This window comes from Mesoplodon bidens (genome assembly GCF_964165515.1).
Source record: "Mesoplodon bidens genome assembly, chromosome: 6".
Taxonomy (NCBI): domain Eukaryota; kingdom Metazoa; phylum Chordata; class Mammalia; order Artiodactyla; family Ziphiidae; genus Mesoplodon; species Mesoplodon bidens.
Genome location: NC_138162.1, coordinates 33,716,507 through 33,788,595, shown reverse-complemented (window position 1 = coordinate 33,788,595; position 72,089 = coordinate 33,716,507).

The following is a 72,089-nucleotide window of genomic DNA, read 5'->3' as shown; positions in this document are numbered from 1 at the left end:
ACCGTAAATGAAAATTATGGGAAATTTGATGACATCAATAAAAAACCTCTGAAAACTTTTATCTTTTAGAAATACAGACTAAAGTATTCATAGATTAAATAATATGATATTTTGAATTTGCTACAAAAGAGTACAGGGTTGACGGAAGGAAGAGTTTAAAACAGGAACCAGATTGTCCGTGAATTAATTAACTACTGAGGCTGGGTGATAGGCACTTGGGGTTCACTTATACTTTTCTCTTTTTTTCCTCTAGCTCTCTTTTTTTGTATGTTTGAAATTTTTTTTTTTTTTTTTTTTTTCCTGTATGTGGGCCTCTCACTGTTGTGGCCTCTCCCATTGCGGAGCACAGGCTCCGGACGCGCAGGCCCAGCGGCCATGGCTCACAGACCCAGCCGCTCCGCAGCACGTGGGATCCTCCCGGGCCGGGGCACGAACCCCTGTCCCCTGCATCAGCAGGCGGACTCTCAACCACTGCGCCACCAGGGAGCCCCGAAATTTTTAATAATTAAAAAAATCTTGTATGTGGCTAAAAACAATCATAGAAGTTTGAACCACCGCACTGGAAAAATATTCGCAGCACTAGTAGATAAAACAAGGGGCAATATTTCTAATATACAAAGAACTATTAGCCAATTCATGAAAGAAAGTTTATACAAATAAAAAAGAATGGCAATACACATGAACAGACAATTCACAAATGGAGAAATACTAATATCCAAAAAATATATATGAAGATTTTCAACCTCACTGATAGTCAAAGAAAAGTTAATGAACATAAAACTCAGCTCTCAGATTGGCAAAGATTAAACAGGTTCAGGAAAAAAAACCCCTCAAAGATAATGAGAGTATAGGTAAATGATGTAATTTCCTATATGGTCTCTGGAAATGTGAATTGGCAGAAACCTCTAAGAGTGTATCTTGGCAATATGTTTCAAAATATAAAATGTAAATGTACATTGACATCCACATTCTACTTATGGAAATTCAAAGGAGATATTGGCACAAGTGACAAAGATGTGAACATTAAGATATTCTTGTTAATATGAAAGATGGAATATTATGCCCATTAATAGGAAGCTGATTAAGTATTCTATAATACAGACAAATAATGAAATATTTTACAGCAATTAAAATGTTTATATATTCCATATTTATTGCTGAGGAGGAGATCTGTGACATATATTTGAGGAAAAAAGCAGTATTTAAATATTTGCATTTTCCAATTTACAGAAAATACATGAAATTTATGTATACATGCATAGAGGAATGTCTGGAAGAAGGTTCACCAATTTGTTAAGTATGACAGTCCCTATTGGTTGGATTTCTGGTGATTTTTATATTATTCTGTGTATTTTTGTATATTATATAATTAAGAAGTATAATTGATCAATAACCAATTTGTTAAAAATCATTTCATAAGTCTGACTTCCCCATTAGATATTGAAGTGCTAAGGGATTGTGAGCATGTAATTCAGTAATCATTGTATTTCTAACTCCTCTTGGCGCCCAGTAGGTGCTCAGTGAATATTATTGAGGTTAAATTGAATTTTATCTACCATCTTTCCTTGGCATCCATTCAGGCAAGTGTTTTTATGTTGGTATAGTATATGGGTCTGCCCATATTTTCCTAGCATTTTAAGAGAAGCACAGAGTGTTAGAGTTGAAAAATTCTTTCTCTTTACACCAAATTTCCTACTTAGTGGACAAAGAAAACATAGCTCGGAAAAGTAAAATGACATATTCAGGATCATAGAGCTAATGGTTTCTGAATGTGAGCTCTATGAGAACAAGCGTTTTAATCTGTTTTGTTTATTTCTATATCCCCAGTACCTAGGATCTGGCACATAGTAGGTACTCAATAAATATCTACTGAATGGATAAATGAATGCATCTTCTTACCACTTTGGGTCAGGCAGTTTGTCCATTTTTTTTCCCTCTATGATTCCTTTTTTTGAAATAGATTCTCAAAGTGGATTGTTGTATAAAAATTATTTCTTTAAAGATGCCCTTTTGAGGGGTTGGTGATTGACTGACATGCTGATCATCATTTGTTATTGTCAATGAGATGAGGGCAGTGAAAATAATTATAAGGAGGCCTTGTTTCCTTCATCATTGATAATTTACCTGAGCTCAGGATAGCTCAGACCTGACACGTTATGGATCAACCTTGGTAAGACTGGGCAATGGAGAGGAGAAAGGAACCAGAGTTGGGCAAATACACAATCTCCAAAGCTTAAGGTAGACCCAGGTGCATGCCTGGCTTTAGAGAGGTCAGGGAGCAGTCTTGGAAGAACACTTCTGGGGTCCAGCTTCCCAGGGATATTTCTGGAAGCAGTTGGTACTGCATCATCTCATCTGGGTCATTCAAGGTCTGGGAATCCATGCAGTGACCACCATTTAGGAGTGAGGCTGGGGAGCAGAAAAATAGCAGCTCCTCAAAGTTTGGAGGAGCTGGACTGGGATTTAGTCCTGTGAATGTGGCCTATATGAGCAAAATCATGCAGGGTCCTAGTGTCTCACTAGATGGAGTGAGACCGAGCATTGGGCAACTCCAACTCCACCAGGTCAAACAATATTATTACACATAGATGATAGGAAACAAAAGCACAATACTTAAGGTGGGACAAAACTAGATTAATAGATACTGAGAGTTATAGTATGGAACTACACAGGTGTCCTGGAATGAGAGAAATAGAACTTAATTATAATTTTACTAGAAACCCAAATTTGGCAACCCAAGTTGGAAGCATGGCCTAATTTCAAGTACAGTGGGAGGTGTGATAGGGAAGATTAGCTGATATATTGACCTACTTAGCAGGTACTAGCATAGGCACTGGGGTAGAAATAACTATTAAGGAAGAGAACATTTTGGGGTAGTACTAGGGCAATCAGTGGTAGAGGCTGACATCATCTATTTTCTGTCATTTATGATGAGGTTTCTTCATGCAACTCATCTGTTGCTCTGTTTACTATTTAGTATCTATAGTTCTTGTTTACTTCAATCAACTAACCCTCACCTAATCCCTTGGACAAGAGAGACATTCATTGGAAGACAGCCAAAAGGAAAATACTGTGACACATTTAAAAATATATAGGACAGATAATTTTCATGCAATCGAAACATAGACTAAAAGTTTTAGCCCTTTTTTGCATTTATTCAAAGTAAGCTAACATTTCTTCTTAAGTTTATGTTTCTGAGCAATATTCTAATCTATTTATCATGGACAATAAAATAAAGTCATTGAAAGGTGTGTGTGTATGAGGGAGGAGACTGGAAATATTACTTCATTTTATCACATTCTTAAAACCAAGTTTGGATTTTGTTTTGTTTTCAGAACTCTTTCTTTCTGTTGTGGGATCCACTGGGTCTTTTTTACTTTTTCCCTTCTATGGAGTCTGCTAGCTAGCTCCTGGTCAAGCCCCAAAATGTAGTTCAGTAAGATTTAACAGAACTCTGGGTAATGACTTTAAATGAATACCGCCCACTGTGGGCATTGAATTTGGGGACTGTTGGCAAAGTAGATAAGTCAATTTTAAGGATTATGTAGGGGAGCTGCAAAACAGTTCCTCTCCCTGTTGATGGGATATCCTGTTCACAGCTTCTGCCTCTAGAAAGGCTTTGATTTGGCAGCAAGTTGGAGCTTTTAAACACTCCAATGGGCCTTTGTTGGCAACTGCTCTGCCTGCATGCACAGAGGGCTCATTCTTCCACAGAGGGCCACATGGCCTGCTGATGGGCCATACCAGTTTACACTGCTGTTGCTAGTGGGAGGGAGAAGCAAGCAAGCAAGCATGGATCAGCATGGCCTATAAAGGCACCGTTTATCCCTTTCCAGCTCAGTATCCTCTTCTCCAAGTGCATGCCACCTTCAGTGTGCCTCTTGTTTAGTGGCCTTTAAGCTGCAATTCTTACAGACTGAAATACCTTTGACACTCCTTTAAAATAAATTCCTGAATATACAACAGAGGCTCTTACAAGGTGCCATCCCCAGTGTCCCTTGGGGGAAATATTTTGTGGAGAAGTAATGTCATCACATGTCCCTTCACACACCCACCTTTCCCTTTGATCTTAGTGTTTACCTGTGGCTTATTGGTACCAAAGCAAACTGGATATTGAGAATTTGACTTTGAAATAGGTCTGGTTCTCCAATAGGCATTCTTTGAAGTCAGATCCATTATGCGTTGTTTATTGCCCATTCAAACATACCCACATGTATTTCTAAGACCAAGGCTCTTCTTTACTCATTCAAAAGGAGCACTGGAGTTTGTTGCCATATTAATTATCCTTTGATATTTTTAAAATGGGAAAAATAATATCTCTGGAGTCCATTTTGTCCACTTACAAATTATTTTAACAATATATGTTAAGGGCAATTTTCCATTCTCTCTATTCCATTGCTATCTTCCAAAGAACAATTACATGTCAATTGAATGACTCAGAACTTCTTCTGCCCAAGTAATAAATCATAAGTGTAATGGGTAAAAAGAATTTGTCATTGTTCAGTGTGTATACAGAGTTATGTGGCATATAACCTCAAATTTCTTTCAGATCATATATAAATACATAATAAAATAATAATACTCATTAGTCAACACCAAATATAAGTTCCAGATGTCTGAACATCAAAGTATTTATAGGCCTATAGGAACCGCCTTGAGACAGAAACAGTTCTTCAGAAATGGTACTGGAAGAAAGCAGGCTATAAAAACTTCCCAACTTCTCTGAAACAAAAGCTATTCTTGTTTATACATAAATTATGAATGACTTTTTAAGGGCTGACTCACTGGCCAGTGCATGTGCCTACAAATCTGGTTTCACAAGAGAATGAGAGCCGACTGGACTAACAGGAATTCTACAACAAATCGTTTTTTTTCCAGCTTGCATCTAAAGCAAGTCAGTTTGTCCAAGGTTTCAGCCACCACTCTTGTAAAGGCACAGTGGGTCTATTACTCCAACTGGGAGCCCTGCCACAGCTCTGATGACATTTAAATCGCCTAGCAGGAACTGCCTGCTTTAAGTGAATCATGGATGAGCTCTCTTGTTTGCAAAGAAGTCTTTTTTATTCTCAAGCTAGTCCTTGGAAGAAGGGACTTGACAGCCCCCTCAGATGGTGGAATTGGAATGGCATCAGGTGGACCTCTTGCCTGAAATCACTCACCCAAGAAAATGCAATTGCTAAGTCTTTTCTCTGGACGATGGCCTTGTGTCCAGGTGTATTGTCCTGGCAGACAACAGCATCAGCTTCTAATCTCAACTGTGCCATTTATTCATGGCCTGATTTCAAACAAATTAGTTGACTTTCCTCAGGTTTTCCCATTCATGAAATGAGATGTCATACAGAATAACCTTTCAGGTCCTGTCTGTCTTTGATGAGCTAGGATTTGGTTTTCTTCTACACAAAAGTAAATAAATGAATGTATTACTTAGATCATCAACATGATGTATTAGATCCCAGTGATCAAAATTGCTAATGAGTGGCCTAATTAGTCATGATTCAATATAAGATTTCACTGTTAACAAAGACCTTCCAGGACTTGAAACATTTCTCTCTTGCAAGGAGGAGAAGGGGCAGGATCTGATTATTTCCTGAGAGTTTAAGTATGAAAAAGTAAAGCCAAGCAACTCATTGGCAACATGAAAAAAAATCCTATTATCTTTTTCTTCTTCAGATCATCTTCTTATAGGAATTTCTTATAGGAAGGAGGGAAAAAAGGAATGCACTTTCTTAAATGCAGTGATTCAAACCCTCCAATGACTGATAGTGTATGAATGTCAAGAATTTTGAATATGAGTTATCCATCCTAAGTTTTCTACCCAAAATGCTTTTCGTTGATTTTTGTAACAACTGAAAAATGTCCCGAGCCCAGGAGTCAAGATGGCAGTGTGGGAAGACGCACAGTTAGCATCTCCCCACAAATAGGGCATCTGCCGGCCACTGGTGGGAGACTCAGACACCCAAGGAGATGGGAAGCACCCCAAAGTGAACTGCCACCCCATGTGCCTTGCAGGATCTTGGTTCATGAGCCCAGGGTCGGGCTGAAGCTCCTGTGGTGGGAGCTCTGAGTCTGAACCACCGGACTAACAGAGAACCTCAGACCCCAGGGAATATTCATTGGAGTGAGGTCTCATGGAGTTCCTCATCTCAGCACCAAGACCCAGCTCTACCCAATAGTCTACAAACTCCAGTGTTGGAAGCCTCAGGCCAAACAACCAGTAAGACAGGAACACAATCCCACACATAAAAAAAAAAAAAGAAAGAAAAATGAAATGGCAAAAAAATGTCACAGATGAAGGAGCAAGTTAAAAACCTACAAGACAAAATAAGTGAAGAGGAAATAGGCAATCTACCGATCTACCTGAAAAAGAATTCAGAGTAATGATAGTAAAGATGATCCAGAGTCTCAGAAATAAAATGGAGGCACGAATTGAGAAAATAAAAGAAATGTTTCACAAAGATCTGGAAGAACTAAAGAACAACAACAAAAAAAGATGAACAGCACAGTAACTGAAATAAAAAATACACTAGAAGGAATCAATAACAGAATAACTGAGGCAGAAGAACGAAAAGTGAGCTGGAAGACAAAGTGGTGGAAATAACTGCTGAGGAGCAGAATAAGGAAAAAAGAATGAAAAGAATTGAAGATAATCTCAGAGACCTCTGGGACAACACTAAATGCACCAACATTTGAATGATAGGGGTCCCAGAAGAAGAAGAGAAAAAGAAATGGTCTGAGAAAATATTTGAAGAGATTATAGTTGAAAACTTCCCTAACATGAGAAAAGAAATAGTCACCCAAGTCCAGGAAGCACAGAGAACCAATACAGTATAAACTCAAGGAAAAACACACCAAGACACATATTAAGAAAACTAACAAAACAAATTCAAAGAAAAAATATTAAAAACAGCAAGGAAAAAACAAAAAATAACATACAAAGGAATCCCCATAAGGTTATCAGCTGATTTTTCACTGGAAACTCTGCAGGCCAGAAGGGAGTGGCAGGATACACTTAAAGTGATGAAAGAGAAAAACCTACAACCAAGATTACTCTACCCAGCAAGGATCTCATTCAAATTCGATGGAAAATTAAAACTTTTGCAGACAAGCAAAAGCTAAGACAACTTAGCACCACCAACGCAGCTTTACAACAAATGCTAAAGGAACTTCTCTAGGCAGGAAATACAAGAGAAGGAAAAGACCTGCAATAACAAACCCAAAACAATGAAGAAAATGGAAATAGGAACATACATATTGATAACTACCTTAAATGTAATTGGATTAAATGTTCCAACCAAAAGACATAGACTGGCTGGATGGATACAAAAAGAAGACCCATATATATACTGTCTACAAGAGACCCACTTCAGACCTAGGGACACATACAGACTGAAAGTGAGATGATGGAAAAAGATATTGCATGCAAATGGAAATCAAAAGAAAGCTGGAGTAGCAATACTCGTATCAGATAAAATAGATTTTAAAATAAAGACTGTTACAAGAGACAAAGAAGAACACTACATAATGATCAAGGACTCAATCCAAAAAGAAGATATAACAATTGTAAATATTTATGCACCCAACATAGGAGCACCTCAATGCAGAGGTCAAATGCTAACAGCCATAAAAGGGGAAATTGACAGTAACAAATAATAGTTGGGGAATTTAGCACCTCACTTTCACCAATGGACAGATCAATGAAAATGAAAATAAATAAGGAAACACAAGCTTTAGGCGATACATTAAATGAGATGGGCTTAATAGATATTTATAGGACATTGCATCCAAAAACAACAGAATACACATTCTTCTCAAGTGCACATGGAACATTCTCCAGGATGTATCATATCTTGGGTCACAAATCAAGCCTTGGTAAATTTAAGAAAATTGAAATCGTATCAAGTATCTTTTCTGACCAGAGCACTATGGGACTAGATATCAATTACAGGAGAAAATCTGTAAAAAATTCAAACACATGGAGACTAAACAATATGCTACTAAATAACCAAGAGATCACTGAAGAAATCAAAGAGGAAATCAAAAATTACCAAGAAACAAATGACAATGAAAACACGATGACCCAAAACCTATGACCAGCTAAAACAGGTCTAAGAGGGAAGACCAGCTAAAACAGGTCTAAGAGGGAAGTTGGTAGCAATACAATCCTACCTTAAGAAACAAGAAAAATCTGAGATAAACAACCTAACTTTACACCTAAAGCAATTAGAGAAAGAACAAAAAAACTCCAAAGTTATCAGAAGGAAAGAAATCATAAAGATCAGATCAGAAATAAATGAAAAAGAAATGAAGGAAATGATGGCAAACATCAATAAAACTAAAAGCTGGTTCCTTGAGAAGATAAACAAAATTGATAAACCGTTAGCCAGACTCATCAAGAAAAAAAGGGAGAAGACTCAAATCAATAGAATTTGAAATGATAAAGGAGAAGTAACAGCTGACACTGCAAAAATACAAAGGATCATGAGAGATTACTACAAGCAACTATATGCCAATAAAATGGACAACCTGGAAGAAATGGACAAATTCTTAGAAAACAACATTCTGAGACTGAACCAGGAAGAAATAGAAAATATAAACTGACCAATCACAAGCACTGAAATTGAAACTGTGATTAAAAATCTTCCAACAAACAGAAGCTGAGGACCAGATGGCTTCACAGGTGAATTCTATCAAACATTTAGAGAAGAGCTAACACCTATCCTTCTCAAACTCTTCCAAAATATAGCAGAGGGAGGAACACTCCCAAACGCATTCTACGAGGCCACCATCACCCTGACACCAAAACCAGACAAAGATGTCATAGAAAAAGAAAACTACAGGCCAGTGTCACTGAAGAACATAGATCCCAAAATCCTCAACAAAATACCAGCAAACAGAATCCAGCAGCACATTAAAAGGATCATACACCATGATAAAGTGGGGTTTATCCCAGAAATGCAAGGATTCTTCAATATATGCAAATCAATCAATGTGACACAGCATATTAACAAATTGAAGGAGAAAAAACATATGATCATCTCAATAGATGGAGAAAAGCTTTAGACAAATTTCAACACCCATTTATGATAAAAACCCTGCAGAAAGTAGGCATAGAGGGAACTTACCTCAACATAATAAAGGCCATATATGACAAACCCACAGCCAACATCGTTCTCAATGGTGAAAAACTGAAACCATTTCCTCTAAGATCAGGAACAAGACAAGGTTGTCCACTCTTACCAGTATTATTCAACACAGTTTTGGAAGTTTTAGCCACAGCAATCAGAGAAGGAAAAGAAATAAAAGGAATCCAAATCAGAAAAGAAGAAGTAAAGCTGTCACTGTTTGCAGATGACATGATACTCTGCATAGAGAATCCTAAACATGCTAGCAGAAAACTACTAGAGCTAATCAATGAATTTGGTAAAGTAGCAGGATAGAAAATTGATGTACAGAAATCTCTGGCATTCTTATACACTAGTGATGAAAAATCTGGAAGTGAAATTAAGAAAACACTCCCATTTACCACTGAAACAAAAAGAATAAAATATCTAGGAATAAACCAACCTAAGGAGACAAAAGACCTGTATGCAGAAAAATATAAGACACTGCTGAAAGAAATTAAAGATGATACAAATAGATGGAGAGATATACGATGTTCTTGGACTGGAAGAATCAACATTGTGAAAATGACTCTACTACCCAAAGCAATCTACAGATTCAATGCAATCCCTATCAAACTACCACTGGCATTTTTCACAGAACTAGAACAAAAAATTTCACAATTTGTATGGAAACACAAAAGACCCCGAATAGCCAAAGCAAACTTGAGAAAGAAAAATGGAGCTGGAGGAATCAGGCTTCTGGACATCAGACTATACTACAAAGCTACAGTAATCAAGACAGTATGGTACTGGCATAAAAACAGAAATATAGGTCAATGGAATAGGATAGAAAGCTAAGAGATAAACCCACGCACATATGGTCACCTTATTTTTGGTAAAGGAGGCAAGAATATACAATGGAGAAAAGGCAGCCTCTTCCATAAGTGGTGCTGGGAAAACTGGACAGCTACATGTAAAAGAATGAACTTCAAACACTCCCTAACACCATACACGAAAATAAACTGAAAATGGATTAAAGACCTAAATGTAAGGCCAGACACTATCAAAGTCTTAGAGGAAAACATAGGCAGTACACTCTATGACATAAATCACAGCAAGATCCTTTTTGACCCAACTCCTAGAGAAATGGAAATAAAAACAAAAATAAACAAATGGGACCTAATGACACTTAAAAGATTCTGCACAGCAAAGGAAACCATAAACAAGATGAAAAGACAACCCTTAGAATGGGAGAAAATATTTGCAAATGAAGCAACTGACAAAGGTTTAATCTCCAGATTTTTCAAGCAGCTCATGCAGCTCAATATCAAAAAAACAAACAAACCAATCCAAAAATGGGCAGAAGACATAAATAGACATTTCTCCAAAGAAGATATACAGATTGACACACAACACATGAAAGAATGCTCAGCATCACTAGTCATTAGAGAAATGCAAATCAAAACTACAATGAGGTAACACCTCACACCAGTCAGAATGGCCATCATCAAAAAATCTACAAACAATAAATGCTGGAGAGGGTGTGGAGAAAAGGGAACCCTCCTGCACTGTTGGTGGGAATGTAAGTTGATAGAGCCACTATGGAGAACAGTATGGAGGTTCCTTAAAAAACTAAAAATAGAACTACCATATGACCCAGCAATCCCACTACTGTTCATATAGCTTGAGAAAACCATAACTCAAAAAGAGTCATGTACCACAGTGTTCATTGCAGCACTATTTACAATAGCCAGGACGTGGAACAAACCTAAATGTCCATCGACAGATGAATGGATAAAGAAGATGTGGCATATATATGTACAATGGAATATTACTCAGCCATAAAAAATATGAAATTGAGTTATCTGTAGTGAGGTGGATGGACCTAGAGTCTGTCATACAGAGTGAAGTAAGTCAGAAAGAGAAAAACAAACACCGTGTGCTAACACATATTTATGGAATCTAAAAAAAAAAAGATACTTGTGAACCTAGTTGCAGGGCAGGAATAAAGAGGTAGGCATAGGGAATGGAGTTGAGGACACGGGGTGGGAGGGCGAAGCTGGGGCGAAGTGAGAGTAGCATGGACATGTCTACACTACTGAATGTAAAAGAGTTGGCTGGTGGGAAGCAGCAGCATAGCACAGGGAGATCGTCTTGGTGCTTTGCCATGAGCTAGAGGGGTGGGATAGGGAGGATGGGAGGGAGGCTCAAGAGGGAACGGATATGGGGACATGTGTATGCATATGGCTGATTCACTTTTTTGTACAACAGAAACTAACACAGTATTGTGAAGGAACTATACTCTAATAAAGATCTATTAAAAAATATATAAATAGTGGCTTCCCTGGTGGCGCAGTGGTTGAGAGTCTGCCTGCCGATGCAAAGGACACGGGTTCGTGCCCTGGTCCGGGAAGATCCCAAATGCCATGGAGCGGCTAGGCCCGTGAGCCATGGCCGCTAAGCCTGCGCGTCCTGAGCCTGTGCTGTGCAACGGGAGAGGCCACAACAGTGAGAGGCCCGCGTACCCACCCCCACCAAAAAAAAAAAAAAAAAATATATATATATATATATATATATATATATATATATATATATATATATATAAACCTAGCCCAAATGTGCATCTGAAAAAGAAAAAAAAGAAAAATGTCCCTAAGAAAGGGAGTGTTTGGTTCTTGAAATGTTGAACAGGGAGCTGCATATTTGGATCTGATCTCCATTGTACTTTGGGAAGCTTTGTTAAGCAGAGGTAACTATACTTCTTTTCCTCCTTTTCTCAGAAGGTGTTTGTTTTTATCTGCACACTTGTCCATGTGTGCAGATAAAAACAAAATCCTGAATTTACTCTGATAACAGAATTTGATCACTACAAGGTGTTAATAGTGTTCACTTATCAGTTTTAATTATTAAATAAATAACTTCAAGCTACACAGGCAATGTGGAATAAAGTCAACATGGAAGAGAGATTACTTAAATCTTGAAGCTCTAATGTTGCACAATTAACAATAAATCCATTATTACTTGATGTCTTTTCTCAAACAAAAAACACATGTGACTGGGAATTTAAAAACTGAACAGGCATTGGCAAATGTTTTCCAAATATAATACACCATTCTGACAGCTAATGCATCAGCAATGTTTACTTCAGCAAATGTTTCCAATTTGGAGGGGGAAAAAATGAGTGTCTAATAATAATCTTCTACTTTTGAACACGTATACGGTGCTTTAGAGTTTACAAAGCACTTTCGGTGTATACATCCACTCAACTGATCCTTGAAACCACCCTGGGAGGTAGACGGGACACATATTATCTTCCAACAATTTGCTATTGCTTACTCTTGTCATGCTGTTTCGTGTTTTTGTGACTTCACACGTGCTCTTCCTGAGTCCTGGAATGCCCTCTTACCCTTCCTCCTCTGTGCCATTTTCCATCTAGTTAATTCCCAATCATCTTTAAAAATCAGTGCGACTGCCACCTCTTTTGAAACCCTCTGGAATCCTCCAGTCTGATTTAGTTCTCTCCCTTCTGTGCTTCTTCTGTGACCTATGTAGTGTAACAGTGATCACAATTTACTGTAATCATTTTTTTGCTTTTCTGTCTTACTAGACTGTGCACTAACTTGATTACATGGCTCTTTTTTCATATACTTGACACTGTCACTGTCACATAATAAGGACTCAATATTGAAAAAACGAGTGCACTCTGTTTAGGAGATGAGGAAACTGATGCTCATGAAATTAAGTGTTTTGTTCAAGGTCACACAGCCAGAGAGGTACAGAGGTTGAACTTTAACCTATGATGCTGGTCTCCCAGTCCTGTGGTCTTTCCTTGATATCATGCTGTGTTTGCTTTGCTTGTTTCTATTGAAATATATTAAATGATCGTGGATATAACATAACAGCATCTTGAGGGTATTTCTGCAGCACATGTTAGAAACCATTGAGAAGAAATGTGCTTTTTTCTAGTTATTTATTCATTTATTATTTTTAATTCACTATTTACTTCCTGTTTTCTTCCAACAGGGATTTGAGGCAGCTTAAAATAATGTTTATGTAAAACAAGGATAAAAACAAGGAGCCAGGTAAAAGAGAAAGTAAGGAGGGAAGGTATTGTGTCAGAAATCTTAGGCTAAGGAGAGTAACTGTTGAACTTAAAACTTGGCTTTGAGCTTCCTGGGTTCCAAGTAAACAAGGGAAACATAATGTACTATATTGCTCTTATTATTATGTAAAGAGAAAGAACATCATGGCAGATCATTTTTCCCCTAGCGTTAAACTTTAAGAGGAATTTATTGCATATGTATTTATATGAGTTCATGAAAAACATAATAGAAAAGCTTTCACCTGCACCTCACAAAAGAGAAATTTCTTAATCAAACATTTATTGAATATCTCCTCTATGTTAGACACTGTATTGGAACAAAGATTCAAGGATGAATAAGATATGACCTTGCCTTCAAAAGATTTCACAGTCATCTAGAAAACAAAAGTAATATACAGCTTACTAGACATAAAGGGGAAAACATTTTTGACAAGAATATACATATTTAGGCATATTATCAATGTTTGATGAATGAAAGGATTGATGCCTTATTTGTTTTTTTCTTAATTCTTTCATTTAAAGTCTATGTGCTTTGCAACAAAGGAAAACATAAACAAAATGAAAAGACAACCCTCAGAATGGGAGAAAATATTTGCAAATGGAGCAAGGATTAATCTCCAAACTTTATAAGCAGCTCATGCAGCTCAATATCAAAAAAACAAACAAACCAATCCAAAAATGGGCAGAAGACATAAATAGACATTTCTCCAAAGAAGATACACAGATTGCCAACAAACACATGAAAGGATGCTCAACATCACTAGTCATTAGAGAAATGCAAATCAAAACTACAATGAGGTATCACCTCACACCAGTCAGAATGGCCATCATCAAAAAATCTACAAACAATAAATGCTGGAGAGGGTGTGGAGAAAAGGGAACCCTCTTGCACTGTTGGTGGGAATGTAAGTTGATAGATCCACTATGGAGAACAGTATGGAGGTTTCTTAAAAAACTAAAAATAGAACTACCATACAACCCAGCAATCCCACTACTGGGCATATACCCTGAGAAAACCATAATTCAAAGAGTCACGTACCACAGTATTCATTGCAGCACTATTTACAATAGGCAGGACATGGAAGCAACCTAAGTGTCCATCAACAGATGAATGGATAAAGAAGATGTGGCACCTATATACAATGGAATATTAGCCAGAAAAAGAAATGAAATTGAGTCATTTGTAGTGAGGTAGGTGGACCTAGAGACTGTCATACAGAGTGAAGTAAGTCAGAAAGAGAAAAATACCGTATGCTAACACATATATATGGAATCTAAAAAAAAAAAAGGTTTCTGAAGAACCTAGGGGTAGGACAGGAATAAAGACGCAGATGTAGAGAATGGACTTGAGGACACGGGGAGTGGGAAGGGTAAGCTGGGACGAAGTGAGAGAGTGGCATGGACATATATACACTACCAAATGTAAAATAGATAGCTAGTGGGAAGCACCCGCATAGCACAGGGAGACCAGTCCGGTGCTTTGTGACCATCTAGAGGGGTGGGATAAGGAGAGTGGGAGGGAGACGCAAGAGGGAGGAGATATGGGGATATATATATATGTATAGCTGATTCACTTTGCTATAAAGCAGAAGCTAACACACCATTGTAAAGCACTTATACTCCAATAAAGATGTTAAAAAAATACATAAAGTCTATGTGCTTTGTACAGTTGCTGTTCAATATAAGAATGTATGTGCTTTAGAAGCTTATAAACATTATCCATACATGGAGGCATCTTTTTCAACTCTAGCCCCCTCGGAAGTAAACCTAATAATAAATTGTCTGGACTCAGAAAACATAGTTAGAGTGAAAAGTCCACATTTTGTTCCTGTAATTTGTAACGCACTCAGAAAATCCCACGGCTGGCTCAGAACCAGCTGACGATCCCTCCAGCTCTGTGCTTATAATGGGGAGTCTATTTTTCTTTTTATTACTGGTAACTGGAAAAGCCTAGCAACTATTTTCCATTGACATTCCCTCCAGGATGGAGAGCTTGTTTTTCCTAGATTTTCGTATATTTTTAGATGGTCATCTTGGGCAGTCTGGCTTCGTATCAAAAGTGTTTTTAATTGAAGAGGTTCTCCTTGGGCTATTGGGTAGAAAAATACATTCTCTGTATCTCCGTGTCTATTTTGGGGGTCACAGCTGGATTCCAGTTCCCCATCTTTTTCCAAAGTGGTACTCTTTCATCTTATCCTTGCAGTGTGCCTGAAAAAGGAAGGAAGGAACAGAATCTGTGATCAGTCTTCTAAATGGCTGACTTAGAAGTGGCAAAAGCAGCAACCTTGGGCCACCTACTCCATTTTCTCAAACTTCTGGAAAATGTAAAAAATGTTGATGCAGAAGCAGGAGTGTTGATTATTGGACAATTAAAAAACGGTGGTCTCTACCTTAAGATTTGCTGTTGGATGGAACTTATGGGAGTCTTATTTACACCCAAGGACACTGCCTCCTCCTTGCATTTTTCATTTGTGTAGTTGTCATTTTCTTAGAGGTAGAACATGCTAGTGGTTAACTTTGGTTTCACGAAACCCAGAACTTTTAAAAAGTCCTATGGCACGTGTATGGCTTTTTCTTCTTTTGCTTCCTGCTTGGTGTGATGAAGCAAAGCACATTTAATTATAAAGGAGAATCATGCTTGATATTTGATAATTTCAGAACATTGTATAGCAATCTGGAAAGAACTGGAAAGAAGCCTGGTCTCTCACTGGGTCTAACATGGTGAAGATGGGAAGTGAACTACCCGGGATCCATAGGTTGTAGGTCTCTGGTATCATGATAGGTATTTTAGCACACTAGCTCATTTAGTCCTCACAACCAGGTGTAAGAAAGCAATGCTATCCCCGTTTTCCAGTGACAGATTTCGGAGATCGACTAACTTGTGAGCGTCACACAGTTGGTAGTGTGGAACAAGGGGTAGCCTGTAGTTGATATGACTCCAAAGTCTGGTAATCCATTCTCTTAACCCCATGGAGGCCTGGTGTGCCCAGAACACCATGATACATCTTTAGGAGAATAAGGGATATTGACATGTTCCCTTGACAATTTTCCTTAAATGATTCTTTCCACAAGGTAGGATTATCAGTAGAGAAGAGTTTTAGGCTATAACCCAGCATTCATCTTCTGAGGAAAACACTGATTCACCCAATTATATTATTCAGAGGAGACCAAGAATATGAGGCATCAACAGATGGTGGAATTCCTTTTCAGTGAAGCCGGAGATGTCAGAGAAAAAACAATTAATGACATTTCATAATACTTTATACACAGTGTACTTATCTGATTCTCAAGTTCTCTTGTCCTATTTAAGAGGACAGGATAAGGGGTGTGACGCCCACCTGGTTTCACTTGGAAAAGGGACACATGATAAAGGCAAACCTTTGAGGTATTTGCTGATATGGTTTGTTGGAGGTGGCTTCTTTTCAGTTGAGGCCATTGTGGTTCAAGTATGGAGCTTAGAGACTTAGATATGTGCTTCTGAGAGTTTCACTGTTGCACTCTGTAGAAAGTCATTCTGCTAAAAGGAGTCACACTAGATGCTGCTTAATATTCTGTGACAATTTGCTTTCATTGATAACAAAAAAATTTTTGAAACTCTAGTCATAAGTAAAAATCCTTTGGAAGCTTCTAGGGTATCTTGAGTTATTAATCAGCATGTGTATATTCTGGAGTTATAATCAAAATATTAAACATCTGTTTTTGGCATGGCCACCAGCTGTTAGAATGGACCCAGCCTGCAGAGTTGGGGCTGGATTCGGGGAGGAGCCTTCCTTGTCAGGTTCTAATCCTTCTGGGATTGGGAAGGTCTGGACTGGGAGCGGGGGTGGAGGGAGGCACTAAGATATCCAGAACAGCAGGGAGGATCTCTGCTCCTCCAATGGTTACTGCATGCCAGTGTTATGAGCTGAATATCACATCTGTGTATATACGATGAATCTAAAATAGTAAAGTCCTACAGACATCCAGTGCTATGGGGATAAACAAGGGAAACCCTGAAGCCAATGTGAAACTGCTTTTATAGAGTCTTTTCTAGGAATATTGACAAGTAACACTGGAAAGATGACCTAAATATATTTAAGAATATAGTTTCTGGAGTCAGGCTGCCTGGATGTATTAGTTTCCTATTGCTACTGTAACAAGTTATCACAAATTTAGTGGCTTAAAATAGTGTACATGTGTTCTCTTGCAATTCTGGAGGTGAAAAGTCTAAAATCAAGGTATTGGCGGGGCTACTTTCCTTCAGGAGGTTTCAGGGGAGAATTCATTTCCTTGCTTTTTCAGCCTCTAGAGGCCACCCACATTCCTTGGCTCATAGCCCCTTCCTTATATCACTCCAACCTGCTTCTGACAACACATATCCCATTACTGACTTTGACCTTCTTGCTTCCCTCATAAAAGGACCCTTGTGATTACCTTGGGCCCTCTTGGATAATCCAGGATAATCCTCCCATCTCAAGGTCCTTAAATAATTCCATCAGCAAAGTCCTTTTGGCCATGTTAGGTAACACCTTCATAGGTTCTGGGGATTAGATCGTGGACATCTTCAGTGAATTATTATTCTGTCTACCACAATGGATACCCACCCTATCTCTGCTACTTCCTAGCTCTGTGACCTAGTGATTAGCTATAAGCACATTACTCACTCTCTTTGTGCCTTGGTTCCCTTGAAAAAAAAATGGGGATAGTAGTAGTACTTTCCTTGTAGGATGAAGATTAAATGAGTTATTATAGGTGGAGGGCTTGGAACCATGCCTGGCCCCTAGGATGTGTTCAATGACTGCTACCTGTTGTGAACTGTGGGTATCAGTGCTCCTCTGGTGAATCTGGTCTCCAACAAACTCTGTTCCGTTCTCTGCTACTGACTGCAGAGCCAATGTCCTTGTCAGGCCAATTTATGTACGTATTATGTATTTATGGCTGCACCGCGTGGCTTGCGTGATCTTAGTTCCTGACCAGAGATAGAACCTGTGCCCCCTTCAGTGGAAGCGCTGAGTCCTAACCCCTGGACCGCCAGGGAATTCCCCTTGTCAGGCCAATTTAAGGAGACAGTGCCTTTTGGTCTTTCATCAGTCTGTTGCAGTACAATAACCTTCCTGGTTTTATATTCCTGCAAACACTCCTTCACTACAGTCAGGGAGCTTCTTGAGTTCCACCTGCAGCATCAACCTAGCTGTGCCTCCGGAACAAGAGAAAGGATAGACTAGCTTTAAGAAATTGTAGCTCAGTGTTACAGGACTAACCATGAATCCATGCCTGAAGTCTACCAATTCTTTGTTTCAGTGACCATCCTTGTAAAAATCTTCCAAAATAGAGTTTCATACTGTCCTCACCCGTCTTCCTAGCACAGGGTTGCCGTCCCCAGTCTGATGGAACCCCTGACATTGCCATCTTCTAGCCTTTATGCCTCACATCCCTACATCCTCCAAAGTGTGTAGCAGCACACCACCAGCATGTGCCCTCCCCGCTGGAAGGGATTTCAAAGCCCTGCCTTCGTATCAAATGTGGGGAATAAACGTCTGTTCCTTTTATAGAATAAATTGGATTTGGACTTGCAGGCGTCTGCTGTCTGAGGGTTGTCATGAAAGAAGAAAGTGGCATGTGTAGATGAGAGTGGAACAGATGTCTTCTTACAGCTTGGGGGATCTATGAATTCAGTGGAAACACTATAAGGAAAATTGTAAGATGCTTTCCTGGCATGACTGAATCCAGAGAGACTGTGTTTCTCCGGAGTATTATAAGAACTTATTCCATTTCTGTAGTGTCAAGGTTTGCCTTTTTTTATATCCCTATTTGTGGAAATTTCTCACCTGTAAAATCATATGCAGGAAAAGAAAATATATTCTCTGACACTAAAAATCAATCTGTTTAAACCACTGGTCTTTCCCAGCCCCCTTTCCTGCCCCATTACCACCATTTGAAAAAAAAAGAATTTCAGTTTGTGGCATCACTTTGGTAACTTCTATTCCTTCTAAACTGGGTTGTACTATTTTGAAAAACAAAAAAAGTATTTTACCCAGACTTATTTTCCTTGTCAACTGCCTTTGCCACAAAAGACTAAATTCGTCTCTATTATAAATAGAGCTCAGTTACAGAGAAGTTTTACTGGCTACCTTAAAAGCACGGTTATTTTAATGAGTAGAATAATCTGAGTTTTGTTTTCTTCATTTTCCAGTCCTGTTTTCAAGTTAAAAAATAATCCTTCATTAAAAGAAATGCAAACAATTTGTATAACATAAAAACTTTATAACTCTTTAACATTAAGCATCCGAAGAGGAAGACACAAATACTCAGCCCAGAGTCAGCTTTTAGTTTGATGATGTGAAAAGAACACTTGATTAGAAGTCAGCAAACCTGGGTACTAGTTCTTAGTTTCTAATTATTAGGTTATGATGTTCATTCTTTTTGCTTCAGGTCTTCATCTGTAAAGTGTGGGTAATAATTCCTCCACCTCATACACTTATAACAGGGCTCCGAGGAAGTAATCTTTAAGAAAATGACTTGGAGAGCACAAAGGGTCATTTTAGAATATAAAATTCCAGCACAGTATAGTAGAGAAAGCACAGGTCTGCAGTCAGCCTGTGCAGTGAATTCTGGTTCTGTCAAGTAACAAGCTGTGTGACTTGCCCAAGTTAGTTAACCTCTCTGAGCTTTGAATTCCTTATCTGTAAACATAAAAAACCCTCTGGGTGACTGTGAGCATGGAAAGAGAGCACAAAACAAGTGTTCACTGATGGTAGCTCTTATTACTTTTCTCCACCGAACAAGGCATTCCTGTTTGTATATCCAAGCTATAAATATACTAGAGGTTTCCCTGGCCCAGGCGCTCTTGGAACATTTGACTCAATAGCCTTTCTCCTTTTTTTATGAAAAATTGATACTGTGGGCAGGCTTGTGGTTCTCCATGTCATTAAGTTCAGAAATAAATGTGCTCAACCACAAATCCCCCATCTTGCTTCAAAGGCATCTCAGGTTTTCAGTCTGCACATTGAGTAGGGTGTACTCTTGCCTGCAAGGAGCATTCCTATCCCTTCAGACAGGGCCGAGGGCCCAGGTGGGGCTCAGGGCTGAGCAACTTTCAATGCATCGTGACTATGAATTTGCTTCACTTTTCTCAGAAAGGCCCAGTGTCTCTTGCAGCTCAGTCTGGCATGGCCTTAAGTCAGCAAGTGCAAACTCAAGTGAGGGCAGGGAGGTAACCAAATGGGTGTTGCAGGGGGCAGCAAGAAGACCATGGAGAACAGGAAATGGCAGCTCTCAGTCTGGTTGATGGTTGCCAGATAGGAATGCAGGCCTAAGTTTACTATATCCTGTTTGTTTTCCCCAAGAAAAGCCACAAATCAGAATTTTCATGTGATATTTTTCCAATTTTTACGTGTTGGCAGCTAATCCTCATTACTCTCTAACTCTGTAGAGATTAGAGTTGTCCCATGGACTACCGTTGTTAATCTTCTTATATTCAGTGCCAGCCTGTGGGCCTCTAGTCACTCTGTGGGTTAGGAGACACTACCTTTATCTGCATGAACTTAGGTCACTTAGAATCAAAATCACCTTTAAGTGAAAAAGCCACAAAAACCCCATAGAAAGATTTTAGCTATGAAATTATCTAATATCTTTACTGTTCTTGACTGTGAATAATTTTCTAAAAGCTTAAGAAGATGTAACCCTCGATCATTATCTCTTGTTAAAAATTACAGTTTTCAAACCGTGTTCATATAAGATGAAAGCACTTCAGAATAGGATGTGTAACTCACCTATACATACAGACTCTGAACACCAGAATGTTTTTGGAATGGGAGAGAGAAGTCTTGCCCAGATATGATTTCCATCCATATCAGGTTCTTCTGACTTAAAGACCCATCTAGGATCAATAATTTGCATATTGAAAACCGAATTGGAGTGGAACCCTAGGCACATCTATGGAGAGAAGTGGGTTTTGGACTCTATCCCCTCTACCCTCTTAGATTCGGTAGAAGGGGAGGAGGCGCACTCCTCTAGATAGGGGAAGTGGGGAGAAATGCAGCTGATAGTTTAACTAATTCCCTGTTTAGAATACCAGTGCTGGAAGGGAAAATATACTCTTGGAAACAGTCTAATTCAATGGCTTTAACACTGTGTTCTGAGGTCTTCAGAGGAGCTTGAGGTCTTTCAGAGGCACTGGCCTTTTAAATGACACTGTAAAGCTTACAATAGAGTATTGGTATTGCATATAAGAGGTCATTTGAGGAAAGGGTCCCACTAATTAACGAAAGAAAACCCCACTGGTCTAATTTTGACTTTTAGTTGAAGAATCAGCCCAACGTCTAAATTGTCCAAGGCTACTCTGTTGAAGAAAGTCAAGCCAGTCCACACCCTGGCTCTGTTATCTCCAACCCCTTTCCTGCACTGTGTGCACATTAGCTACCTCTTTTAGCAACTGAAATATCTCTTCTTAAAGGTGCTGGAGGAATTTTCAGTTGTTTTCTGAAAGTTAAAGTAGCTTGAACTGCTTTGTTTTTTATAAGTTTGGGCAATTTTTATATTTTTGACAAGGTCTTAGCAGCCACTAGTTAGCACACCAACCATATACCATTTAGACTCAGATTTCTTTGTCTAGTGGGGCTCTGACCACCACCAGACTTTATTTCTGGCTTCCATCCATAGGGACTGTGGTCAGTTGGGAGGATTAGAGGTTGGTATGTTCTAGTGGTGTGTTTTCTGAGGGTAGGTAACCTTGATTTGTAGCATTTGCCAATTTTCATTGTGTACGTATTCCCACCATGGCCAATTTCATGTTACAAATGAGACATCATTGAGCAAAAAGTTGAGAATAGATGTGCACAATTGGCTCTCTCCAGAAGTGCTAGCTGGCTCCAGCACACCATTGTACATTCTCCTCTTCTCAGTTAGGAATTCATACACCCTTAGCCCAGCCCCAGTTCTCACATCCACAGCCAGTGTTTTACATTCTTCCTTACTCCAACATGTCTCTCCCTGTAATGCCAAACCAATGCCTAAGGATGGTCACTGTATCAAATGACTGATTGAATTAAAAAGCATCCTCATATTATCTAAGAATTTAAAAGTGTATTTCAAGTGAGAAAGTAAGCTCATTTTTCCCATTCCATCCTTTTAAGACCCTACATCTTCCACTGATTTATACTTTTAACCATTTCTTAAGTTTTTATTTTTAAAAGCCTAAGTATTCTGTTATTTCACTAGATGGTGCTATATATAGTTTAGAGTTAGGGCAAGTATCAGCTTAGAAATCTGGGAGTCCTCTGAGGAACACATGTCTTCTTATAACCAGAAGTTGTCATCAAACTGAAATCAGGACATTCCAATTTACTTTATTCTTTTCCTTGCCTTTGTCTGTGGGGCTGGTGAAATCTTCTCACCAAGGCAGATTGTCCTTTGCCACTTACTTTAAGCATTACTTTCCCCAGGGTTGGAAGGTGTTTTAAATTTTCTCTGGTCATAAAGATCTTGCCATATATTTTGTAACTTTGAGCTCTGCCACCAGTCACACTTCATTTGGAAGAAGTCTCTGTCCCCTGCTCTGTGACCACTCCTTAATCTTTATTCTTTGGGTGCCAACATTCTTTGTCTCTATAGTTTCATTTCTGCAAAATATGAGCTGTAGTATATGTTGCTGAAATGTTTTCAAGAGGTTTCATAAAGATTTGAATTCTAAAAAACTCATTCAGTAATTATAATTTTTGGGGAAATGTATAAGTCCTTCTGCATGTTTCATTTTATTTTTCATTCATTATATACAGGAAATTAGTATTTTAACCCAACTTCTATAGTGTTTTTTTCTACTCTCCATTATCAAGAGACACCTAGAGAACCTCTCTAAAGAGAGGATAAAAACCTTATCACCTGCATTTTGCCACTTGTAAAATAGTCATCAATCATTTTCACTGTTAACCACAATGGTTTATAGGGCTATTGATTGATTGTGTTATTAATTTAAAAAACTTTAATTCTACATTAAGCAGAGAAATTAAGAAAAAACTGTTAATTAATATTGAAAGTATCTTTTCAACCACTCTTTCACCTCCGTGAAGAAGCCATGTTTTACTTGAAATTGTATCCCCCAGTAGAGTACCAGGTATATGGTAGATGATCAATAATAGCTGCTACATTAATTGTTAAGTTACACACTTTGAGATACTACCCCAATTATTCTTTGTAATTCTAGAATAAAACCACATTGTACCCATATTGTCCCATAGAATGAGGACATGGTTTCTCAAAGACTTGTCCTTACATCCCACAGGCAATGTAAGCAAAAAGGCTGGAATTTTATCCCAGACTTGATTCCAGAAGCCATCACCTTACTGATTTTATGAAGATTAAGTATAAGGTCAGCTGGAATTCTTTCAGGTCCTGAAACCTGGGAGAGAATTACAAATGCTTATTTGTTTTTCTTTTGGGGTGGTGGGAAGCCAAATGTTATGGCCAGTAGGAATAGTATAGCACTTAATTTTTTTTTTTTTTTTTGGTACCCGGGCCTCTCACTGTTGCGGCCTCTCCCGTTGCGGAGCACAGGCTCCGGACGCACAGGCTCAGCGGCCATGGCTCGCGGGCCCAGCCGCTCCGCGCCACGTGGGATCCTCCCGGACCGGGACATGAACCCGGGTCCCCTGCATCAGCAGGTGGACTCTCAACCACTGTGCCACCAGGGAAGCCCAGGAAGAACTTTTGAGCTATCCAAAATGGGTTATATAATGGCTGCTTAGAATAATAAAGGAATGTGGAGAAAATTAGACAAGTTTTACCTAAATATGGGAAAATAGTCATTGTCCTCTTACTTCTTTTGGCAACACTTGCTTTACAATTGTTGTCCATCTCTTCATAATGGAAACATTTTTAAGGCTCATTAAAAATTGCCTGGGAAATGCCCTAAAAATAAAGAGGCAAAAGTAAACAAACATACAAACATTTAGAAGGTAATTAAAGATTGTGTTTCTATCCATAGACTTAAAGAAATAGAGATTGGTGGTATGTTTAAAAGAAAAACAGTACTTATGTTACCTGGATGCTTTATCCTGAAGGATCTGGGCCATGTCTCGCATTCCCCCAAGGGGTATAGCATGGAATGTACACTTAAACTTGGTGGGGTCCTGCAAGAGTAGTTCTCCAAAGGTATCCCGTTGTTTTAGGCCAGAGGCAAGTTATAGGATGGCCTCTTCTCTCCCACTGGTTTCCTCACTGCAATGCCAGGTACCCCCATCAAGAGCATTTGGCAGCACAGTAGGGGAGGCATGCCAGCAAAGCTCTCACAGTGTTTATGGTGCCAGCTGCTTCCTTGGCATCCAACAAAGTTTCATCAGCTTTTTTTGGGATTTTCTTGGAGTTCATGCGAATTTCTTTAAGGTCGTAAAAGGATGAGGTATTTCCACATCTGCAACCACCAATGCTGGCTCAGTGGAAAATGATGAGAAATTGTTTGGTTGCTTCTGTAGGAAGCCAAAGACATGGGTATAGAGCACTGTACAAAGTGTTCTCACACCCAGTGTTTCACTGCAGTCTCTTGGCGAGCCTGGGAAGTAAATACTACTTGTACCAGCAGTTTACAAGGCCTAATAAGTTGATTATCCCAGGGCAACTTAACCAGTAAGCAGCAGTGTTAGAACTCAAACCCAAGACTTTTTTTTTAATTAGTAAACTTTATTTCTTAGAGTAGTTTTAGGTTCATAGCAAAATTGAACAGAAAGTACAGAGATTTCTCATATACTCCCTGTCCCCACACGTGTGCAATCTTTCCCACTATCAACATCCTTGGTTGCCCCAGAGTGGTACATTTGTTACAACTGATGAACTACCTTGACACATCATTATTACCCAAAATCTATAGTCTACATAAGGGTTCACTCTTGGTTTTGTACACTGTTTGGTTTTGACAAATGTATAATGATATATATCCACCCTTGTAGTATCATACAGAATAGTTTCACTGCTCCCCAAATCCTCTGTGCTGTGCTTATTCATTCTTCTCTCTCCTCTAACCCCTGGAAACCACTAACATTTTTATTCTCTCCATAGTTTGTCCTTTTTCATAATGTCATAACTTATAATCATACAAACTGTAGCCTTCTCAGATCAGCTTCTTTAACTTAGTAATATGTATTTAAGTTTCCTACATGTCTTTTCAGAGTTTGAGAGCACATTTCTTTTTAGTGCTGAATAATATTCCATCGTCTGGATGTACCACAGTTTATTTATCTGCTTAAGGGCATCTTTGTTGCTTTCAAGTTTTGGCAATTATGAAACTGGCTGCTATAAACATCCATGTGCAGATTTTTGTATGGACATAAATTTCAACTTTGGGTAAATAACTAAGAGTATGATTGCTAGATTATATGGTAAGAGTATGTTGAGTTTTGTAAGAAACTACCAAACTGTCTTCCAAAATGGGTGTACTACTATTTTGTTCCCACAAGCAATGAATGATAATTCCTGTTGTTCCATATTCTTGCCAGCATTTGATGATGTCAGGATTCCAGAGTTTGGCCATTCTAATAGGTGTGTAATGGTATCTCATTGTTTTTTTAATTTGCAGTTCCCTAATAACATACAATATTGCCCATCTTTTCATATGCTTGCTTGCCATCTGTATATCTTCTTTGGTGAGGTATCTGTTCAGGTCTGTTTTTAAAAATATTTATTTGTTTGTTTGTTTGTTTATTTTTGGATGCATTGTGTCCTCGTTGCTGCACCTGGGCTTTCTCTAGTTGTGGAGAGTAGGGACTACTCTTCGTTGCAGTGTGGGCTCTAGGCACACGGGCTTCAGTAGTTGTGGCTCAGGTTCTAGAACGCAGGCTTGGTAGTTGTGGTGCATGCGGCATGTTGGAATCTTCCTGTACTAGGGATCGAACCTGTGTCCCCATCATTGGCAGGCGGATTCTTAACCACTGCGCCACCAGGGAGGTCCCTCTGTTCAGGTCTTTTGCCCAATTTTAAACCAGGCTGTTCAATTTCTTATTGTTAAGTATTGTATATTTTGGATAATAGTCCTTAATCAGCTGTGTCTTTTATAACTATTTTCTCCCAGTATGTGGCTTTTCCTCTCATTCTCTTGACATTTTCTCTCATGTAGCAGAAGTTTTTAATTTTAATGAATTCTGGCTTATCAGTTTTTTCTTTCATGGATTGTGCCTTGGTGTTATATCGAAAAAGTCATCTCCATCCTCAGGGTCATATAGGTTTTCTTTGTTATTTTGAAGAGTTTTGTAGTTTTGCACTTTTCATTTAGGCCTATGAGCCTTTTTTTTTTTTTTTCTTATTGAAGTATAGTTGATTTACAATGTTATGTTAGTTTCTGGTGTACAGCAAAGTAAGTCAGTTATACATATGTATATGTATTCTTTTTCATATTCTTTTCCATTATGGTTTATTACACAATATTGAATATAGTTCCCTGTGCTATACAGTAGAATCTTGTTGTTTATTTATTTTATATATAGTAGTTTGTATCTGTTAATTCCAAACTCCTAGTCTATCCATTCCCCACCCCCTTTCCCCTTTGGTAACCATAAGTTTGTTTTCTGTGTCTGTCAGTCTGTTTCTGTTTTGTAGATAAGTTCATTTGTGTCATATTTTAGATTCCACATATAAGTGGTATCATATGGCATTTGTCTTTCTCTGTCTGACTTACTTCACTTAGTTTGATAATCTCTAGGTCCATCCATATTGCTGCAAATGGCATTATTATCTGTGGGTAAATAGTATTCCATTGTGTATATATACCACATCTTCTTTATCCATTCATCTGTTGACGGACATTTAGGTTGCTTCCATGTCTTGGCTATTGTAAATAGTGCTGCTTTGAACATTGGGGTACATGCATCTTTTTGAATTAGAGTTTTCTCTGGATATATGTCCAGGAGTGGGATTGCTGGATCATATGGCAACTCTACTTTTAGTTTTTTTGAGGTACCTCCATACTGTTTTCTGTAGTGGCTACACCAATTTACATTCCCACCAACAGTGTAGGATGGTTCCCTTTTCTCCACACCCTCTCCAGCCTTTGTCATTCATAAACTTTTTAATACTGGCCATTCTGACTGGTGTGAGGTGGTACCTCATTGTAGTTTTGATTTGCATTACTCTAATAATTATCGATGCTGAACATCTTTTCATGTGCCTATTGACCATCTGTATGTCTTCTTTGGAGAAATGTCTATTTAGGTCTTCTGCCCATTTTTTGATTGGATTGCTTGGTTTTTTTTTTTGTTATTGAATTATATGAGCTGTTTGTATATTTTCGAAATTAGGCCCTTGTCAGTCACATAATTTGCAAATATTTTCTTCCATTCCATAGGTTGTCTTTTCGTTTTGTTTATGGCTTCCTTTGCTGTATTTGATTAGGTCCCATTTGTTTATTTTCACTTTTACTTCTTTTGCCTTGGGAGACTGATCTAAGACAATATAGCTATGATTTATGTCAGAGAATGTTTTGCCTATGTTCTCTTCTAGGAGTTTTATGGTGTCATGTTTTATATTTAAGTCTCTAAGTCATTTTGAGTTTATTTTTGTGTATGATGTGAGGCTGTGTTCTTTTTTTAATTTTTTTTATTTTTAACATCTTTATTGGAGTATAATTGCTTTACAATGGTGTGTTATTTTCTGCTTTACAACAAAGTGAATCAGTTATACATATACATATGTCCCCATATCTGTGTTCTAACTTCACTGATTTACATGCAGCTGTCCAGCTTTCCCAACACCACTTTCTGAAGAGACTGTCTTTTCTCCATTGTATATTCTTGCCTCCTTTGTTGAAGATTAATTGACCATAGGTGTGTGAGTTGATTTCTGGGTTCTCTCTTCTGTTCCATTGATCTATGTGTCTGTTTTTGTGCCAGTACCATGCTGTTTTGACTACTGTAGTTTTGTAGTATTGTCTGAAGTCTGTGAGGGTTATGCCTCCAGCTTTGTTCTATTTCCTCAGGATTGCTGTGGCAATTCTGGGTCTTTTATGGTTCCATATAAATTTTAGGATTATTTGTCTTAGTTCTGTGAAAAATGTTATGGATCATTTGATAGGGATCACATTAAGTCTGTGGATTGCTTTGAGAAGTGTAGCCATTTTAACAATATTAATTCTTCCAATCCAGGAGCATGGGATATCTTTCCATTTCTTTGAATCATCTTCAGTTTCCTTTATCAATGTTTTATAGTTCTCAGCATATAAGTCTTTCGCCTCCTTGGTCAGGTTTATTCCTAAGTATTTTATTTTTTTGGATTGATTTTAAAAGGGATTTTTTTTTTTTTACTTTCCCTTTCTGATATTTGTCAGTGGAAAGAAATGCAACAGACTTCTCTATGTTAATCTTGTATCCTGCAACCTTGCTGAATTTGTTTATCAGTTCTAGTAGTTTTTGTGTGGAGTCTCTAGGGTTTTCTATATGTAGTATTGTGTCATTTGCATATAATGACAGTTTCATCTCTTCTCTTCCAATTTGAATGCCTTTTATTTCTTTTTCTCTTCCGATTGCTGTGGCTAGGACTTCCAATACTATGTTGAATAGAAGTGGTGAGAATGGACATTATTGTCTTGTTCCAGATTTTAGTAGGAAGGCTTTCAGCTTTTCACCATTGAGTATTATGTTAGTTGTGGGTTTGTCACAGATAACTTTTATTATGTTGAGATATGTTCCCTCTGTACCCACTTTAGTAAGAGTTTTTATCATGAATAGTTGTTGAATTTTATCAAATACTTTTTCTGCATCTATCGAGATGGTCACGTGGTTTTTGTCTTTTCTTTTGTTGACATGATGTATCACATTGATTGATGTGCATATGTTGAACCATCTTTGTGACCGTGGGATGAATGCAACTTGATCGTGGTGTATGATCTTTTTTATGTGTTGTTGGGCTTGGTTTGCTAATATTTTGTTGAGAAATTTTGCATCTATATTCATTAAAGATATTGGCCTGTAATTTTCTTTTTTGGTGGTTTCTTTGTCTGCTTTTGCTATCAGGGTGATGGTGGCTTCACAGAACACCTTTAGGAGTGTTCCCTCCTCTTTAATCTTTTGGAATAGTTTGAGAAGGATTTGTGCAATTTCTTTCTTGTATGTTTGGTAGAATTCCCCAGTGAAGCCATTTGGTCCTGGACTTTTGTTTGCAGGGTGTTGTTATTATTATTATTATTATTATTATTATTATTATTATTATTATTACAGATGCTATTTCACTCCTAGTGATTGGTCTGTTCAAAATATCTATTTCTTCTTGATTCAGTTTCAGTGGGCTAGGAACGTGTCCATTTCTTCTAGGGTGTCCAATTTTTTGGAATATAACTGTTTGTAGTGTTCTGTCTCTCTCTCTCTATCTTTGCATTTCAGTGGTATTGGTTGTTATTTCTCCTCTTTCATTCTTATTTTGTTTATTTGGGTCCTCTCTCTCTTTTCTTCTTTGTGATCCTGGCCAGAGGTTTGTCAATGTTGTTTACCCTTTCAAAGAACCAGCTCTTGGGGCTTCCCTGGTGGTGCAGTGGTTAAGAATCTGCCCGCCCATGCAGGGGACATGGGTTTAAGCTCTGGCTCAGGAAGATCCCACATGCTGCAGAGCAACTAAGCCCATGTGCCACAGCTACTGAGCCTGCTCTCAGAGCCCGCGAGCCACAACTACTGAGCCCATGTGCCACAACTACTGAAGCCCACGTGTCTAGAGCCCATGCTCCACAGCAAGAGAAGCCACTGCAATGAGAAACCCACACACCACAACGACGAGTAGTCCCCACTCGAAGAGTAGCCCCCTCTCACCGCAACTAGAGAAAGCCCACATGCAGCAACAAAGACCCAACACAGCCAATAAATAAATAAATAAATAAATTTAAAGAAAAAGGGAAAACAAAGAACCAGCTCTTGGTTCTTGGTGTTACTGAATTTTTTTCTATTTTTTAATCTCTATTATATTTATTTCCTTCTTGATCTTTATTATTTTCTTCCTTCTGTTGACTTTAGGTTTTGTTTGTTCTTCTTTTTCTAATTCTTTTAGGTGGTAGGTTAGGTTGTTTATTTGAGATTTTTCATGTTTTTTTTTTTTTTGAGGAACACTGTATTGCTATGAACTTCCCTCTAAGAACTGTATTGCTGCATCCCATAGATTTTATATAGTTGTGTTTTCATTGTCATTTGTCAAGATATTTAATTTCCTCTTTGATTTCATTGTTGACCCATTGGTTTTTTTTAGTAGCATGTTGTTTAATGTCCATGTAATTGTTCTTTTTTCTCATTTCTCTTTCTGTGATTGACTTCTAGTTTCATGCCGTTATAGTCAGAAAAGATGCTTGAAATAATTTCTATTCTCCTAAATTGGTTGAGGCTTGTTTTGTGTCCTAGCATGTGGTCAGTCCTAGGGAATGTTCCATGTGCACTTGAAATGAATATGTATTCTGGTTGTTTTTTTTTTATGTAATGTCCTAAAAATATCAATTAAGTCTCACTGTTCTGTTGTGTCATTTAGGATCTCTGTTGCCTTATTGATTTTCTGTCTGGAAGAAAATCACAATTGGAAAGTAAATCATTTAAATAAACCAGTACACAGATCTTTAAAAAATCAAAAAAAATTCGTGGAAGTGATGATAACTACAATGAGCAGCAAAAGGATAAACATGAAGATGTAAAATTGTTAACATAAATTGTTAGGGAGGAGAGTAAGGAAATATATATTTCTTTTTAAACTGTGTTTTAGCCTATATAACTACCAGTCTAAAGCAAGTAGATATAGCAGTGGGTTAACATACTTGAAAACCAGGGTAACCATAAATCAAAACATACACTAGATTCACAAAAAAACAAAAGGAAGAGAACATAAGCATAATACAAATCCAGCCACAAAAAGAAAAACAAAAAGAAAGGGACAAAGAAGAAATACAAAATTAACTGGCAAACAAGGTTTAAATTGGCAATAAATACATATCTATCAATAATTACCTTAAATGTCAATGGACTAAATGCTCAAATCAAAAAACGCAGAGTGGGGCTTCCCCGGTGGCGCAGTGGTTGAGAGTTCGCCTGCCGATGCAGGGGACACGGGTTTGTGCCCCGGTCTGGGAGGATCCCACATGCCGCGGAGCGGCTGGGCCCGTGGGCCATGGCTGCTGGGCCTGCGCGTCCGGAGCCTGTGCTTCGCAACGGGAGAGGCCGCAACAGTGAGAGGCCCACATACCGCAAAAAAAAAAAAACCGCAGAGTGGCAGATTGGATAGAAAAATAAGAGCCTAGGGCTTCCCTGGTGGCACATGGCTGAAAGTCCACCTGCTGATGCAGGGGACACGGGTTCGTGCCCTGGTCTGGGAAGATCCCACATGCCGCGGAGCGTCTGGGCCCGTGAGCCATGGCCGCTGAACCTGCATGTCTGGAGCCTGTGCTCCGCAACGGGAGAGGCCACAACAGTGAGAGACCCGTGTACCGCAAAAAAACCCAAAAAACGCCCCCAAAAAACCCAGAACCTACAATATGCTGCCTACAAGAGACCCATGTTAAGGTAAAGGACACAAATATATTGAAAGTGAGGGGATGGGAAAATCTACTTCATGCAAACAGAAATGAGAAGTGGGGGTCACAATACTTATATCAGACAAAAAAGACTTTAAAACAAAGGCCATAAAGAAAGATAAAGAAGGACACTATATAATGATAAAAGGATCAATGCAAGAGGATATTACACTCATTAACATATATATACCCAATATAGGAGCACCTAAATACATAAAACAAATATAAACAAACATCAAGGGAGAAGCTGACTGCAATACAATAATAGTAGGAGTCTTAAATACTCCACTCACATCAATGGACCATTTTGAATTAATTTCTGTGACAGATGTAAGGTCTGTATCTGGATTCAGTTTTCACATGTTCATATCCACTTGTTCCATCACAATATGTTGAAAAGATTATCTTTGCTCCATTGTATTGCCTTTGCTCCTTTGTCAAAGATCATTTGACTGTATTTATGTGGGTCTGTTTCTGCACTCTCTATTCTGTTCCATTGGTCTGTTTGTCTGTTCTTTCACCAATACCACACTGCCTTGATTACTGTAACTTTATAGTAAGTCTTAAAAGTCAGAATAATGTCAGTCCTCCACCTTTGTTCTTATCCGTCAATAGTGAATTGGCTATTCTGGGTCTTTTCCTTCTCTATATAAACTTTAGGATCATTTTGTTAACATCCACAAAATAACTTGCTAGGACTTTGGACTAGGATTGTATTGAATCTATAGATCAAGTTGGGAGGAACTGACACCTTGACAATATCTTCCTGTGCAGAAATATGAAATATCTGTCCATTTATTTAGTATTCCTTTGATATTTTTTATTAAAGTTTTATAGTTTTTTTTCATATAGATCTTATATATATTTTGTTATATTTATACCTAAGTATATCATTTTGGGGTGCTAATATAAATGGTAGTGTGTTTTTAATTTTTAATTTTAAATTCCTTGTTCATTGCTGGAATATACAAAGTGATTGACTTTTGTATACCACCCTTGTATTCTACAACCTTATTATAATCACTTATAATTATTAGCAGGTTTTTCTTGTCAATTCTTGATTTTCTACATAGACGATCATATTGTCTGTGAACAAAGATAATTCTGTTTCTTCCTTCCCACTCTATACCTTTTATTTCCTTTTCTTGTTTCACTGCATTAGTTACAATTTCTAGTTTGATGTTGAAAAGCAGTGGTGAAAGGAGATATCCTTGCCTTGCTTCTGATCTTAGCAGAAAATCTCACCATTTAAGTATGGTGTTAGCTGTAGGTTTTTGTTGGTGTTCTTTATGAAGTTGAAGAATTTCCCTTATATTACCAGTTTGCTGAGTTTTTAAAAAAAATCATGAATGGGTGATAGATTTTGCCAGATGCTTTGTCTGCATTTATTGATATGATCATGTGGTTTTTCTTTTTTAGTCTGTGTGGTAGATTACATTAATTGATTTTGAAATATTGAGCCAGCCTTGGGATAAATTCTACTTGATCATGGTAGCCTGGTGTATAGTTCTTTTTATACATTGTTGAATTTGACTTGCTAATATTTCATTGAGGATTTTTGCATCTATGTTTATGAGAAATATTGGTCTGAAGCTTTCTTTTCTTGTAATGTCTTTGGTTTTGTTACTAGGATAGTGCTGTCCTCATAGAATAAATTATAAAGTATTCTCTCTTCTTTTTTCTGGAGGATATTTTGGAGAATTGTTGTGTCTTTCTTAAATGTTTGGTAAAATTCACCAGTGTGCACATCTGGGCCTGGAGCTTTTAGCTTTGGAACGTTATTAATTTTGGAATCAATGTCTTTAATAGATATAAGCCTATTCAGATTGTCTATTTTTCTTTTGTGAGTTTTGGCTGATTTAATCTTTCAACAAATTTGTCCATTTCCCCCCTTTCTGCCAGAGGCATAAGAGGATTTTTCTCTGATATTCACTGTGAAAACCTTATAGAGCTCAAAAGTAAAACTCACCAAAGTATTGAGGCCTCCCTATAACTGTGTCCTCCTGGTGTTTTAACTCTCAGAGTTGTTCATACTGAACCTCCAGAAATTCATCAATTACAATTCAGACTTTTCTATCCTAGTACTGGTTTCCAAAGAGATTTCTGTTCACAGGTTTCTGTTCTGGCAAGATGTGATGCTCTGTATCCACCTATCTGTCTCTTTAATTTAGGAGACAGCAGTTTACCCTGTGACTTCTCTTCTCTGAGAGAGCTAAGAAGAGTTGTTGGTTTTTCAGTTTGTTCAGCTTTTCACTTGCTGTTGGCATGGAGTGGCAACTTTTAAGCTTCTTATGTGCTGGACTGGAAACAGGAAGGAACCTAGGACTTTTGACCTAAAGTTGTCATTCTCTCTGTGTCCTGGAACTGTCTCATATGGACTGATTTTTGTAGAGAGAATAACACTGACTGCCATATCTTATATTATCATTCATCTTGTGTGGTTTAGTAGCCTTACTTCATATTAATACGTTGGAATCCACTCATCAACAATCTTGTCATCTGTCCTCTTATGTTTTCTTGCCTAATTGAAGTAAAACTTGGAGTCATACAAATTTTATTCAATTCATAATAGGATTATATGGATACAGTTTTAAGCAAAAAATGTATATATAGTCTGCTTAGGATGGTAAAGGGACCACACCTCACCTTTCACATCTTGGTGATAGGACAAGCTTAGTATAGTTTTTTAAGGGGATGGTGATTCTTCTGGTCATAAAAGTACACTTTAATTTGCTCAATACATTTGTTTAGAAGATGCTGTGTACACACCATTATTTTACGAATACATGTTGTATCAAAAGCATATTTCTTTGGGGGAAGCCCAGGGAGAATAATAATGAAAAAGCCAATGTGGGCAACATGGGGATTTTTGTTAGGATGGAGATTCCAAATTGACATGTAAATGCTAGGATCTACAAAGGGAGGAAAGCAGGATAATGTAAACAATAGGTATTTATTTTCTAAATATTGATGTGTTTTGGAAAACTTCATGATGGTGGGTCAACCAGGTAGTATTTATTTGTGATCAAACAGCCAAATGAAACTGCCTAGGATAATGCAAAATAATTGAGTATAAATTAAAGACTCTCAGAGCCTCAGGAGACATAATTCTGCAGGCCCACTCCCAAATCTGTTCTCAGTAATTTAAGAAGGAAATGATAATGGAGGCCATTCTTCTCAAATATTTCCTGAGTATATATTGGGTGTGTGACATCATGATGAGGCCCTGGGGAGTAGTGCTTAAGGGTTAAACAAGGAGACAAACTCTCAGCTTCCTAGAAGTTTCATCTGAGAGGAGACATTGAAACAGGTATACACAGTAGGAGGGATTAAGAATGGAGTCAACCGAGACACAGATTGAAAATGTCAACACCTTGTCTTGTTTGGTCACGAGTCATTTTGACCTGGTGTAAAGGGAGAGGGAAGATGCCTCCCAGAAGGCTAGGAAAACAGGGAGCTCAGGTTCCTAGCTGGGTTTAAATACTTCTCCTCGGATTCAGTTTACCCACAACATGATCATGTAACCACTGGTGAATGCCGCTGACCACTGCACCACCCCTCCACCCCACACGTGGGCTTTGTCAGCATGTAATTCTCAGCACAGGCACAATTCTCAGCCCTTATTTATTTTTCCAGTTGTGCTTTCAGGCCTTTCAGGGTAGGTAGATTCCCTTAGACATGATCAACTACACTACCCCCTTTCCAAGTCTACTTAGAAACATACTCCAAGCCACATACTTTGTAGGCTATTTTCTTTAGGAAAAAAAAAATTTTTTTTGTAAGCATTTCAAATTGTGGCCTGTAGCATTTATCTAGGACACAATGCTTGACACAATTAATAGTTTTAAAACTACCATTTTAAAATCAGCTTCATTTCAAGTTCTCCCGTCTCATTTTTTTAAAGCTAAAGAGCATTTCTGGAGAAATCAACATGCATATTAACTTTACAACATCTGGGCTTATTCAGTATTCTCAATTTGCCTTTTGAATTTTAACTTAGATGCACATGAACAAAAATGTTTTCCAGCCATGCCTTCAAGTACTGACTTTACTATATACATTGTCACAAATTATGTGCACCTAAAGTAATGAGAAGGTTAGGTACAGAGCATATTCATTCTATACGTAAATTGCCCCACACTAGAAACTCAAACCTGCATCCCAGAATGCACTTGGGTACACAGAAGCTTCAAAGGGAAATGTTTCCCTGAAGGGAATTGGTAAAATTGGAGTTGGGTGAACCTCAAAGGAGTCTCGATTTGCAAACATTGCTTATGTTTGGATTTGGAATTGAATTTGGCTCCAGTGGTTGGCATCTCTACACTGTGCTGTGAACTACCCCAGCCACAGAGAAGGGGGAGGAAGAGGAGTAGAATTTCCAAAAAACACACAATAGTGCAATGTTGATGCAATTAAGAAAATTAGAAAATGAAGTTTAAATTGAAAAAGTCCGTCTTTATCTTTTGCTTCCTTTGTGATATCCTTTCAGCTCCATATCCTCTGTCTTCTTTGATCTCATTTGCCTTCCACTTTTCCTTCCCTTTCTTTTTCTTTTAAGATTGCTATTCAAGCCTGTTCCTCCGTTTCATTCAGAGTTTGCCTCAAGGGCTTGAGTTATGAATTTCAGGGCTTAAGAAGGTCTGGCAGGTTGCAAAACAGTATGTTCAGTGTGTGCTAAATTTTGAAAAGGGAAACTATGCATTTATTTATGTGCATGTATGTATGTGCACAGACAAGAGATTAGAAGGGTACTTAAAATTTTCTAGTGTTTTTTTTCTGGAGTGTGGGTGGTTTTCACCTTCTTCTCCTTCTCCTCCTCCTCCTCACCCTCCTCCTCCTCTCCTTCTTCTTTTCCTTCACCTTCTTCTTCTTCTTTATTGTATTTTTTGTAATATAATGGATTTTCTCACTTTCCTGCAAAGAACACTTCCACTACAATGAATGAGGTATATATAAAAGAGCTGGTAATTGACATGGTCTTATTGTTGATTTTTAGCAACCTTATATTCTTTCCTGTGTCTTTTTATTTTTTTATTATCACTATTTAGTCTTAATAAAGTTCTTATTTTGTGCCTATTGCATTTTAGTTATAAAAGGATGTTTTGCTTTGCCTTCATTTAAAAAATTATTTTAATTTTAATAGTTTGAGTGTAGTATGTATGATTAAATAAGTATAACCTCACTTTAGAGAGTGGATGGATTTCTGAGATGCTGTGTGTAAATAAAGTTTTAACAAATAAATAATATTTAGAAGGCTTTAGAGAAATATGTTCTTCTTGCAAAATAATAAAAAACAATTCTTTTGGAAAAGGAAATAATGTCACAAAATTTTCCTTCTTGAAACTTTCACAGACCAGCTTTTCATTATAACATAGATAGTAATACGGCTCAAGGAAATAAAAAAAATAATCAGAGAGAACAGAAATATATAAAAATCACATATTTTGTCAAGGAAATGAATTATTAGCTATCTGTGCATGCATAATATGTGTCCATATATACATTTAAAGAAACACTGACTCAGACCTTTTCAGTTTTCTTAAATGCATAATCTTTAGTGAAACTCCCTTTTCATGGGCCATGACATAAAGCAAAACTTCTTTAATTCTCATCAAGAATCTGAAACAAAGAGCAGTCCTGATTGGTAAAAGTCTGCATTATGGAATATGTCTAGAAAAGATGGGACTTTGATTATCTAAAAAAGATGGGAGTAAATGGCCCATTTACTGTAACTAGCCAAAGGGTTTTCAAGGAGAGATGCCATAAATTCTGCATTACTGAGGCTTAATTTATCATGCATTCTAGTATTGTGGTTGAAATCATGAGCTCTCTGGCCAGACACTCTGGATTCAATCACAGCTCAGCCTCTTGCTAGGCCTGAGTCTTTGGGCTCTAAGTATCTTCTTTGTGCTTCAGTTTACTCATTTGTAAAGCAAAGAAAATAGTAGTACTTACTTCAAAGAGTTGCTCTGAGAATTTAGTTAGAAAATACACATATGCTCTTAGAACAGGGCCTTGCCATAGCTAATTAGCTGTAAGTAGCTATTATTTTTATTTCAATGAAGCAGCATGATACATGAGGACGGATGCTGGAGTGGTGGCATTATGTAATGGTTAAGATGGTAGGTTTCAGTTAGACTGCTTGAGCTTCAATTCCCATTCATCTCTTATTTGCTAAGCAACTGTGCTTCAGTTTCCTCACAAGTAGAAGTGTGCTAATTATAGTACCTACCTCACAGAAAGACGTAAATGTTATTGTAAAGAATTAACACCTGTAAGTCACTTAGAACCGTATGTGGCACATAGCATTTTGTAAATATTGATATTATTATTATTGGGTATTTGACTCTGTTCCAGCACTCACTTTTCCAGTCTGCTTTTTTATGAATAAAATGGGAATAATAACTCTCAGGCTGCTCAAGCACCTTCCTAAATTACTTTATATTTCAGAGGGCCAATTATTAAGTATTGTCTCTCATCTCCAAACCCACCTTTCTATACCCCACGTTGTGGAACTGGGACAGGGAGCCTGCAAACCTCATTTCTGCCATAGTAACCCCTCCTTAGGAATCTTGAGTGTGGTTTCCATGGGCATCTGCGTTTTAATATTTCCCAACTCTTCCCTTGTTCCCTCAACCTGAGGAGTGAAAGCTGCTGCTTGAAATTGCTACCTCTTTGATACCTTTGGGTCCTCTTCCTGCTTGTTCTGTTACTCAGTTAACCACTTTATGCATATTTAGCAATCCTTTATCTTGAATTATCTCTGTTTGAATAGCTGGTGTGGTTTCTGGCTCCTGATTCGATCCTGACGAATAACTTAGGAAATCTTAGACTCATTCAGGGAGCAGAACACCTGGAAGTTATGGTATTTGAAGCAAAACCTTATGAAAGACTGACATTCCATATACACTGAGAGAAGACATCATTTTTCTCCTCAGCTGCTATTGTCTTAGCTTATTACCAACAATTAATAATAGGCCAAAGATCTAATTTACATTCATGGCAGAAAAACAGAAAATCGTGAAACTTCTCTCTACTATTTTTTTCTCCTTGAGTATACAGTTTCTTGCTAGAATTTTATTTCGGCAGTGAACCACTTTGATTCAGCTCAAAGGAAATCAGCATATCTCAGTTGCAAAGTTAAGACTCTTTACGCCTTCTATTTATGCTCCTCTTTTAAGGGATCATAATTCCGTCCCCTCTCACCCAGGACACCTAAGTTGAAGGTAAACTACAACCCAAGTGCAATTATTATGAACTCTACCTTCCACTGGTGAAGTTTAAATTTAAAGGAACCTGCTGTGTTTTGAAACATCTTTGAAAAACAAGAAGGCTGCTTGGAGAGAGGCAGGAGCATTCTGTGACTAATGTGAGACTGAATTCAAACCTTGTTTTCCAGCTCAGTCTTTTTAATTGTGGCAAATTGTGACTTCCTGTTTTTTCCAGGGCAGGGACATGGCTAATGAAAAGGCCCCATAAGGATACTTGGACATCAAATGACTCTTACAAAAGAGCATTTTGATGATTTAAGTGTAAATAAATTAGAAACATACTACAGTATTTGATGTCTTTTAAAGTCCCCATGAGGTTAAAAATGGAGAGCCAGAGAAGAACTAGAGAAAATGAGAAACTGAGTGACATGAACTATTTTTTTAACATCTTTATTGGAGTATAATTGCTTTATAATGTTGTATTTGTTTCTGCTTTATAACAAAGTGAATCAGCTATACATATACATATATCCCCATATCCCCTCCCTCTTGCGTCTCCCTCCCATCCTCCCTATCCCACTCCTCTAGGTGGTCACAAAGCACCGAGCTGATCTCCCTGTGCAATGCTGCTGATTCCCACTAGCTATCTATTTTACGTTTGGTAGTGTATATATGTCAATGCTACTCTCTCACTTCATCCCAGCTTACCATTCCCACTCCCTGTGTCCTCAAGTCCATTCTCAACATCTATGTCTTTATTCCTGTCCTGCCCTTAGGTTCTTCAGAACCTTTTTTTTTTTTTTTTTAGATTCCATATATATGTGTTAGCATACGGTATATTTCTCTTTCTGACTTACTTCACTCTGTATGACAGACTCTAGGTCCATCCACCTCACTACAAATAACTCACTTTCGTTTCTTTTTATGGCTGAGTAAAATTCCATTGTATATATGTGCTACATCTTCTTTATCCATTCATCTGTCAATGGACACTTAGGTTGCTTCCATGTCCTGGCTATTGTAAATAGAGCTGCAATGAACATTGTGGTACATGACTCTTTTTGAGTTATGGTTTTCTCAGGGTATATGCCCAATAGTGAGATTTCTGGGTTGTATGGTAGTTCTATTTTTAGTTTTTTAAGGAACCTCCATACTGTTCTCCACAGTGACTGTATCAATTTACATTCCCACAAACAGTGCAAGAGGGTTCCCTTTTCTCCACCCCCTATCCAACATTTATTGTTTGTAGATTTTTTGATGATGGCCATTCTGACTGGTGTGAGGTGTTATTACCTCATTGTAGTTTTGATTTGCATTTCTCTAATGATTAGTGATGCTGAGCATCCTTTCATTTGTTTGTTGGCAGTCTGTATACCTTCTGTGGAGAAATGTCTATTTAGGTCTTCTGCCTATTTTTGGATTGGGATGGGTTTTTTTGATATTGAGCTGCATGAGCTGCTTGTATATTTTGGAGATTAATCCTTGGTCAGTTGCTTCGTTTGCAAATATTTTCTCCCATTCTGAGCGTTGTCTTTTCATCTTGTTTATGGTTTCCTTTGCTGTGCAAAAGCTTTTAAGTTTCATTAGGTCCCATTTGTTTAGTTTTGTTTCTATTTCCATTTCTCTAGGAGATGAGTCAAAAAGGATCTTGCTGTGATTTATGTCATAGAGTGTTCTGCCTATGTTTTCCTCTAAGAGTTTGATAGTGTCTGGCCTCAGATTTAGGTCTTTAATCCATATTGAGTTTACTTTTCTATATGGTGTTAGGGAGTGTTCTAATTTCATTCTTGTACACATAGCTGTACAGTTTTCTCAGCACCACTTATTGAAGAGGCTGTCTTTTCTCCATTGAATGTTCTTGCCTCCTTTGTCATAAATTAGGTGACCATATGTGCGTGGGTTTATCTCTGCGCTTTCTATCTTGTTCCATTAATCTGTATTTCTCTTTTTGTGCCAGTATCATACTGTCTTGATTACTATAGCTTTGTAGTATAGTCTGAAGTCAGGGAGCCTGATTCCTCCAGCTCCGTTTTTCTTTCTCAAGATTGCTTTGGCTATTCGGGGTCTTTTGTGTTTCCATACAAATTGTGAAATTTTTGGTTCTAGTTCTGTGAAAAATGCCTTTGGTTGTTTGATAGGGATTTCATTGAATCTGTAGATTGCTTTGGGTAGTGTAGTCATTTCACAATGTCGATTCTTCCAATCCCAGAATAGACATGAACTATTTTGAAGTACTCTTGGACTCACTGATGAGTCCCCAAAAAAGGCTGATTTGCATATTCTTAATTGATAATGAAAATATCTTCATTAATCCTGACCATCAAAGTAATGCAAGTAACAATTATAGTTGAAATCTGTTTCAGCAAGTGAGGATGTATTTTTTATAAGGAAGTGATCCTATGCTAATACATTCTAAGTCATAGGTAATATTTCCTTCAATTCCTAAAGGAAGTATCTTGTGAGAAAAGTGAAAGCATTTTTCTGTAATATGAAGGGTGGGGGTAGGGGGTGAAAGGGGGAAAAAAAAAGTAGAAGTTATACTTGCTGGATCCTGAAAGTTTTTTGATAGTGGAAGCATTGTTTTTAATTAATCTATTTCTAAGTTAAAACGAAGTAAATTATGAAGAACATTTCTTGTTGCATTTGTTAACATTGACGTCAGAACTTCTCATTCTATTAAGTCTTCTTCACTGATTTCATAGAGATCAATAAAAGCAAGTCTCTTATTCTTTTCTTCTCCAGAAATCCTGGCACTAAACTGAATGTGGCACTAAACTGAAGGTGGAAAATTAAGGAAGTGCTGTATTTTCACAATACCTGAAGTAGGTTTATGACACTGGGCCATGCCCTTCTTCTTTTTGGACCTTAGTATCATATTCTGTAAAATGACAGCCTGGGAGTCACTGAACTTTCTTGACTCCAAACCTGGGGCATCTGGGGAGTCAAACATTTTACACTGAGAATTTAACACCCTTTACTTTCTCCCTAATTTCCTTTCCTCCTCTTACATGGACTTAATATAATCATATAGTTTGCCTTATATTTGTTAATTTTAATACTTTTTAAAAATAACTGTTCTGTTTTATAACCATATTTACAACCTTTTAACTGAGCTGTATGTTTACTACATTTCAGTAGTTAGCACTGGACTTTTTATACCCTGACTTCTTCATTCTTGGTGTCTTACCTCTCTGTTAGATTGTGTGTGTCTCCAAAAAAATTTTTTAAATTAATTTTTATTGGATTATTTTGCTTTACAATGTTGTGTTAGTTTCTACTATACAGCAAAGTGAATCAACTCTACGTATACATATATCGCCTCTTTTTTGAATTTCCTTCCCGTTTAGGTCACCTCAGAGCATGGAGTAGAGTTCCCTGTGCTCTACAGTAGGTTCTCATTCGTTATCTATTGTACATGTCGTATCAATAGTGTATATATGTCAATCCCAATCTCCCACTTCCTCCCACTCCCCTTCCCCCTTTGTATCCATCAAAAAATATTTTTTAAAATATATATTTTCTGATGACTTACAACTCTGAGAATATCTGTCTCTTGTGTTCACAAATGAATGACATTTTGAGTTGGTGTAAAATTCTTGGTCTCTCAGTTTTTGCCTTCTCAGTACACTGTATCCATGGCTCTGTTGTTTTCTGTGATCCTCTTCTTTCATCTTACTCTTTTCTCTTTTCATTTCATCCTGTTCTCTTTTATGGCTTCTCCTCCACACTCCGCCCCACAATGCTCACCTCATTTCAAAACAACCATGTCTTTTTTATGTATCCCACAAAAGATACCAAACAGCTTTCTAAAATTTTTTCTCGTTCCTGTCATAATTCTTTTTTTTTTTTTTTTTGGCTGTACGCGGGCCTCTCACTGCTGTGGCCTCTCCCATTGTGGAGCACAGGCTCCGGACACGCAGGCCCAGCGGCCATGGCTCACGGGCCCAGCCGCTCCGCGGCATGTGGGATCTTCCCAGACCAGGGCACGAACCCGTGTCCCCTGCATCGGCAGGCGGACTCTCAACCACTGCGCCACCAGGGAAGCCCTCATAATTCTTTTTAAGGAAGTAACTTCTTCTCTGAGTTACCTGGTTAAGATTCTTTTTTGGTTGTTCTGTAGAGTTTTTCACCAGTACTAGCCTGACTTTTCCCTTGAATTCTCCTCATAAGGAAAGCTCCACATGGGTTTGACTTTTTTTTTTTTTTTTTTTTTTTTTGCGGTACGTGGGCCTCTCCTGTTGTGGAGCACAGGCTCCAGACACGCAGGCTCAGTGGCCATGGCTCATGGGCCTAGCTGCTCCGCGGCATGTGGGATCTTCCCGGACCAGGGCATGAACCCGTGTCCCCTGCATCGGCAGGCAGACTCTCAACCATTGTGCCACCAGGGAAGCCCTGCGTTTGACTTTTAAGTAGAGAGGCTCTACTTAAAGGTTGGGGGTAGAGTGTTCTCCTCCCTCACCACCTGGCCCTTTGACACTTGGAACTGATCGAAGCCATTATGACATTCTAGAGTCCAGCATGCATTGCTCTCTTACTCCTCCTCCTGCCTACAGCTCCCACTGTCTTCAGATGAGTGCTTCACCTCCCAGGTGCACCACGCCACTATCAGACCCTCTCACATGTCCTGACATGTGATTGCTTGGGTCCTCACGTAGGTACAAAGCAACATTTTTGGTTACTTCAAAAAGCAATGCCCATGCTACACAGTGGGATTTCCAAGTTTTCTGTTTGTTCCTATCAGGCTTAATTTTCAGTGTTGATGGAGGTTTTCCTCTTTTTCTCTGACTTCATGTGCATTTTAATGGCAGCAGCTCTGGTTGGGGCTGCTAGCCAGATGCCATTGTAAAGTAGAAATAAAATTACTGGGCCAAAGAGGCTGTATACTTAAAACTCTCTGTATATATTGCTGAATAGCATTCCAAAAACTTGGTACTGATCTGCTCTTCTGTCAGCCAGAAACTTTTTCCCAAGGTTGCTCTTGGATCTGTATTACTGTTGCCTCATAGAAATGATTCCTTCAGCCAAACATTTTTATTATCATCTGCCTGTGCCCATAGTCAGTCATGTTTGATGTTTGTATCTTTAAAGTAACTGACTGACAAACTTGTATTTTTTTTCTTAAATGTAGCATCAGTGGGGTTTATGTAGCAAAAGCCTAGTGTCTGTTAGGAGTTCAAGCCTTTGTTTCCCCATTTACCTGCTGTGTAATCAGGACAAGTTGTCCAAGTTCTCTGAGCCTCATCTGCAAAGTGCTGACTGACATACTACATGCACAGTTATGATGGGCATGTGAATTGAGGGCTGGGTAGGTGCTTTGTAAATATAAATTATGTAGGAATGTTGGCAGAGTGAGTGAGTAGTGGGTTCTCCAGTCAGAAAGGTATCACTGCAGCCACTTACTTGCTGCTGATCCAGATTTCTAACCTCCCTGAGACTTGATCTCCTCATCTGTACAAATGTTGAAAAAAGCATATACATAGTGATAAAATGGTTTTAAAACTATACACATACCCCTCAGTGTTGCTGTGAAAATAGTTAAATTAATTAAACAAGGAGGCCATTAGACAGAAATGGCTCTAATGCCATGGTGCCATCAGCAAATCAAAATCTAAGCCTGGGCCTCCCTGGTGGCGCAGTGGTTGAGAGTCCGCCTGCCGATGCAGGGGATACGGGTTCGTGCCCCGGTCTGGGAGGATCCCATATGCCGCGGAGTGGCTGGGCCCGTGAGCCATGGCCGCTGGGCCTGCGCATCCGGAGCCTGTGCTCCGCAACGGGAGAGGCCACAACAGTGAGAGGCCCGCATACCGCAAAAAAAGAAAAAAAAAAAAAAAAAAAAAAAAAAAAAAAAAAAAATCTAAGCCTGTAAATGCCTCAAGGTTACAAAACCAAAATGCTAAGGACAACCAATTCCAAATGGCCAGATAGGCTTTAAGCTATGTCCAAATAATTTCCTTTCTTTGCTTTTGCACTTTCTGTGTATGTCTGCCCCTGGCTTCTGTCGGAGGAGTGCTCCTAACCACTTCCAGTTTGGCGCTACCCAATTTGATCAATTTTTGCTCAAATAATCTCTTAAAATTTTTAATATGCCACTGTTTATCATTTAACAGGATTAAACGAGGAAATGAATATAAAGATCTCTGCACAATATAAGTGGTCAACAAATATTAGTCATTGTTATAATCGTTACATTGTGTGGCAAGACACAATACAGGTCATCCACATGCACATATATCTGTAGGGGCAGAATCTAAGCAAAATGAAGTATAGCAATTTCATATATCTACTTCTTTTCTCTGCTAGACTATGACACTGTTCTCCTGGACTATGCCTCTTTCCTGAAACGCTGATTTAGTTCCTTTTTTTCCTTCTTTCTTCTTCATCTTTTTTTTTTCTTCTGTTTTGTTTTGTTTTACAAAAAGCTGGTGGGACAGTTGCAACAGTTTATTTGCAAAGAAATTCCTGTTTTCTTCATCTCACTCTCACAAACAGTAAAACAAAACTCACAAAGAAAACCCAAAACTTCCTATCCCTTTTCTTCTACCCAAGATTCCAAATAATTCTTTCAAAAATTTTGCCACAGGGCCTCCCTGGTGGCGCAGTGGTTGAGAGTCCACCTGCCGATGCAGGGGATACGGGTTCGTGCCCCGGTCTGGGAGGATCCCATATGCCGCGGAGCGGCTGGGCCCGTGAGCCATGGCCTGTGGGCCTGTGCGTCCGGAGCCTGTGCTCCGCAACGGGAGAGGCCACAGCAGTGAGAGGCCCGCGTACCGCAAAAAGAAAAAAAAAAAAAAAAATTTGCCACAGAAATATTTATGTTGGGTTATCTTTTTTTATTCTTTTGTTATGTGGTTACAGCAAGATTATTTTTACTCATTGGTTTTACCTGATTCTCCTTCTCCTTTAATAGTCTGGTGTGTTGAATGGAAATGATATATAAGATTTGGGGGGGATTTAAAAAGGTGCAATATGAAACATGTCTTAGCAGAGTCCCTGGCACATGGAGGGAGCTCACCCTGGTGTGCTGCATAGTTTTGTTTGCAGTGATGAATAGAGCACAGGTTATCACCAGCTTTGGGCCTTCCAGCAGTAACTGACTTATTGCTTGTTCATAGTAGCACCTGGGGATCAGCTGAGGCCTTCGTTGTGATAGCATCTCAGCCCAACTTCTCCCTCTGTCCAGTGTGACTTCCTTCACTGCCCCAATAGGTGCTGAGCTTCTGGCACTCTTCAGTAATCTCCCTGCATGCAAATCTGTGCTCTGAACCAGCTTCCCATGGAACCCAACCTGCAACATAACACCCCCTACATAAAAGCCTAGGTGGACTTTCTGTTGATTCCAGGATGAAGTTCAAAATTTTTAGCATGTCTTCCAAGGCCCTTCCCAGTCTACCCCCAAACTACTTCTCCTGAATCCTCCCTGAGAATTTTTTGCCCCTGTATTTAAGCTACAGATCACGTCTCCCCGGTCCATGATAAATGATACTCTGTCCAGTCTCTTTGCTTTATTCATACTTTTCTTCTTCTGCCAATGGCTGTTCATCTTTTATCTACCAGACAAATTCTTAACTGAAATCCCACTTCTGCAGTTCAGTTTCTTCCATTGTTCTTCTAGACTGTCTCAGGCTTACTTTGGCCACCACACTTAACTTGAGGTGATGAACTCAGAGAACCATGACCTTAACCCACCAGTGACCCATCCACCCTGCTACACAAGCTCAATATGCTGCCCATGGAATTTGTTATTCGTTTGTCCATCCTTACGCCCTTGCCTTAGTCTTAGCCAGCCCTACCAGCTCTGATCAGGAATTTGTCCCAGGCTTTTGGTCTCTGCTTGGTTTTGAGGATTCCTTTATTTCAGATTTGGTACCTGACTTTCATTCAATCACAGCAACTGCTCAGCTCCTTTCAAAAGCTTTTGGTTTCTTCTTATTTCCTCAGTATGTATGACTCCTCTTTCCCATTTTCAGCTTTCCCATTCTGTCTCTGTATTGACAGTTGGAGCAAACCCCATTACAATCCTGCCTCTCAAATTGGGAACGGGGAACATTTTTAATGTCTTGATTTCCATGTGATTGTGGACGCCCTGAGTGGAAGGACTACGATGTATCTTTGCATCTCCATTTCCTAGCTTAGGGCCTGGACTGAATAGGTGCCAGTATGATGCATTTATGGGGTGAAAGGTCATCAGATTATGGAGGCTCTTCATCAGCTGTGCTAAAGTGAGAACCTAACACAAGGACATTTATGGTGCTCACATAATTGAATTGTTTGGAATCTGATATTCTCTCTAAGAGGTGGGCTAGTGCAGCAAAACTCCATTATTACGATGCAAGGGATATTTAGGACAATCGTCAGTAAATGTTTCTTTGAGAAGAGCCTCCCATATCCTAGACACTGGGCTGAATGCTATGATCATTTAAAAATAAAACCTACAGGGATTATATGCCCAATATGCTCACAATCTTATGGGGCTGACAAGAAATGCCTACAAAATGGATTAGAAAGCAAAATATTTCAAGAGAAAGCAACTGATCGTAGAACCTGGGAGCTGGGAGAAAGAGGATGGGGATCTGGGGGGAAGTGGGATCAGAACTGAATTTTAGTTCCTCACCAGGCTCACTACATTGTGCTTCTCCAAGGCAAAAAATATGTCTTATATATATTTATATCTGCAGTGTCTCCTAGCACACTTCCAGCTAATTCTCTAATGGAGCATCTGGCACATATTTGGGTTATCATGAATATTGGATGCACAATCGTTGATGGGCTAGAGAATCAAGCTCAGAGGATAGACAGGAATCCCGGAGAACTGGCACTGGGGAACAGCCTTGGGAACAGTCTCCTTAGACCTCCACTACCGGCATCACTGGCCCTGGACAATTTTGGTCTTTGTCTCTGGATTAGCGATGCTCCTCCTTCCTTTGTGAATAATTTCTCAAATTACCCTGCATCTTTGTATCACTCCCCTGGGATCCAGTGTTCCAGGGATAGACATTCTATTCTTTGATTGGCTAGGCCTTACAGGCTGATGTCCCAGCATATGGGGATGGCAGATGGGAAGAGATGTTGGTTTCATAGTAGAAACATGTTCCTACCTGTCCCTATAGTGATTCCCTTTCCTACTCCCTGCCCCTATATAGGAAGGGCATATAGATGCTGCTTAGTCAAAGATGACAAATGTTCATCCAGGGATGATGAGTTACAAACTTAGGCTTCTGGACAAACTTGTGTAAATTTTCTAATTCTGCCAGTCGACCATGTGCTGCACCCACAGAAAAGGCTTAGAAGTGGATAATTAGTCTCTCACATCTTCACTAGGGCTCTGACAGTTGGCAGTATTTAACTGCTCTCAAAAGAATGATCCATGAAACTTGTCTGGATCTTTTTTCAGATATGAAAACTAAATCCAGCTTTCTCCTGTTTGCCTGAATATCTGTGATGTGTATTGTACAACCACAGAGATACCTTTGTAGTATGAGAAGGTTGCCCCAAGGGAGAAACACACACATGAGAAACAAGTGAAATAGCCAACAATGAGTGGGCAAGACAGTTGAAATTTGGCTTCGTGACCACCTTACACCTTCTGAATCATTGGAAGAGTCAGCTTCTAGTGGTAACAGACATGGGTGTTATATCAGCCATATAATGTGCCCTTTGTATGGGATTAAACATTTTTTCATGTTAATGCTTATGCCATGCTTTCTTTGGAGTTCAAACTCAGCCTGGTGTCTCAAATGAAACATAAACCATTTTCAAAGATCAGGAAATGGATTATTTCTCTGGGAGCTGATCAATTTGTGCAAAGATTAATGAGACATCGCCAATTTCAAATTTTGCTAATTATATTTTGAGTACCCTGAACAAGGACTATATTTTTATTAATTTCGCATACTGGTTCTCATTGTGAGGTTAGCTCATTTTGTAGTTCACATCTGTATAGAGTCCCACTATTCATATCTTATGGACATCTATTTGATTTTCATGATGAAGCTCTGAGGCAGGTGAAGAAGTGCTATCCTATTTTACAGGTGAAGAAACTAAGGCTCATAGAAGCTAAAGGATTTGTTAAGATCATATAGTTGATAAAAGACAGGTTTAGGTCTGCATCCTAGATTTCTTATCTTCATGTCCATTACTTTTATAACTAACATCTTAATGAAGCCAAATGAAGGAAATGGTCAAGAAATGATGTTTGAGTTTAGACCTCCTGTGTTGCACATTTACAAGGACTTAGTGATATCTTTTAACAAAAGATGTTTTCTTGCGTGATCCTTCTGATGGTTATGAAACCCGTGGACTGATGTATTTTGACAGAAATGTTACAGGATAGCTCTACTCCTCCTCTTTGATGAGTAATGGAATTGGTCACATCAAAGAATTTTCATACTCAATCACCAGGATGTAGTGAGAAAGAACCTGGTTTTATCTTGTTCTACTCTGGAGGAAGCAGAGAAGTGTTGGTGATCCTAGCACCAGGGATTTGAAATGAATTTAGGAGGCCCATAACCCACAAACTTCACCTGTATTAATATGTGTGATTACACAGTTAATAATGAAATATTAAAGACGTCTTGTTCATATAGGTCACTTGAGATACAAGGAATAATCTCATTATGTTATTCTGTTGCTCTTGAGAAGATAAGAAATATTAACCCATGGGGTTAATTAAACTATGGGTTAGTAATAAATACCTTTATGCACTGTATTATGATCAAAATAGGTGACATATATTAACAATTATCTGTTGTAAAAGCTTAAAAATTATTTCTTAAATTAATATTAAATAAAATATATAATGCATACAGTCACTACCACCTGCCTGTCACCTGTTATTATCAGCATTTATAAATCAACAGGAATGGTTTTCCTATGATTACTAGATGCTTGTGTTTCATTGAATGAAGTGATTCTGTGAAAGCTACACTCATTTGAACCTTAGCTATGAAAATGAAAACTATGTAAAACTGAACTTAGAAGAAATATTCCTAAGCATTTTATGTAAAGAGAGACCCTACTTTATGTGGAAATATTCAACTTATTACAGAAATATGAATGCCTACTTCCTCTCTTTAAAACTTCATCTCTCTTCCTTAATAGCTACTAAAAATATAAGTTGATTTTCATAGGTACACAGAAAAATGATATACTAATCCTAATGCACTATTGGTAGACTGCTTGAACTTTTGTTCATGGCTTTTTTCTGGTTCGCTAGGGCTGTTTCTTGGTTTAAAACTTCATGGCTATCCTTCTGAAAACAAAACAAAAATCCATGGATTAGTCAGGTACAAGTACTCATGTGAATAGTTTGGTTTTTATTCCCTGCTTGGGTTCTGCTAGTGCCCAGTAAAACTGATTCAGGTGGTTGCATTGTATGCTGTTTTCCAACTGTCTTAGATGATCATTCATTCATTTCAAAGTATTTATTGTGTGCCTATTAGGTTCACTGTGTTTGAGGCACTAGATATACACGTGGGAATAAGATAAAACCCCTTCCCTCAGTAGAGCATACTTTCCATTTGGTTGGAACAGATGTTAAAATAAAGTTAATGTAATAAGGGTGAAAAATTCCATGGAAGAAAATAAATCAATATAAGGGGATAGAAAAATGTGAAGAGATCAGGGATGGCTATGTTGAGAAGACGCTCTTTGATCATGGGCCTGAAGGATACGAGAGAGTGAGCATATGTGAATATCTGGGGGAGGAGTGTTCCAGGCAGAGGGAACAGCCAGTGCAAAAGACCTTGAGGTAACATTTTTTCTTGGGTGTTCAAGGAACATAAAAAAGAGGCTAAAGTGGCAGTACAGGTATGGTTATGATATGCACACCAATAACATGGTTCAAATTTCAGTTACCAAGATATGTTAATTGTTAGTAATGGCATAAAGTACAGCCTTTGCTGCTAGCTCTTCAGTCCACAGATCACTATGTAAATAACAGATGCATGTTGTGATCAGCAACTAATCACTTCAATTCTTTCAAAGCTTGTGGTGATTAGACACCATTAATCTGTTACTTAGTTTACACATAGAAGGCAGAGGGTACAGTTATGCTCTTTCCTTGTCTCCCAGTGATAAGACCATACACATACTAACATAAGAATACTTATGAAAATACAGGACAAATACTCAATAGCATTGGAAGTTAAGGGTATCAGTCTTCAACATACATGGATGGCTTTGAGAAATGGTCTGGATTTGTGTCTAGAAATAGAACAACTCCAACTGTCAGAAAGGAATTAGAAAGAAAAGTTTGCATCCACTTCACCTATGTATCTCAGACCTGGAGGCAGTCTCAGATTGGAAGATCTCACAGTCACCCCCAGCTTTAGAGCGAGTTAACTTTCGGGGCAGCCACAATTATGTCCTATTCCCTACCTTGCTGCTCACTGAGGAATCACTGTAGTTGGTCAACCCTTCTTCATCTATGCTACAAACACAACCCTGAGATATATTGTATTAATCTTTTTAAATTTAGAGAGTTTAGAACAAAACTTGTAAACAACGATGTGCTCTTTATCTTTTCATTTCTTTGTTCATTTTCAAATTTTTAAACCTGTAGAAGAAAACTAATAGGAATATATTATGAAAGTAAAAGCATTATTATTTTATTTTTATAAAAAATATATAGCTATTTATAAAAAATGTTATGTAAGAAGTTGAAACAATAGTATAATAAACACCCATATACTCTTTATTTAGATTCAATGATTATTAACATGCTGCTCTATTAATTCTCTCTCTCTCTTTCTCACTCCATAAAATTTTATGCACCCTTTAAAAGTACATTGTAGACATCATGTCACTTCATCTCTAAATTTTTCAGTAGATATCTCCTAAAGATAAGGATAATCTCCTACATACACATTATGAGTCATAAGAAAATTAGCAATAATTTCATATCATCCAATATTCAGGCCAGATTTAAATTTTCCCAGTTGTCTCAAAAAACATCTTTTTGGAGCTTTTAAAAATATTTTTGGAAACAGGATCCAATCTAGGATCACATAGTGCCTTTGGTTGTTATCTCTCTTGGACCCTTTTATTCTGGAATAATCACATCCCACACCCCCTCCTTTCCCCACTATCTTTTTTTCCCCCTGATATTTTACATTATGGTGAGTCCAGGCTAGTTGTCTTATAGAATGTTCTGTATTCTGAGTTTCTCTGATTATTTTCACTTGGTGTCATTTAACTCATTCCTCTATCCCTTTATTTTCTATTAATTGGAAACTATGTGTAAAGACTTAATTAGATTGAGGTAAAACATTTCTGGCAAGAATACATCATAGGTGATGTATATTTCATATTTCATCACATCAGGGGCCATAAAGTATCAGCTTGTCCCACTATTAGTGATGCTAATTTGGATTAATTGGTTAGGTTGGTCACTGCCAGATCGTACCAACACTAAAATTGAAAATGTAGTAGAAAGAATTCCCATATACCCTTCACTTATATTCCTCAAATGTTTCTATTTTAAAATATTTGCTTTATCATTTCATTCCCCTCTCTGTCTCTCTCCGTCTCTTTCCCTCTCTCTCTCTCTCTATATATATATATTTTTTTTCTTTTTCTGAACCATCTGAGATAAATTACAGACAGAGGACACTTTATCACTACACACTTCAGTGTGTATTTCCTAAATGCAAAGGCATTCTTTTACATAACCATAGTGTAACGGTCACAATTAGAAAATTAACATTAATACAGTATTATTATCTGATCTGCAAATCTTGTAATTTCACCAGTTGTCCTCCTATTATCCATCAGAGCAAAAGAATGTATTTTTCTTGGTCTAGGATCCAATTTTGAATCACATGCTGAGTTTAGTTGTCATGTCTCTGTAGTCTTTTAAAATCTGAAACAGTTCTACAGTATTTCTATTTTTGGCATGGCCTTGACATTTGTGAAGAGTACTATTCAATTTTCTGTAGAATATCCTTTGATTTGGGTTTCCCTAGTGTTTTTTCATTATTAGATTCAGGTTTTGCATTTTTGACAGGAGTACCACAGAAGATGTTTTTGTGCCTTGTATCAGAAGGTATGTAATACCTACTTTTCCCATCACTAGAGATGTTATCTTTGATCCCTTGGTTAAGGTGGGTTCTGTTATCCTTCTCCAATGCAAAAATCCAGTGGCTAGAGTAATGGTAATGCACTAATTGGCTAAGGCCTAGGTTATATTCTCTTTCCTGGAAATGGGTGTTGATTCAACTCTTTCCAGTTAATTCTTTTTATTTTTTTTAAATTTGAATCTTATTTTATTTATTTTTTTATACAGCAAGTTCTTATTAGTTATCCATTTTATACATATTAGTGTATATATGTCAATGGGAAAATACTTGAGACTATATATAAATAAATGTTCTGTTCTCTTCAGACTGTCACCTACTAGTTTTAGCATGTGTTGGTAAGTTTTGTATGAATGATTATTACTGTGATGGCTGCTAAGTGATAATTTTATAATTTTCTTTTTCCTTTTAAAGTTTTATTTTATCTCATACTTGATATAAAAAAACTTGTGTTTTATTGTAGTGTAAAAATATCCAAAATGTTATTTTTATAAGAAGTAAACTGTTGGAGTAATGTCATAGTTTGTGCTTCATTGGCTTATTTTAATATATTCTCCCTGTACTGTAAGCTCAGTGAGGACAGCGATTTTTGTTTTATTCACTGATGGATTCCCAACCGGTTAGAACATATAGTATAGTTGCTCAATAAATATTTTAAAATTTATTCTGTAGCTAGAGGAATGGAGGCTTAAAGAGATAAAGTAACTGTGAAAAATGGCAGAGTCAGGATTCCAACCAAGTTTGCACACTTTCATTCACCTCATTACTACAACAAATGGCTAATGTTTATTTTTCACAAATTTCCTGAGTTTGAAGAAGCCATTACATTATGTTTTGTTATAAATGACATTCTGATGCTTATAGACCACACCGGGAATAGAAATTAACAAGACACAATCAGTAGTAGAACTGTATGACCAAGTTTATTCAATCACGTCAATAAAACATGAAAGCAAGACTGTCATACATAATCCAGTGGTGGATTATCCCCATTGTATTTCATGATGCCAGAAGAAGCTGCTGAGACAGGAGGCTTCTGCATGGCAGGAGGCTTTGGCACCTAATATAGACATTTCAGAACTTCCTGAGCACTAGATGTGACTTAATGTAGAAACAAACTCATGAGTACAACACATTCCTGATTTCTTTTTCAGTATAGTTGATGCACTGCTGTGATCTGAGGCAAAAGAAACAAGATCTGAAGAAATTGGGGGACTCCTTAACGCATATCTTACTGTATTTATCAATGTTGTGCTCTGAGGTGAAATGGTTTCAGCATAAATGATGTAACCTCAGAAGGAAGTCTTTACTTATATTCACTTAAATCTGTATTGGGAAGGGCACAGCTCACCAATTTGTATTCTCTATGTGACCAAGTTCTGGTACAAGAAACATAATTAGTAGTTGATAATGAATGGATCTCAGGTAGACGTGACATCCTATCTGCCTTCTTGGACATCTTAGTTCTCTACCTGCTTTTGGACTTAACAGGGTTGAAAATTAAAACTGGGACACAAGAAAAATCTTTAAATTAGAATCTTTAGGCTATAGTAAAATACTTTGGGAGAGGTAATGATCAAAAGTTGGTTAAATTTACACATTTTTCATGCCTCTAGCCATAAAGCAATAATTGGCCAAATTATGATCTATCTTTACTGCTATTAAAAAAATTTTTTTAAGTCATAGAAGAATTTATTGTGAATAAATTAATTTTCCAGATCACTAAAATTTATCCATATAAATGACCCAACACGACATTTCTGATTTTAAATATTCTGGATGGAAATTTTTTTCTCACCAAATTGTATTACATAGTTTAGGGGATACACAGAATAATTGAGGCTAGTAATACTAGGATAGTTTATTAGTTGTTTTTTTTTTTTTTTTTTAACATAGGCAGATCCACCTCTTGCTTTTCAAACCTTGTTAATTAAGATATATACTCTGGAAATACATGGGCTTCAAAGTTAAACTTGTAATTAGCCTTCTTAATAAGCATTTACTTTCTGTGTAAGGCATTTGAGATAGAATTTGGAGTGTATGAAACAGCCTCATCAAGTGTAGGATTTCACAGACATTATCTCAGCCAGCCTTCAAGACAATTCCACAAGGGAAGTAGGAGGGATTAGTTAGTCCCCTTTTACAGATAAGTAGCTTGTTTGGAAGCACAAAGATTCTGTTCTAGCTTGCAGCAACCCAGTTGAACCATGTTAAGATCACCTCTGACCAAATTCCTCCCTGTCTGCCTAAATGCAATACTGTTTAGAGCAAGGCTTCTGCTTTGGTTGTATTTTGGTAACAGGGCATTTGCAATCTTTGGCCTCCTTATCGAGCCTGAACTTCTGGTTTCAGTTTTTGTAACCATAATACATCACAGAGGAATTTTTACTGGGATATGGGAAGAGGAAGGAATCTTCATTTGTGTTAGTTTTATTGTTCCTGCATGGATTAAGAGCAACAAAACTGTCTTCACTAAATTAGGTAAATACAGTATAATGAATACCATTGAGGGCTGAAGCAGAAGGAATCACTAGAAATCATTTAGGCTTCCACTCCCATTCTGCAGATGAAGAGACTGAGGATCACACGGGGGACATAAGAGGCCCAATTCCACAGATTTAGCTAGAGGTAGAGCTGGGATTAAAATTAGACTTTTCTGATGTCTAGCCATTGTTTTTCTCCTTATTCTACACTGCCTCTCTTACCAGATATGTCTCCTATGGAAAAACTATAGTTCATTCATAGGACTAAACTGTTTTATTCTACTTGCAATTATATATCCAATGAAAAACAAAACAAAATTTTAAAATGTGGAATATTTAGGCCCCTGTATTTAGCCCTATCCTGGTATCCCCCTAGGGTGTGCTTCAGCAACCCTCAATAGACCAAGCTTTCTAGCCCCTGCGCCTTCATTTTAGGGTAGAACTGTCAAATTTAGCAGATAAAAATAGAGAATTTCCAGTTCAACTTGAATTTCAGATCCACAGTGAATAATTTTTTTAATATGTACCCTGCAATCTTTGGGACATACTTAAAAAGTTATTTGTTATGTCTCTGAAATTCAAATTGAACTGGATGTCCCCTATTTTATTTGGCAAGCTACTTTGGGAACCCACTAGAAGAACTTGCCTTTGTTGGGGGAGGGAAGCAGTTAGTCAATATTGATTGATGATTGTGTTGCATCCCAGAAAAAGAAAAGATTGATTCAGAAAAACTCTCCCCTGGTCTCTCTCAAGCTTAAAGCTTTGAGGAGGGAGATTCCAATCACTAGAGGAACAGAAGTGGGTTAAGGCATGATCTTCCAAAAAGAGGTGCAGGTTACAGTCTGAGTCAGGTTAAACATGAACAGTCACACATATCAAAAGCAGGGCAGGAAGGGGGCAGCTGGCTCTCCTTGCTCTGCCATGATGATTGTGTCTTAGGGTACTCGGTGTCTACACCTACATGCTCACCTTGTCAAAATTGAAAGCCAAGCCACTTACATGGTTGCATAGTTCATTATTGGTTTATTTCTTATTTAAACAGCTTTCTGATTAAGAAAATTCCTCAGAATTAGGGACTTGGGACAAAGAAGAAAGGGATTAGGTGAAAAAACTGACATCTAAAGAATACTGTCTCTCTACGGTGTATCTGCCAGACAGCTCTACCAGTTGCTTGAGAGTTAAACCTATTCTTTCTCCCTTTCCTCCTTTGTTCCCTCTTTCCCTCTCTTCCTTCTTTCCTTCCTTTCTCCAGTTTGCTTTTCCTCCTCTCCCACAGGCAACCATTCAGATGTATATTTTTGTGTACTTTTTTATTTGTATGTTGCAAAATATTCATTGTATTTTTGTATGGATGCTTTTTAAATTTACAGAAGTACCACTGTGTTATATAGCTCATTCTTTTTTAATCAGTAACGTGTATTTTAAGATCCATTTATGTTGCCATGCCTGTGTTGGTAAGGCATTGGTTGGTTACTTTTAACTGCTTGATTTTTTTCTTTATCCACAGTATACTCCTTGAAGGCCAAACTTGTCTTATTAATGTTAGAATCTCCAATGCCAGGTTTAGAGGCTGGCGCTTAAAAAGTGCTTAAACACTTTGTGTTGAGGATTGAAAATATAATATGAGTAGGAGTGTTTAATTAAAATTTTGGTGAACTGAAAGGAATGAAATGTTACTGAAAAAGCAACCGAGTATTATAGATATTAAGGATTCACTCAGGAAAAGTTTTTATGTTGTCAGAATCTTTGACAATCATTAGTTAGCTTTTCTAACTTCAACTTAATACCAGTGAGCCGTAGTCATAAGTATGATTACCTTGGGACTTCTGAGTGTAGTGGAAAAGGTTTTAACACAGTCTCATTTAAAAGTACAGCTTTAGGAAAACAAAAGTGATACACCCAGCACATAAATTCCAACTTAACTCACAACTGGGGTAGGATTAACCTTTAAGGGAAATCAGTTAATAGCCTCGCTCAAGTCCTATCAGTTCTTGTGAAATTCAAATCCTTGCCTCGAATAAAATTAAATGCAGAAAATTCCACCTTCATTTCCCTCAAGTAGGAAACTTGAATGTTTGTGTAAGAAAGAGACATTGACAGTAACAGCACAACAATCATGGACATAATAAAATTTTTTTGAGCTGAAAAATATGAACAATGTTAGTGAATTCATGCCTTGATCTTTTGTTTTCAATTGCTATTTATTGAGGGAGCCCCAAACATGCATTTGGCTGGGGAACCATGTGGAGGTGTCACTCAGTATCAGCACAGCCATATGAGCTACGTGTTGTAGAAGAAAAACCATAATGTGATTGAAGGGGGCTTGGTGGGACTTCTTAGAAGCAGGGCCCTAGAAGCCAGTCATTCTCCTGTTGTCCCCTGCGTGTCCCTCAGGAAGAGAGGAAACACTCAAAGGACACTTAGCTTGTCCTCTGGGATTCAGGGGACTGACTGGGGGTTGTTGAGGCAGACATGCAGATGTTGGCATGAAGGAACACTAGGGCAAGTTCATCCTTGGGTTTCTGCGCTTTCAGAAAGAAGCCTTCTTACAAGAAGATTATTATAAGTTCCTTCTCAGCTTTACAATATTGTGCAGTCATTAAAATCATGGACTTTGGAGCCAGACAACCCCGGTTTACAGACCAGTTCTGCCATTTACCAGCTGAAGGAGCTTTGCCAAGTGACAGAACCTCCATGAGTATCCATTTCATCATCTTTTTTGTTATCCAAATGACAAGGCTGAACAGGTTTCTTTACAGCAGAACTTCTTAAGGTCTTTAATATGGTAATGTCAACTGTGAATCTCTGAGAGATTGTTAGGGTAATACAGGATTTCCCAAAGTATTTCATCATGGAGTACTTTTTTTTCTCAGAGCATCTTATAAGGCTAACTTTCTGAGTCACACATTTGGGAAATGCTGCCATATAAGGATGTTCTAGATAGTTATATTTAATAAGTCATGACTGAATAATAATTACTGTTTGATTGACTAGAAACTAAGGCGCTATTCTGATGTTTTATATTTATTTTTATACATCAACCCTGTAATATAGGTACTATTATTATCCCTACTTTGCAAATGAGAACACTGAGGCACAGAGAATTAATAACTAGCCTAAGGTCATATAGCTCTCCTCAGCCCTCTAATTTGCTGTTTAACCTAGATCTCAAGTTTTTAGTTTCAATGACTACATCTTTCATTTCTCCAAGTTCTATTTGGTTCCTTTACAGATCCATCTGTTCTTTTTAACAGTGTCCTATTCTTTCATTATAGTTTCCATTCCTTCTTTTATCTCTTTAATAATTTGAGGCATTTATTTTGTACTGTCTGAGTTTGTTTTATAATTTCTGGTCTTGAAGTACAAATTATTGCATTTTCTATGTCTACTGACCATCCATCACTGTGGCTCATTTCCTTATATAACTTTAAAATTTTTGTGAGTGACTTTATCTCCAGGACACATGGTTATTTGTGGCTTGTTGCTGTTTATTTCTGGCACTGCAGGGTTGCTGAACTTAGCAAATAAAAATACAGAATACCCAGTTAAATTTGAATTTCAAAAAATAACTATTTTTTTAGCATAAGTATGTCCCCAAGTTGCAACTTAAAAATTGTTTGACTTAAATTCAAACTGAACTGGGTGAACTGTATTTTATCTGACAGCTGTATCTGGAGGAGTCCTCAGTACCCTGCTTTGTGAAAGTCTGTGCATAGAATGATTGTATAATTGAGTCCATTTGAATCCACAGGGACTCACAGGGGTCAGACCAATTTTTATATACTTACTTGGCTTGGGTTTCCTAGAAAATGTGGGTTGTGTACATTTGGATGCTGTGTGGTATGATCAAACTTCTAGGTTGCCCTGGGGCAGAGATACTGCCTAAGATACAGGATTTTCAGTGCTAAAACCAGGAGAGTATTAGCAAATGTGATAAGTTGGTCACCCTAATGCTGTGCCCATGTGTGTTGTGGACTTGGAGTTCAGATCTCTTGCAGAACCTTTTTTTTTTTTTTTCCTAACTCCTGAGTATTTAGCAAATTCCCTTGATATATCTGAGAGTTATTGCTTAGGATTTTTCTGATTGTAATTCTCTTTTTATAAAAAGGGAAACTTCTGAAGGTTCAAAGTTAATGCAGGTATCTCTCCATCTGGCCATGTTTCCTGTCCCAAAATGGATGTTAAATTCCCATCTCCTGGCCCTCTGGCCTATTTCTGGGTTTAATACTCATACGCCAGGGTGCTTGCTAAACTTTACTGGTCAGGCTTTGAGTTTCCTTTTTGTTTCTTAGATTTTGTTTTTTCTTTTTCTTAAACTTTGCTGTGTATATTTTTTAGTTGTTAAACTTAATACAGCATATTTATGCATTTTTATGAGAGAGAGTTCCTCATTAACTGCCCACCATCTTGCCAGAGTGGTAAACATCTCTATAATAATTGCATTTTCTATAACAAGGATGTAAATTAAAAATTAATGTTATAAAGGGTATAATGGTACTGAAACTCTCATTTGCTGATGGGTAGGAGTGGAAACAGGTGTAAACCTTTTGAAAAGATAACTTAATAAGAATTACCAAGTGCCTTGAAAATGTTTACATGCCTTAATCTAGGAATTGACCTTAAGGAAATAATCTAAAATGTAGGAAATGTTTCAAGCACAAATATATTTTTCATAATGTTATTTATGGTAAACAACAATTGGAAGCAACTTAAACATCCCAAAATAGGAGAATGGTATCTTACAGTACTTTCATATCCTGCAGTCTTTTACAAAATTTTGTTTACAAAAATTTTACTGAGCTCCCAGCCCCTGCCTGACCCAGCGGGTGAGCAGACAAGCCTCTCAGGCTGATTAAAGAACTTGTCTGAAGTTAAGGAACGTCTGGAGAGAGAGGCTTAAAATTTGGGTGCATACCATTTCTTCAAAAGGTGGCATATCTATTTAAAATATATTGGGAAGGAATCGGAACCAAGATGGTGGAGTAGAAGGACGTGCTGTCACTCCATATTGCGAGAACACCAGAATCACAACGAGCTGCTGGACAGTCATCGACAGGAAGATGCTGGAACTCACCCAAAAAGATAGCCCACATCCAAAGACAAAGAAGAAGCCACAATGAGACAGTAGGAGGGGCGCAATCACAGTAAAATCAAATCCCATAACTGCTGGGTGGGTGACTCACAGACTGGAGAACACTTATACCACAGAAGTCCACCCACTGGAGTGAAGGTTCTGAGCCCCACGTCAGGCTTCCCAACCTGGGGGTCTGGCAATGGGAGGAGGAATTCCTAGAGAATCAGACTTTGAAGGCCAGTGGGATTTGATTGCAGGACTTCAACAAGACTGGGGGAAAAAGAGACTCCACTCTTGGAGGGCACACACAAAGTAGTGTGTGCATCAGGACCCAGGGGAAGGAGCAGTGACCCCAGGGGAGACTGAACCAGACCTACCTGCTAGTGTTGGAGGATCTTCTGCAGAGGCAGGGGTGGCTGTGGCTCACGGTGGGGACAAGGACACTGGCAGCAGAAGTTCTGGGAAGTATTCCTTGGCAAGAGCCCTCCCAGAGTCTGCCATTAGCCCTACCAAAGAGCCTAGGTAGGCTCCAGTGTTGGGTTGCCTCAGGCCAAACAACCAACAGGGAGGGTACCCAGCCGCACCCATCAGCAGCAAAATGGATTAAAGTTTTACTGAGCTCTGCCCACCAGAGCAACAGTCAGCTCTACCCACCACCGGTCCCTCCCATTAGGAAACTTGCACAAGCCTCTTTGATAGCCTCATCCACCAGAGGGCAGACAGCAGAAGCAAGAAGAACAACAATCCTGCAGCCTGTGGAACAAAAACTACATTCACAGAAAGATAGACAAGATGAAAAGGCAGAGGGTTATGTACCAGATGAAGGAACAAGATAAAACCCCAGAAAAACAACTAAATGAAGTGGAGATAGGCAACCTTCCAGAAAAAGAACACAGAATAATGATAGTGAAGATGATTCAGGACCTCGGAAACACAATGGAGGCAAAGATCAAGAAGATGCAAGAAATGTTTAACAAAGACCTAGAAGAATTAAATAACAAACAAACAGAGATGAACAATACAATAGCTGAAAAGAAAACTACACTAGAAGGAATCAATAGCAGAATAACTGAGGCAGAAGAACGGATAAATGACCTGGAAGACAGAATGGTGGAATTCACTGCTGTGGAAAAGAATAAAGAGAAAAGAATGAAAAGAAATGAAGACACCCTAAGAGACATCTGGGACAACATTAAACGCAACAACATTCGCATTATAGGGGTCCCAGAAGGAGAAGAGAGAGAGAAAGGACCGGAGAAAATATTTGAAGAGATTATAATCGGAAACTTCCCTAACATGGGAAAGGAAATAGCCACCCAAGTCCAGGAAGTGCAGAGAGTCCCATACAGGGTAAACCCAAGGAGAAACACGCTGAGACACGTAGTAATCAAACTGGCAAAAATTAAAGAGAAAGAAAAATTATTGAAAGCAGCAAGGGAAAAATGACAAATAACATACAAGGGAACTCCCATAAGGTTAACAGCTGATTTCTCAGCAGAAACTCTACAAGCCAGAAGGGAATGGCATGATATACTTAAAGTGATGAAAGGAAAGGACCTACAACCAAGATTACTCTACCCAGCAAGGATCTCATTCAGATTTGACGGAGAAATCAAAAGCTTTAAAGACAAGCAAAAGCTAAGAGACTTCAGCACCACACACGTGCTCTACAACAAATGCTAAAGGAACTTCTCTAAGTGGGAAACACAAGATAAGAAAAGGACCTACAAAAACAAATGCAAAACAATTAAGAAAATGGTCATAGGAACATACATATCGATAATTACCTTAAACGTGAATGGATTAAATGCTCCAACCAAAAGACACAGGCTTGCTGAATGGATACAAAAACAAGACCCATCTATATGCTGTCTTCAAGAGACCCACATCAGACCTAGTGACACATACAGACTGAAAGTGAGGGGATGGAAAAAGATATTCCATGCAAATGGAAATCAAAAGAAAGCTGGAGTAGCAGTACTCATATCAGATAAAATAGACTTTAAAATAATGTTACAAGAGACAAGGGAGTACGCTACATAATGATCAAGGGATCAATCCAAGAAGAAGATGTAACAATTATAAATACATATGGACCCAACATAGGAGCACCTCAATACATAAGGCAACTGCTAACAGCTTTAAAGCAGGAAATCGACAATAACACAATAATAGTGGGGGACTTTAACACCTCAGTTACACACATGGACAGATCATCCAAACAGAAAATTAATAAAGAAACTAAAGATTGAAATGACACAATAGACCAGATAGATTTAATTGGTATTTATAGGACATTCCATCCAAAAACAGCAGACTACACTTTCTTCTCAAGTGTGCATGGAACATTCTCCAGGATAGATCACTTCTTGGGTCACAAATCAAGCCTCAGTAAATTTAAGAAAATTAAAGTCATATCAAGCATCTTTTCTGACCACACTGCTATGAGATTAGAAATGAATTACAGGGAAAAAAGCATAAAAAACACGAACACATGGAGACTAAACAATACATTACTAAATAACCAAGAGATCACTGAAGAAATAAAAGAGGAAATAAAAAAATACCTAGAGCCAAATGACAATGAAAATACAGTGATCCGAAACCTGTGGGATGCAGCAAAAGCAGTTCTAAGAGGGAAGTTTATAGCTATACAAGCCTACATCAAGAAACAAGAAAAATCTCAAATAAACAATCTAACCTTACACCTAAAGGAACTAGAGAAAGAAGAACAAACAAAACCCAAGGTTAGCAGAAGGAAAGAAATCATAAAGATCAGAGCAGAAATAAATGAAATAGAAACAAAGAATACAATAGCAAAGATCAAGAAAACTAAAAGCTAGTTCTTTGAGAAGATAAACAAAATTGATAAACCATTAGCCAGACTCATCAAGAAAAAGACGGAGAGGACTCAGATCAATAAAGTTAGAAACAAACAAGGAGAAGTTACAACAGATACTGCAGAAATACAAAGCATCTTAAGAGACTACTACAAGCAACTCTGTGCCAATAAAATGGACAACCTGGAAGAAATGGACAAATTCTTAGAAAGGTATAACCTTCCAAGACTGAACCAGGAAGAAACAGAAAATATGAACAGACCAATCACAAGGAATGAAATTGAAACTGTAATGAAAAATCTTCCAACAAACAAAAGTCCAGGACCAGATGGCTTCACAGTGAATTCTATCAAACATTTAGAGAAGAGCTAACACCCATCCTTCTCAAACCCTTCCAAAAAATTGCAGAGGAAGGAACACTCCCAAACTCATTCTATGCAGCCACCATTACCCTGATACCAAAACCAGACAAAGATACTACAGAAAAAGAAAATTACAGACCAATATCACTGGTGAATATAGATGCAAAAATCCTCAACAAAATACTAGCAAACACAATCCAACAACACATTAAAAGGATCATACACCATGATCAAGTGGGATTTACCCCAGGGATACAATGATTCTTCAATATACGCAAATCAATCAATGTGATACACCATATTAACAAATTGAAGGATAAAAACCATATGATCATTTGAATAGATGCAGAAAAAGCTTTTAACAAAATTCAACACCCATTTATGATAAAAACTCTCCAGAATGTGGGCATAGAGGGAACCTACCTCAACATAATAAAGGCCATATATGAGAAACCCATAGCAAACATCATTCTCAATGGTGAAAAACTGAAAGCATTTCCTCTAAGATCAGGAACAAGACAAGGATGTCCACTCTCGCCAGTATTATTCAACATAGTTTTGGAAGTCGTAGCCACGGCAATCAGAGAAGAAAAAGAAACAAAAGGAATACAAATTGGAAAAGAAGAAGTAAAACTGTCACTGTTTGCAGATGCCATCATACTATACATAGAGAATCCTAAAGATGCTACCAGAAAACTACTAGAGTTAATCAATGAATTGGGTAAAGTTGCAGGATACAAAATTAATGCACAGAAATCTCTTGCATTCCTATACACTAATGATGAAAAATCTGAAAGAGAAATTAAGGAAACACTCCCATTTACCATTGCAACAAATAGAATAAAATACCTATGAATAAACCTACCTAGGGAGAGAAAAGACCTGTATGCAGAAAACTATAAGACACTGATGAAAGAAATTAAAGATGATACCAACAGATGGAGAGATATACCATGTTCTTGGATTGGAAGAATCAATATTGTGAAAATGACTCTACTACCCAAAGCAATCTACAGATTCAATGCAATCCCTATGAAATTACCAGTGGCATTTTTTACAGAACTAGAACAAAAAAAATCTTAAAATTCGTATGGAGACAAAAAAGACCCTGAATAGTCAAAGCAGTGTTGAGGGGAAAAAAAAGAGCTGAAGGAATCAGACTCCCTGACTTCAGACTATACTACAAAGCTACAGTAATCAAGACAATATGGTACTGGCACAAAAACAGAAACATAGATCAATGGAACAGGATAGAAAGCCCAGAGATAAACCCATGCACCTATGGTCAACTAATCTATGACAAAGGAGGCAAGGATATACAATGGAGAAAAGACAGCTTCTTCAATAAGTGGTGCTGGGAAAACTGGACAGCTACATATAAAAGAAGGAAATTAGAACACTCCCTAACACCATACATAAAAATAAACTCAAAATGGATTAGAGACCTAAATGTAAGAGCAGACACTATGAAACTCTTAGAGGAAAACATAGGAAGAACACTCTTTGACATAAATCACAGCAAGATCTTTTCTGATCCACCTCCTAGAGTAATGGAAATACAAACAAAAATAAACAAATGAGACTTAATGAAGCTTAAAACCTTTTGCACAGCAAAGGAAACCATAAACAAGACGAAAAGACAACCCTCAGAATGGGAGAAAATATTTGCAAATGAATCAGTGGACAAAGGATTAATCTCCAAAATATAGAAACTGCTCATGCAGCTCAATATCAAAAAAATAAACAACCCAATCCAAAAATGGGCAGAAGACCCAAATAGACATTTCTCCAAAGAGGACATACAGATCGCCAAGAAGCACATGAAAAGCTGCTCAACATCACCAATTATTAGAGAAATGCAAATCAAAACTACAGTGAGTTACCACCTCACACCAGTTAGTATGGGCATCATCAGAAAATCTACAAACAACAAATGCTGGAGAGGGTGTGGAGAAAAGGGAACCCTCTTGCACTGTTGGTGGGAATGGAGATTGATACAGCCACTATGGAGAACAATATGGAGGTCCCTTAAAGAACTAAAAATAGAATTACCATATGACCCAGCAATCCCACTACTGGGCATATACCTGGAGAAAATCAGAATTCAAAAAGACACATGCACCCCAATGTTCATTGCAGCACTGTTTACAATAGCCAGGTCATGGAAGCAACCTAAATGCCCATCGACAGACGAATGGATAAAGAAGATATGGTACATATATACAATGGAATATTACTCAACCATAAAAAGGAACGAAATTGGGTCATTTGTTGAGACGTGGATGGATCTAGAGACTGTCATACAGAATGAAGCAAGTCAGAAAGAGAAAAACAAATATCATATATTAACTCATATATGTGGAACCTAGAAAAATGTTACAGATGAATTGGTTGCAGGGCAGAAACTGAGACACAGATGTAGAGAACAAACGTATGGACACCAAGGGGGGAAAGCAGTGGGGGGGTGTGGGTGGTGGTGTGATGAATTGGCCAATTGGGATTGACATGTATACACTGATGTGTATTAAATTGATGACTAATAAGAATCTGCTATATAAAAAAATAAAATAAAATTCAAAAAAAATTTTACCAAATTGGAAAGTTTATTCCATATTTTTACTGAGGATATAGTACCACAAACTGTGCTGAATATTTTATATTAACTGACTCTCCATAATTCATGAACTAGCTGTTATTATTCTCTCCATTTTACAGGTGAAATTTTCAGAGAGAATGCTAGTCTGCCTGACTCCAAAGCTTATTCTCAAAACCACCAAGCTAGGACCTCACAATTGTATTTAAATTCTAGAGTAAAATCAAAAGTGTCTTCATGTCCTTTATCAGATATGTGTTTTGCAAACATTTTCTCTCAGCCTATGGTTTGTCTTTTGATTTTCCTAATTGTGTTTTTTGAAGAACAGAGTTTTGTATTTTGATGGAGTTCAATTTATCAGTCTTTTCTTTTGTGGATTATGTTTTGTTAGTTTATGTAAGATATCTTTGCTTAACCTAAGGTCACAAATATTTTGTCCTGTTTCTTTCAGAATTTTCATAGTTTTCGGCTTTATTTTTAGTGCTATGATTCATTATGAGTTAATTTTTATATGTTGTGCATAGTATGGAGTTCTGGTTTTCTTTTTGCACATGAATGTTCAAATTTTTCAGTACCATTTGCTGAAAATGTACCTTCCACCTTTGCTTAAAATCAAACATGTGAGTCTACTTCTGGAATCTATTTTGTTTAACCGATGTATGTGTGTGTTCTTTTGCCATTTCCATACTGTCATGACTACTATAACTTTATAGTAAGTCTTCAAATCAGATAATGGGGATTCTCTATTGTTGTTCTTTTCCAAGTTGTTTGGGTTATTCTGTTTCTTTACGTTTCCATATAAATTTTAGAATTGATTGTGTATTACAAAATTGTGACTGTGTTGAATCTATAGATCAACTTGAGTAGAATTGTTGTCCTAACTGTATAAAGTCTTCCAATACATGAACACAGCATCTCCATTCACTTAGCCTTTCTTTGATTATTTTATCTGCATTTTGTTCTTTTCAATATATAGATTTTACACATATTTTGAAGATTTATTTTTAAATATTTCAGGTGCTATTTTAAATGTTATATTTTTTCAATTTCAATTTATAATTGTTCATTGCTAATATATAGAAATACAGTTGATTTTTGTTGTAGTAGCCACATATACTGCAATCTTACTAAATTCACTTATTAGTTTTAGTGGCTTTTTTAAAAAAGATTTATTTATTTATAATTTATTTATTTAATTTATTTCTGTCTGCATTTGGTCTTAGTTACGGCCTGCGGGATCTTCATTGAGGCATGCAGGATCTTTCATTGCGGTGCGTGGGCTTTTCTCTAGTTGTGGTGTGCGGGGTTTTTTTCTCTTCTCTAGTTTTGGCACGCAGGCTCCAGGGCTCGTGGGCTCTGTAGTTGTGGTGCATGGGTTCCAGAGCATGTGAACTCTGTAGGTAGCAGCATGTAGGCTCTAGTTGAGGCACGCGAGCTCAGTAGTTGTGGCGCGTGGGCTTAGTTACCCTGCGGCATGCGGGATCTTAGTCCCCTGACCAGGGATTGAACCTGCGTCCCCTGCATTGTAAGGCGGATTCTTTACCACTGAACCACGAGGGAAGTCCCTTAGTAGCTTTTTAAAAGATTCCTTGGGGTTTTTTATGTAGACATGTCAGTGAAGAGAGTCAGTTTTATTTCTTATTTTATAATCTGTATGCCTTTTATTTCCTTTTCCTTCTGTATTGCACTGGCTGGGACCTCCAATATGATGCTACATAGAAATGGGGACAGTGGACTATAAAGTGGGTTTTATGTAGTTAACAACAATTTAAAGCAATTGAAATTAGAGGAAAATTCGTATGTATGTTGTGTGTATGTGTTAGGGTGACCAAATGATTCTGGCTTGCTAGGGACTTTCCAAGTTTTATCAATGAAAGTCTTGTGTCCTGAGAACCCTCTCTGTCCCAGGCATTCCTGGACAGTTGATCATCCTGGTGTGTGTGCTCTGTGTGTTTGTGGTGTGTGTGTGTGTGTGCGTGTGTGTGTGTAGGGGCATTTGAAGGTGGAGAATAGTGAATAAAATAACTTAATTCTCTTTCTAGACCCACCTTTAAATTACATGGTAACTTCTACTTATTAACACTTTATTATAAGAAATATGTATATAAGAAGAGGAAGCTGAGAGAAAAAGAAGTCTTTAACTATCATTCAGCTGGTTTTTGGCACTAACAAGTAATTATAATTAAAGAGAAATAAATATCATTTTGTTTTCTAAAATAGGCACTGTTTAATTGAGAGTAAAATATGTGAAGAAAACACTACAGTAAGTAAAAGACAAACAGCCCAATAGAAAGACAAAATATAAAAATAGTTCATAGAAATGTAAATCAAAATGGCCTATAAAATATTAAAAGATGCTCTACCTCATTAATAATCAGGGAAATGCCAATTAAAGCAGAGAAATACCATTTCACACTTATCCAATTGGCCAAAATTAAATAGTTCAACAGTGCCATGTTTTTGTAAGAAATGAGCACGGTCATTCTGGGGGGAATGCAAATTGTTTAAACCCCTTTAGAGAGCAATTTGGAAATACCTTGCTAAAATGAAGCTATGTGTCTCTATGGCAGCTAGTTTTATGTTTAGATATAGGTACCCTAGAAAAATTCTCTCCTCTGTGTAATATGACATTTAGGATGTTTATTATTGAATTGTTTGCAATATTGAAAAATTAAAAACAACCTAAATGCTCATCGATAGGGCAATGGAAAAGCAGTGGACATTTCATAGCTGTGAACCTCATGAGCTAGACACGTGTATCAGGAAGGATGATTTTGGAAAACCCAACTTGAGTGAAAAGAATCAAATCTTGTTAATACACCATTTACATACATGTTTAAAACATACAAAGCAATATTGTCTGTTACTTATGGATTTAAATATATGTGGGGTAAAAGCATAAAAACAGAAAGAGCCATACAGGTTCAGGAGGATGGTTTCTTGGAGGAAGGGGGATGAAAATAGGCTCAAGGACAGTACAAAGAGGATTCAACTCAACCTATAATGTTATATTTCTTTAATAAAAAAAACTAAAACAAATTCCACCAAGATGTTAACATTATAACATTCTGTGCTATGGGTATTGAGTGTTTGATGTACTAAACAATTCAAGAAAGAGAAAGTTAAAAAAAAGAGAGAGTAAAATTAATGCAGGTGATTTAGAACCAAAATTCTTTTGGGCTGCACTTTACATTTCATAGATAAGCAAGCTTCGTTTTTCCAATTTGGTTAGAATGCTTTTTTTAATCTTTATGCTTTCTGAGCAAGTAGTCATAAGAGGAAGATTCATGTACGGCTCATACCAAAAAAAAAAAAAAAAGAATTCTGTAAACTTTTCCAATTTAGAGTTTGGTACAAATCTGTCATCTGTCCCAATGAATAAAATGAATAATTATTTATCCTAATATATACTTTAGTGCCTAGTCACATGCAAAAAAAATGTAGTTTTGGCATAATCTTTCATAGTAATCCTTAGGACGCTCATGAAAACCATACTCAGAGTATCATCTGAGTCATTTACGTTTTGATTATGATTTGTAGAGTGGAGTTAAATCTAAAATGAAGAAGTCCTTAGTTATATTAACTACAGATATTATCATTATAATTCTTTTTATTTTTTGTTTCTGTCATTTTATGAATCATGGGCAGTCATGCAAGGATCCAAGACACAAATGGGGCTGAGCAAGAGTAGTTTGATCCACCCAGTTTTTCTGAGCCTGAAAAGCAAACTCTGATCTATTTTCCAGTTTCTCTAATAGACCTTCAACCCTCTTCTTTACACTATTTGACCAGTTATTTCCTGCCTCTTCCTCCCCATGCCAGGGACCCACTCTTCACCATCAACGTTAGAGTGTTCTTCCCACTCTCAGAAATATCATGCCTGTTCTAAACATGGCAGTGATGCTGTGGATTGTTATTTTTTCAATGACACAGATATATCTCACATGTAATCTATAATTGTGGTTGGTTTGGAGAAATGAAATTGGGAGTTGTCCAGGTATTCCTGTTCTTTTGAAATGTTCAGCTTTATACTTTGGCTTCTGGACTATGATTCAAGAAGTGTCTGCTGTAAGCCAGATATTGTTCTTCAAACTGTACCACTTAGCCTCATAATTTGCAGGACTTTAAGGAACCCTCCCTCCCTCCCTCCCTCCCTCCCTCGCTCCCTTCCTTCCTTCCTTCCTTCCTAATCTAATGTGCACAGAGAAAGCCTAATAGCCTACCTATCTGCTTTTAAATGCAAAGTCTAAGGAACTATAAAATGTATGACTTTTATTTTCAAAGTCTGACTTCTTCCACATCAGCTCTTCCTTTTATATTCTCAGTCTCAGTTAATGACCCAGATAGAAACCACAAAACCATCTTTGATGTTTCTCCTCATTTCTTCCTCAACTAACGTGTCCATTTTTGGTCCATTCTGACTTCATTTCTTTAATATGGCCTCTCCTCTCTGTCCATGTACCTTCATCCCAATTCAGGATTTGTTTTCTCTCCTAGACTAGAGCAAGAGCCACTTAATTAATCTCCCTGTGTATTAATTTCCTAGGAATGCCATTACAAATCACTGCAAACTTGGTGGCTTAAAACCACAGAATTTTTTTCTCTCATAGTTCAGGAGGCCAGAAGTCCGAAATCAAAGTGTCGGCAGAGTTGGTTCCTTCTCGAGGCTCTGAAGGAGACCCTGTCCCATGCATCTTTCCTGGCTTCTGGTGTTGCCAGCTCTCCTTGGCATTCCTTGGCTTATAGATGTATCACTCCAGTCTCTGCCTCCATCTTCATGTTCCCTTCTTCTCTGTGTCCTTTTCTGTCTCTTATAAGAAGGCTTTCATTAGATTTAGGGCCCACCTGAATCCAATATGATCTCATATCAATTCTTACCTTAAATACATCTGCCAAGACATTATTTCCAAATAACGTCACATTCTGAGGTTCCCGGTGGACATGAATTTTTGGCGAGCACCATTCAGTCCATCTATTCACCCTGCATCTCATATCTCTCCACGCCATGATTTTTACTCCATACAGCACAGGAGAATTTTCTTCAGCACAGATTTCATTATGCTATTTCCTCACTTAAAACTCTTCAGTGACTTTTAATTGCCTACCAGCCAAGGAGCAATCCTTTAACTTGGAAATCAAGGCTCTTTATGCTCTGGATGCAAACTTCCTTTAAAGTTTTGTTTCTTTTCACTCCCTCCCAACTGCAAGCATCCAGATACTCTTGCCACATGAGAACACTTTCTCCGTGTGCCTTGGCTCCTGGTAATCTGTCTGCTTGACTCTCTGCAGTATCCCCATTCACCTTGTGCAGACCTATGCTGCTCATCTTCCAGGCCCAGCTTAAATGTCATCTTCTGGATGAAATATCCCAAGCTTTCTTTCCTGCTCCACCCCGCATCACAGCACTTTATGCATCTCCACTACAGTATGTCACACTCGACACCATAGTGAGATTACTAGTTTATTACATGATGAAGTTTTAAAGAAGAAGATTGTTTCCTTACTCTTCTCTGTAGCTCCATGAAGAAAATCATGGCTGGCATGTTGCTATAGCATAGTGGTTGAGCACTTGGACCCTAGACTAGGATTGTCTGGGTCTGAGTTTCTGCCTCACTGCTACCTGTGTGGCTTTGACAAGCTACTTACTTAAGTTTCTCTTGTCTATAAAATGGATGAAATAATAGTGCCCACATAATAGGGTTGTTATGAAGACTTAATGAATTACTCCATGAAAAGTGCATAGAGCAATGCTATCTTATTA